The sequence below is a fragment of the Phascolarctos cinereus genome, unplaced genomic scaffold (assembly GCF_003287225.1).
Source record: "Phascolarctos cinereus isolate Bilbo 61053 unplaced genomic scaffold, phaCin_HiC Scaffold_4;HRSCAF=312, whole genome shotgun sequence".
Classification (NCBI taxonomy): Eukaryota; Metazoa; Chordata; class Mammalia; order Diprotodontia; family Phascolarctidae; genus Phascolarctos; species Phascolarctos cinereus.
In genome coordinates this window covers 650,898,600-650,970,688 of record NW_027555847.1, presented here as the reverse complement: position 1 = coordinate 650,970,688, position 72,089 = coordinate 650,898,600, and the positions used below count along the sequence as shown (strand labels likewise).

At 38.5% G+C, this 72,089-nt stretch overlaps 1 protein-coding gene and 1 pseudogene across 1 annotated transcript; both read left to right on the top strand.

The window, feature by feature from the left end:
• The first annotated feature begins 24,588 nt into the window (after positions 1 to 24,588).
• Positions 24,589 to 25,029, top strand: LOC110214176 (ATP synthase peripheral stalk subunit d, mitochondrial pseudogene; annotated as a pseudogene).
• Positions 25,030 to 39,164: 14,135 nt separating this feature from the next.
• LOC110214311 (uncharacterized) lies at positions 39,165 to 61,724 on the top strand. The gene is given in 7 exon segments (XM_078153802.1): positions 39,165 to 39,593; positions 41,964 to 42,016; positions 43,654 to 43,815; positions 56,472 to 56,598; positions 56,826 to 56,939; positions 57,317 to 57,337; positions 57,340 to 61,724. Coding segments are annotated over 5 exon segments (1,683 nt in total). The 5' UTR covers positions 39,165 to 39,593; positions 41,964 to 42,016; positions 43,654 to 43,800; the 3' UTR covers positions 58,746 to 61,724.
• Positions 61,725 to 72,089: the final 10,365 nt, after the last annotated feature.

The window sequence follows — 72,089 nt, the reverse complement described above, 5'->3', positions numbered from 1 at the left end:
TTGAAGAGCTCAAAAGGGATTTTGAGAAGCAAGTAAGGGAAGTAGAGGAAAAACTGGGAAGAGAAATGAGAGTGATGCAAGGAAATCATGAAAAACAAGTCAACAGCTTGTTAAAGGAGACCAAAAAAAATACTGAAAAAAATAACACCTTAAAAAATAGCCTAACCCAAATGGCAAAAGAGGTCCAAAAAGCCAATGAGGAGAAGAATGCCCTAAAAAGCAAAATTGGCCAAATGGAAAAGGAAGTCCAAAAGATTACTGAAGAAAATACTTCCTTAAAAATTAGAATGGAGCAATTGGAAGCTAGTGACTTTATGAGAAATCAAGACACTGTAAAACAAATCCAAAAGAATGAAAAACTAGAAGACAATGTGAAATATCTCATTGGAAAAACAACTGACCTGGAAAATAGATCCAGGAGAGAGAATTTAAAAATTATTGGACTATCTGAAAGCCATGATCAAAAAAAGAGCCCAGATATCATCTTTCAAGGAATTATCAAGGAAAACTGCCCTGATATTTTAGAACCAGAGGGCAAAATAGAAATTGAAGGAATCCACTGATCTCCTTCTGAAAGAAATCCCCAAAAGAAAACTCCTAGGAATATCGTAGCCAAATTCCAAAGTTATCAGGTCAAGAAGAAAATATTACAAGCTTCCAGAAAGAAACAATTCAAGTATTGTGGAAACACAAGCAGGGTAACACAAGGTTTAGCAGCTTCTACATTAAAGGACCACAGGGCATGGATATATTTTGGAGGGAAAGGAGATAGGATTACAACCAAGAATCACCTACCCAGCAAACTGAGTATAATCCTTCAGGGGAAAAAATGGTCATTCAGTGAAATAGAGGTTTCAAGCATTCTTGATGAAAAGACAGAGCTATGAAAATGTGACTTTCAATACAGGACTCAAGTGGAACATGAAGAGGTAAACAGGAAAGAGAAATCATAAGAGACTTATTAAGATTGAACTGTTTATATTCCTGCATGGAAAGATGATGTTTATAACTCATGAGACCTTTATCAGTATTAGGGTAGAGGAAAAAAATTATATGTATGTATATGTAGATAGATAGATATAGGGCACAGGGTGAGTTGAAGATTAAGGGGTCTTATCTGGAGGATAAAATTAAGAGATGAGAGAGGATTATACTCGGAGAAGAAGAAAGGGAGAGGTAATGGGGTAAATTATCTCAACCAAAAAAAAACAGAAAAGAAAGGCTCTTACAGTGGAGGGGAAACAGAGGAAGGTGAGAGGCAATGAATGAATCTTATTCTCATAGGATTTGGCTTAAGGAGGGAATAACATACACATTCAACTGGGTATGGAAATCTGTCTTACCTACAGGAAAACAGGGGGAGAGGGGACAAGAGAAAGGGGATGATAGAGAGGAGGCAGATTGGAAAAGGGGTAATCAGAAGTAAATACTTCTGAGGAGGGACAGGGTCAAAAGAAAGAATAGGCAGGACAGGATTAAGGGAAATAGAGTTAGTTTTTCACAACATGTCTACTATGGAAGTGTTTTGCATAACTGCACATGTACAACCTATATGGAGTTGCTTGCCTTTTCAATGAGGGTGGGTGGGGAGGGAGGAAGAGAGAAAATCTGAAACCTAAAGTTTTAAAAACATATGTTTAAAAAAAGTTTTCACATGCTACTGGGAAATAAGAAATACAGGAAATGGGGTACAGAAGTCTATCCTGCCCTACAGGAAAAAGGGAAGGGGATAAGAGAAGGGGAGGAGAGATGAATAGAGGAGGCTAGGGGAAGGGATATTCAGAATGCATGCCATCTTGGGGTGGGGAGAGGGTGAGATGGGGTGAAAATTTGGAATTCAAAAACTTGTGGGAGTGAATGTTGAAAACTAAAAATAAATAAATTTATATTAAAAAAGAAAATTAAAAAAAAAACAGTGTAATATATAGGAGTCTGAAAATGTTCCTCCTAGGATATTTTATCCTTGTGGACAAGAGCTGGGTGAGGAAAGACAAGACTAAGATGGTTTTGAAGCTAGCTAAACCACCAAATAAGTGTTCCAAATTTTCTCTATTTTCTCCAACTTATTTTTTTAAAAATGTAGAATGACAACCATGATGATTATAATGGGGTTCTTACTCCTGCAGGGTTGAAAGGACCTGGTCCTTGCATGTTATACATCCCACTCTAAAGCTTGCTATTTAAAAATGATACTATGTGGTACGTCATGAGCTAGGACTTTCAGCTTCATTCTATTACACAAGACCTCCTCATAACATTCCCACCCTATCTCATTACTCAAATGTCAGGTCCTTAAACATATCCATTAAATTTAGCTACTCACTTTCACCTTGCTTTTAAATGGAGGTACATGCCAGTCAGTTAGAAGGGGGCAGTGAAGAGCAAAACTGCTCCAGAGTAAAAGAAAACTGAGAAGTAGACTTCTGTCAGAAGTCCTGTGCTAAGCCCTGAATGACACTTGCTGACTGCAAGCTGGGCGAGAGGGTAAATCATTTATGCTCCCTTAGCTTCAATTTCTTTATGAAAAGGCAATCAGAACACTTATATTACCTTATAGAGTTACCTGAAGAAAACTTCTGTAAATGTGAAAATGCTATGTAAATGTGAGTTACTATGAGCTAAGTCTTGGGCCAGAACCATTTTGGCTGGGGTGAGGACAACCAGGAGTATCAGCATCTGAAAGGAGATCTCCAAAGCAAAGGGGTAAGTACCATGTTAGTGACTGTGGAAGGGGGGCAGAATCTTTTGATGATGATGTCCAAGAGGTATCCCACGAGAAGAGAAGCTGATGGTGGCTGGGGCAGGCACTGACTCCTGAGCTGCCTTCAGGACCTTTGTCTCCCTGAGAAGGCTCCTGTTCCTGGGCACAGACTAGGGACCTGGGGATAATTAAAATTAAAATAAGTCTAGAACAATGTAGCAAAAACATTACCATTCAGCCAAAACCTCAGAATATTTAATTATCCCCCAGTGATACGGGACAGGAGAAAGTGGGACTTGGTCATTTCTATAAATTTTTGGTTAAATATAAATTAAAAAGAGGTAAATGGTCAAAGAAAATGAGTAAGCATTTTTCAAAAGAAGAATTGCAAACTATCAACTACAAAAGATGACACAGTAAATAAAATGCTGAACTTGGAATTGGGAAGACCTGAGTTCAAATCCAGACCTAGACACTTACTAGCTATATAGACTAGCAAGCCATTTAAGCTCTGTCACCTCAGTCTCCTCACCTGTAAAATCAGGATAATAATAGCACCTACCTCCCAAGGTTGTTGTGAGGATAAAATGAGATAATATTTATAAAGCACTTTGAAAACCTTAAAGTGTTATATAAATACTAGTTATTATTATTACTAAGTCAATAAAAATAAATGCAAATTAAAACAACTCTAAAGTTTCCTCAGACCTCTCAAAGACAATAAAAGAAGGAAACAATCAATTTTGGGAAGGCTGGGGATGACCAGCACACTCACACGCCATTGGTGGAGTTGTGATTTGGTCCAACCTTTCTGGAAAACAATTTGTAATTTATAAAAGTCACTAAATTAGTGATATCCTTTGACCTACTGCAGAGTACATACTGCAGTGAGGTCAAAGATAGAAGGCAAAGATTCCATATACACCAAAACACTTATAGAAGCACCTTGTAAGGTAACAAAGAACTAGAAATAATGTATGTATCAATCAAATGGGGGAAATGATTGAACAGACGAGTATAAGGGAATATTACTGTACCCAGACAAATACAGAAACATGGAAGACTTGTATGAACTGACATAGAACAGAGCAAGAAAAATCAAGAGACACACAATAGTGTATATTAGCTACAATAACGCAAACAAAGGCAACAGGCTTAGCAGTCAAATTGATTAATTGTAAAGTCCAATCTCAGGCCTGGGGAAGTGATGAAATATATCTCCTTCTTCTCAAGAGAAAAGTAAAAAGGCCATGTTTAGGAAGCCAGATTCTATCATTGGGTTGATTAGTTTTGCTTAAACTTTTTTTTTCCTTTTACAAGTGAGAGCTCAAGGGCGGGGGGGGGGGGGTTGGGTTTATGGGGAAATAATATAAAAACAAAAAAATAGTAATATTTTTTCACAATAGTATTTTTTTTAATTGCTTAGGGCAGGGGAACTTACCAAAATTTCCATAAAATCCTTAGACTCCTTCAGCCAAGCAAGGAAAGAATAAGGAAGAGAGAAGGAGAAGAGAAGAAGCAGCCCGTGCTTGGTCCTTCCCCTCCCCAACATTAATTGTCTACGAAGGCACACTGGGGAGGAAGGCACCGGGAATGTGAGCAATGACGAGGAGGAGGGAAAAGGTGGAAAGGTGGGGGTAAGGACCCTAGAGATTGGGGGCGCCTTAAGCCACTGGAACTTTGGCTCAGCCCTGTGGTGGTTCTTGTGGCTGGTGGGCTGCAGATCCTGTGCTGGGGCCAGCCCAGTCAGAGGCAAGAGGCATTAACACCGAAATCCACAGGCTGCACACATAGACCCTAAGGTCACCTGCTGCTCCTGTGAGGCTTCCCAGCCCTCCCCCATCTGTCTAAGCCTACACAAGGTCAGATCAGAGGATCAGGAGCTAGAAGAGGCTCCGAAGTCATCCGGTCCAAACCTGTCACTTCACAGATGGGGAAACTGGGGTCCTCAGAGGGGAAGTAACTTGCCCCAAGTCTAATCACAGCAAGAAAAATGTTGCTCCGGTTTTCAAGCTAATCCATCCCCAGAGACCTGGGTCATCTCGGAGGGGGTGGGGGGTGGGGAAGCTCCAGGCTGGCTGCGAAGGCGCGGGCACCAACCCCAGGCTTTGTGGCTCGGCACTCGGGTGGACCGGTCTGATTTGGAATGAGGCCTCCAGCCCAGGCTCGCCTCGAGGCCACCGCAGCAGATCCACCCGGGCGTCCTGAGCTCCTGGCCCCCCAACCCCTGCAGGGGCTCCTCCCCCAGCTCACGGAGGGGAGAGCAGAAGTTGCGAGGCCCCAGCCCAGCCAGCGCGGCCCCCGAAGCCCCGAGCCCGCTCACCCTCTGGACTCCGGGACGTGTCCACCCGCTGGAAGCATCCTAGCCCTCCCGCTCCGCAGCATCTCCCGGGATGCTCTAAATGCTCGGAGGACTCGAGCGCTGGGGCCAGTCAGAGTGAGGGCTAGGGGCACGGAGGGCAGGAAGGAGGAGAGAGGGAGAAATGGGGGGGAGACCAGGCAGAGGGGGACAAAGAGGAGGAAAGAAGAGAAGAGGGGCGCGAATGAGGGCATACAGGGGAAACCATCTCTGTCTTTACCCTTCTCCAACAAGCTAAAGAATGAGGTCCCCTGCCCCATCACACATTCAGGGACTTCCGCTCTCGCGTTCCTTCCTACCCTGCTCTCTTAGAATGCTGCAGTAGTCACACACTCCTTTACCTACCAAACATAAAATTGTTGGAGGGGATGTGAGGACTCCAGGAAAAGATAAATTCTTCGAGGACAAGGACTATTTTATTTTTGTCCTTGTATATCTAATACCCAGCACATAGTAGGTATTTTATAATTGCTTGTTGACTGGCCTATTGAAAAGGAAACCTTGTATCCACATATTTCATACTGAGAATTCTGGCTTTGTTTGCACCAGGGTTAATACCAGAAACAGTAATTCCTTAATAAATTCTGTTTATTGATAGATGCGAAGCAAACTTGCACAAGGTCTGAGCCATTAGTATTCATTTACTAACTTCCTACTGTGTGCAGAACAGTGCCTGTTGCTAGGAGAGACACTAAATTCAGGTAACATCTCATCCCTACCCAGACAGAATTTATAATCCAGTAAGGAGGTAAAACACACCAGTTCCTTTCCTAATTCCTTTATCAGAGGAGCATAGGAATACCAGCTATTAAGAGCCTACAGCCCTGTGACCTATGAATTTAATATACTTGAGATGTAATCCTTATTCTCACCCCAGCCAAGTCCAGTGAAATTTTCAGTTCTTATCTTCCTTGACTGGAGATGATTAAATATTTACTCTTGGAAACTTGTATTTATATTAGCTTCAATAACAGTTCTCTCTTTGGTCTTGAATATCTGCACTTCAACCAACCACCTGACAATTCTTAAATCACCTCTTCCTCTAGTTGATACCACTCCATCAAGTTTCAGGAATCAATGAACAGTCACTGTAAGTCACCTATCAGGACTGGTTTCATATCTCAGCTTGTAACCTCATCCCATAATACTTCTCCTTTATAGTCTGTACCACTCACCTCATGCCACTATCCCTCCCCTCCAGGGAACTGACGAGAAAACAGTGGGTGTCAAAAGAATACTTTGGTCCCTGGAATTCTCAAGGTTCCAACTCCTTACTCTACATCTTTACACAGTTTGTCTGGAAAGAAGAGGAGAGGAAGTCATCAGTCAGCCAACCAACCATCATTTACTATGTGCCTACTATGAATTTACTTCCAAACAAAGCACTGTGCTTGGAAGTAAGCAAAAGGGAGGGGGGGGGGTCTATATACTAGGGACATCACTGACTTGGGAATCAAGAGACATGGACTCTAGTAATACCATATCTAATTTTTCTCTAATACTGCAACATTGCATGAGCCAATTTTATTCTCTGGGCCTTTTTTTCTCACCTGTAAAATTAGAAGGCTAAATCAGATGATTCCTTTAAGTTTTATTGTGATGATTCTATACCTTCTCTTTTTACTTCTATTTCCTACTAATATCCAACTATTGGTTTTCCCTCTATCTCAGCTCTCTAGTGCCTCTTCCTCTGTACTCACATATACACTGTTCATCTACTATTCAATTACTACCAGTAGGTGGTAGCATGTAGGTACATACTGGTAGCATGACAGATCTAACTTCTGACACTCTCTGAGGCCAAAATATTTTATAGCCTAATATATCACCATTTGGAAATCCCAATACATGAAATCAAAGATGTTATGATCTTATACAATTCAAAGTCACTCTTTCAAGATGTCCCCACCACTAGCATTCCTATGAGATGGCATAAGAGGAAATACTGGATGAAACTTGTTGGAAGAGAATTTGGCTTGCTCTACCCAATTTATATCACATTCATTTGCAGAATAAGATTATAGTTTAGATGCATCTTTCTATTTTATCATCCTAGGAGTTTTCTGGTTGGGCATCACACAGAGTTGTTAAGAAGGCAGATACTATAAAAAGCTTCTGAGGAACCATGAGTTGAATTATCCAATAATCATATATTATATGAATGTTATACTGGACTATAAAAATTGAATGAGAAAAGTTTATTCACTGTCCTTTAGGAGCTTATAATTTACCATAAGAGTCTGACACAAAGTGGACTTTTTAACCTCATCTTTTCCAGAAACCATGGCATTCTAAATTTATTTGGGTGTAATTTCTTTGGCATTGAATGGAAAGTGACAATGGGTAAAGTGTTTCCTTTGCATATTACATTCAAATAGTTCCTCTACAGTATGTATTTTCAGATGTTGGATAAGGTTGGACCTCCTACTGAAGGCTTTTCTAAATTCATTACTTTTATATTGTTTCTCCCCAGTATGAAGGCTTTGATGTTTATTAAGGGATGACTTTTTATTGAAAGCCTTCTCACATTTATTATATCTGTAAGGTTTATTTCCATTAGGATTCTCATATGTTCATGAAAGCTTGACCTGAAGTTGAAAGTTTTTCAACATTCATTACATACCTAAGGTCTCCTCTACTATTAATTCTTTCATGCTGGATAAGGATAGACCTCTGACTGAAAGAGCTGTGAAATGGAGTGGCTATTTTTCTCTGAGGTTTCTTATCTGGCTTTCCAAAATGTATTCAGCATAAAATCCTTTGTAGTCTGATTTTTTTTTATGCTGAATGCATTCAAAGGGTTTCTTTGCAGCATGAATTCTCTTATGTTGGGTAAGATATGAATCATAAATGAAGGCTTTGTAACATTCATTACACTCAAAAGTTTTCTCCCCTGAAATCTGAAACCAAAAGGTTTCTCATATTTATTACTCTCATGGCACTTTTTTCTTCTATTACAAACTTTTTGATATTGAGCAAGAATTTAATGCTGAGCAAAATTCTGACTATAAGAATCATAATTATGAACTTTTTTCTCTTGTAGAAAAGGTTAAATTGTAACAAGCTTTGTGTTCCAACTAAAGGATCTATGAAAGCTATTGTATTTATTTCTCCTCTGGTTGTCTTCTTATGGAAGACAACTTCTACTTGCTGGGAAATTGTCTGCTGTGAAATGGAGTGGCTATTTTTCTCTGAGGTTTCTTATCTGGCTTTCCAAAATGTCTAAATGTTCACAGGCTTTCAAATTCTGGGACCTAAGGATCTTCCCTCAGGGGTTGGGGTGGGTGGTGGGTGGCAGTGTGTCTTTCTGGTACTTTTCCATGTAATTTCTTAATTAACGTATTGCATTAGAGTAAATGCTCACTCAGTGTTCTCTTAAAATTTGGAACAAAAAATATAGTGCCACCTCTTGTTGGGAAAAAGTTTTCTCACGTTTCTTCATATTTATCACATTCATCATTCTTATAGCACAGCAATATTCTATTACATTCATGTTGCACATACATGCTTTTATAAAATATGAAATTTGTCAATGAATTCCCTGTGGGTACACATCAGTATCCTTAAACAAGTTTCCCCTTTTCTCATTAGTATTCTATTTGTCTTCAGAATTTTATCCCTGACAGCTTCCCTTCTTTCCTGGACTGATTTCTTCTGAAAAAATATTAGACTATGGGATTCTAGCTATTTTTTATATGAACCTACTTAAATAATTTTTCCCAACAAAGATGCACCTCAGACTCTATCTGTTGTTTGTGGGACATATAAATAGGTCCCATAGTCACTGCTATTGAGCACAGGAACCTGGGCTCTTTCTACTGGAGTCTTAAGGGAGGTGGCAGGCAGTAAAGTTATTGGTGGCTTGACCTGTGTGGCACATGTTACATCCTGTCCCTTCTTCAGGATGCCTAATTGTTTCGACTAGTCTGGCTTCCCAAGTGTAATGTAAGGAAGTGTTTCCTAACAATTAGAGTTGTCTGTAGAATGGTTTGCCTTGAGAAGGTAATAAAACTTCCAGAGGATTTAAAGCAAAAGCTGCATGACCATTTATCAGATATACAGCAGAAGGATTCTTTTTTCAGATAAAAGTTTGATTTACACAATATTTGATATCCCTTCCAACATTGAAATCTAATGGTCATATGATATACTATCTGCAGAAATTTTTGGTGTTGGGAATTATCTTCCTTACATTAGGGTGAAACCATGACTCCTAGTTCAGCTCTCTAGGGCCCAGTAAAATAAATCCAATTTCTCATCCATGTACAAATCCTTCAAATATTTGAAAACAACTATTATCTCTCCCAATTCTCTTTGCCAAGCTAAAGCATTCTAATTCCTTCAACTGATCCTTAGGTTGCATAGTTTTCCCCTCACCAACCTGGTCACCAACACCTGAATGTGCTCCAATATGTCAATATTTCCTCTAAAACGTGGCACTGAGAACTGAACCCAATAGCTCCAGATGTAGTCTGATTAGGGCAGGATTCAGCATGACAATCACTTCTCTGAATCTGGACACTATGTTTCTCAGGAAGTTGAGCGTTGAGTTGGTTTTTCATTTTCCCAAAACCTTCAAATATTTTTAACTTTAGCTGTTGTCTAGTCATGCCTGTATCATTGTGTATTTGTGGAATGGCTATTTTTGAACTTTAAGTATAGAGTTTTACATTTGTACTTCTATACTCCACCAGATTCATCAGTGATCTCATCCATCCAGGAATTCCTTTCAGTGAGGTAGATTACAAACCATCCACACTTTCTTGCAGTTTGATTCTCGTCCATGTCCTCCCATAAATTCTCCAAATAGTACCTACCCAATCTGCTGGAGATAGGGGAGGAAGAGAGAGGTGTCCTCATGATCTCTAGACATTGCTATAGCCTATTTACACTCATCACACATCTTTCCATTGCTCTCTGAGTGACATGATGTTTTAATTTTTTGGAGAATGTGGTATTTTCATAGTCATACTGCAACACCAGAGATCAGAGGAGCATTGATTTAAAAGACGGTATTTTGTTTCAGAGCTTGATACAACAAAAATAACACTAATTTGCAGTAAGAAACATCAGATTTGAATCTTGGATTTACTAATTACTACTTGTATGACTTTGAGTAAGTTACTTAATCTATAGACCTCAGTTTCCCCATCTGTAAAATTAGGGTTTTCAACTAAGGTCCTTTGCAGCTGTAGATCTATTAACTTATGAATGCAATGTGTATTTTACTAGGTACAGTTCAGCCCACTATCATCCCACTGTTCAATTCTTGTCACAGATCACTGTCCATTTGCAGTCTGCTCAAGATTACGTGTGTGTATATATACACACATATACATATATATGTATGTATGTGTATATATGTATACACACACTGATAAGATAATACATCTAAATGCGTATCATAGATTATAAAAGAGGCATTCTGCATCCACCTGGTTCTTCCTAACTGTGTGGACAGTTAGGCTGACCTCTTGAGTCATTCTGTACCTCACTTATGAGTTTCTAGAAAGCCTGGGTTTGATGGAACATCTAGACAACTACACTATTTAAAAATAATCTTTATTGCACTTGGACTATTGCATAGGCTATCCTCCACATAAGTGGTCACCTTTGGTAACCATGTGCCTCCTAGTTTTATATCTTATTTGATATTATCAGAGGGTTGTGGAACAAAGTCATCACTGTTCCTATCAAGGAATCTCATATGAACTTAAAATATATATGGGAGACACTTGTTGAAGAGCCTTTTAAAGCTGCATTTTGTTCTACCAAGTCAAATACTTTCTTAAAAATAGACAACAAACAATACGCAGAGTGAGATCAGAGTGAGATTCTCTATAACTTTCAGGCAAGAGGGTGACTCTAAAAATGTGTTTTGGTATATTGTTTGTGATAGCCTGATGGTTTCCTTGTCCTATTTTCATTAAGAATAACCTAAGCAAAAACTTTTTTTGCACAAACAAAAACAATGCAACCAAGATTAGAAAGAAAGCAGAAAGTTGGAAAAAAAATTTTTTTTACAGCAAATGTCTTTGATAAAGGCCTCATTTCTCAAATGTATAAAAAAACAGTCAAATTTATAAGAATACAATTGATAAATGATCAAAGTATATGAACAGTTTTCAAATGAAGAAATGAAAGCCACCTATAGTTACATGAAAAATTCTCTAAATTACCACTAATTAGAGACAAATTAAAACAACTCTGAGGTGCCACCTCATGCTTATCAGATTGGAAAATGTGACAGAAAAGGAAAATGATAAATGTTGGAGGGAATGTGGGAAAATTGGAACACTAATAACTATTGGTGGAGTTGTGAACTGATTCAACCATTCTAGAGAGTAATTTGGAACTATGCCCAAAGAGCTATAAAATTGTGAATGCCCTTTGATCCAGAAATAGTACTACTAGGTCTGTGTCCCAAAAAAGATTAAGAAAGGGGGCAGACTTAATTCTACAAAAATATTTATAGAACTCTTTTAGTGGTGGCAAAGAAATTAGAAATAAGTGGGGAATGGCTAAACAAATTGTGGTATATGATTGTAATGGAATACTATTGTGCTATAGGGAATGGTGAGCAGGATGATTTTAGAAAAACCCGGCAAGACTTACACGAACTGATACAAAGTGAAGTGAGCAGAACCAAGAGAACATTCTACATAGTAACAGCAATACTGTACAATGATCAACTGTGAATGACTTAGCTAATCTCAGCAATACAATGACCACAGTTCCAAAGGACTCATGATGAAAAATGCTATCCACCTTCAAAGAAGAAACTGATTGGAGTCTGAATGCAGATCAAAGCATACTATTTTTTACTTTCCTTTTTTGCATTTTTTTCTTGGTCTGTATTTTCTTTCACAACATGAGTGACATGTAAATATGCTTTGCATGATTGTACATGTATAACCTATATCAAACTGCTTACCATCTCAGGGAGGAGGGAGAGAAAGGAAGGGAGGGAAGGCAAAAATTTGGAACTCAGACTTTTAAAATCTAGGTGTTAAATTGTTTTTACATGTAATTGGGAATAAAACAATCATTTTTTTTAAAAAAAAGAATATCCTAAACATATTTGTAAATTATCATCTTTTAGATGGTTGAGAAAGTAGGCATATAAGGATATCTTCTTGACTTTCTTTTTTTTGGGGGGGGGTCCACTGGGGAAGTGTAAAGATCTACTTTGCATTTTTCTTCTTTGTTTTATGAGTTATAATTGCCAAAGAATTCTTGAGACTTTCAATATGTAACCAGTCTTATATAGTTTTTCAACTGAAACCACACTTTACATTTATCCATTAAACTTCATGTTACTAGGTTTGGCTCCCTGTTCTTTCTTTGAGATATCCTAGAATGTGCTGTTTTATTTTAGCTCCCGGAGAAAAATATTAAAAGAAAACTTAAGCAATTAGGAGGGGACATAAATGTTTCCTCAATTGGAAGGAACTTTAAAAATCATTTAGAGCAAGGCTTTCATTCTACAGATGAGGAAACAGAGGCTCAGAGAGACTAAATGAGTTGGCTAAGAACACACAGCAACTGAGTGGCCAAAGCAGGATTCCACATAGTTCCTCTGGCTCCAGATTCAGCACTCTTTCCATTATGTCAAGCTGCTTCTCCACAAAGAAGAATTTCCATAAGGAAATATAAAACTGAAACACTAACTGAGCCTTTCATTCCTTTCAATAAAATTGAGTAACTATATACTGGATTTTGAGATTTTTATTCATAGCACTAGCTCTGGAAAGGGAGAGATCTAGTTTATCCTAATTTTTCATATAAGGAAACTGGAACATAGAGAGGTGAAATAATTTAAGTTACTGGGAAAAGGTGGGTGGGAGAGATACTTTGGTTTTCATATTGACATGACCAGGGAACTAGCAAACTATGGTAATAAGAGCAAGTGATTAAATTGGCAAAGAAGATATAAGACTTAAAAACAGCCAGTGTTTGTAGGTGCTGTGGAAAGAGGCAAAGTAATGCATTATTGTGTAATTGTGAATTGGTCCAACTGTTCTGGAAAACAATTTGAAATTATGTAAGAAAAATTTTCATACCCTTTGATTCAGTAATCTCACTGCTAGGTGGTCACAAACATTAATGAACCCAGGGGGAGATCAGAATGTTTAGGGTTCTCAGGTACATAACTCATGAAGGCCAAAGGAAGAAACATATATGTGTGTGTGTGTATACATACACATACATATATTAAAATATTTATAGCAGCATTTTTTGTGGTAAAAGTGGAAAGATCTATATAAACTGATGCAGAGTGAAATAAATAGAGCCAATAAAGTCTCTCTGAAGAACTTTGGAATTGATTGAGACATGGGAGATACTGGCACAGGACCTCCCAGCATGGCATGCCAGCATCAAAGAAGATACTGTGCTCTATGAGCAAAGCAGAATTTCAGTAGCTCAAAAAAAAATGTGAGGTGTGAAAATTTAGAGACATCTCCTTCCAAAATGTTAATACAGACTATTTGTGCCTGACCTGTGGTGGAACCTTACAAGCTCCTATTGGTTTGATTAGCCACTCTTGGACTCACTGTAACTTGACCCTAATATAATGATATCATTTTGGTCCTCTTTTACAACAAAGGACAGCAACCATATATAGTAACTACAACATGTTAATGGAAAAATCTATACACCAAAAGAATCAAAAGTAAACATAAAATTGTAAAGACCAAGCAGGACTCAGTTGGAAAGATATGAAAGGATACTCCAATCCACCCTTTTGTGGAGGTGGAAGGTCCACAAGTATTACGTGTTGCACATGTTTTCGGACTTTTTCAATGTATTGATCTGCTGTGCTGATTTTCCCCCTATCAAATACTATTTGTTACATAGGAAGGCTCTCTGGGAGGGAAAGAAAGTGGGGGAAAGATACTTGGTATAACTATGATGATGAACTAAAAAGAAGATATCAATAAAAACTTATTTTTAAGAAAAGCTGCAACAAAATAATACGAAATTAAAAAAAAAAAAAGAAAAGCTGCCATTACTCCTGGGCTGCCACCATGGTTCTGGGCTCCTTCAGCAGATATCTTTCTACTCTGTGTTTAGAAGGGAAATGATAACGATCAATACTACAATAAGATGAGTGAACAGCAAAGGAATTGTCATTCAACCAAAACCTGAGTATAGAATTATTACGATGGAACAGAGGAAAGTGGGAAGCTTAGTCATCTTCTAAGGCAAATCAGGAATGTAATAGTGAGATAATTATAACAGCCCCTAAGAAGATGAATTATAGTTTCAAATTCAACTCAATCTATGACTTATTAAGCACATGCTGTGTGCAGGGCACAACCTCAATGCTGCTGAAATTACAAACTCTAGCTATGAAAGTTCTTGACTTTATGAAGTTTTTCAGTCTAAAGAAGGAAAATGACAACATGTAGAGATAACAGTAAAACAAAACGATACATGACAAATATAATTTGACAGCCGCATTAGAGGCATTAACCAGAAGAGGATTTTTGGCCCTTAATAAAGACATCAATGATTCTTGACTTCCCTGTCAACTCTCCTAATTCTTCCAGATGACAACCTTGTAGTCACTTCCACCTTTACATTTCTTTGTGTGTGTATCCATCATCTCCTTTAGCCATTAAAAAGGCTCAAGTCTCCCTATTTAGATCTGCTTTTGGCACAGATATTAGGGCGTTAATAATGCTTTTATCTCTTATTCCTCAATACACTTGAGTATCCCTTTCACCCACACAGATTACAACCTCTTTCTGGCTTAGCCTTCGAGTGTTGCTTAGTCAAAAAATTCATCGCATTGCATTTAATGTAGGAGTCTGTAGAAGCTTAGACTGATCTTCTGACAACATAAAACCCATCACTGGAAGCTTTGTTATTACGGACTGCTTTTTGGTGCTCTGGATCATCCTTTGCGGCCAAAACCTTCAAGAACCCTCCCGTGATGTCACATAGAGGCACAGCAGCGTGATTCTTTTTTTGAATAGGTCTTTTTTCACTTATATGACTGCGTGTTATTTCTGTATTGTCTTATCTTTCCAATACACTATGAGGTCAATAAAAGCAGATTATCATGTCTCATTTCAAATTTGTCTCTCCTCCAAGGATTGCTCTGCAAACACTAAGTATTTAAATACTTGTTGAAGCAAACTGACTTCTAACGTCTGCACTTCGTTTACTCGCACGGATACACGGCAGATTTGGTAAATTAGGCCCACAGGATCTTGTCCAGGGTCCCACAGAGAGTCAGGGTCAGAGGCAAGATCCGAGCTCAGATTTCCTGAAGTAAGAACCAGCTCTTTTTCCGCTCTACTCTCCAAAACAGGGAACACCTGCCCTATGATCCCGGAAAACTCCTCGACCTTTACCCCCCCTTTATATCAGCCTCCTCTAGTCCCCAAGACGGCGTGTCTGCGGCGAGGAGGGAGAAGCAGAGAAGAATTCTCGGTCCAGGGAGTTAAGGCCAGGACGCTCCTCCATCTCCCTTGTGACTCTTTAACGCTTCTCCTTTTCCGCCTAGTGACCAGTGCACATACTACGAGACGACGCAGCGTTCTGGACAAGAAGTGAACTCGCACTGCCCACCTTGACTCCTCCCTTCCTCGCTGGTTTGACCTAATTGCATTTCCGGGATTCTCTAGGAAGTCTGGAGGACTTGGCGCCTCTGTCGCTTCTCTGATGGTTAGGGCGGCTGTCGTGGAACGGAACGCACAGGTTTAGGAGGGGAAAACAATGATAATAATAAGAACAACAGTGATGATAATAACGTGACCTTCAACATCATACTTTTAAGGTTTACAGATCACTGTACGTGCACCACATTTAATTCTCAAGACCACTGTGAGGTGAAGGGCTATTATTCCCATTTTATGGATGAGGAGACAGGTTTAGAAAAGTTGGCTTTTGCCTGGAATCACAAAGCACTAAGCTCTGCCTCGGGCCCACGGTGCTGGGGCATTGTCCCTTCTCCCCTCTTGCACTAAGCGCCCCCCCCCCCCTTTCTCTGCAGGACATGGGGCCAGGTTCAGTTCTAGGATGAGCTCCGTCTTTAATGAGAGGGTTTAGGCTTCCTTTTCTCCCACTCTTGGGCTTATTACTCCCCCCGACCCAGTGCCTCTCTGGGATTATTTACTTAGGTTTTGGTTTCTAAGGTCCCTCCAAAGAGGGGACTACAAAGATACTCTGTATAGTATTACTCAGTTATAGGACATGTATTAACAAGAATTCATTGACAATACTGAAAACAGATTTGGCAAATTGGAGCTACTGTTAGACTCTCTTGGGATGTTTGATACTTAAAACTCATCAGAACTTCAAGCAGTTTGTAGAAATGCTGAGTAGACATTAGTACACTTCATCTCAGGTCTGCACAGTTCCCTTCAAAGTCCATGTGTTCTGGCCAGCCAGGTCTGGGTTTGGGTTCCTTCTCTTGTCGTTGTCATTTTCTCTGATTTAGAAACTTCCCTTGCCACCAGTCACCTCCATCTGATAGATCCAGAACCGCCAGGCCTCTTCAACTCCAATGGTAACCTCTAAGCCTAGGCACATAGCTCTTGAGATTGGTTTTCAGTCACACAGGATCAGGCAAAGAGTCATAACCACAAAAGAAGAATCCCAAAACCCAGGCTCAGACTCAGCTCACCTAGGAAGAGCATGTGCTTTAGCTGCAATGCCATTTCTGTTGGAGTGTGGAAAAAATCAGTCTGTTCCCCCCAACCTTATCCAATTCATGGGAGAGCTGCTTGCCACATGGAGAGTCTGAGGAAGCAAAGAGCCAAGGGAAAGACCACTCCCTTTAAAAGGTCTACTGATTTGTCATAAAAATTGCCAGAGGACTCATTGATAGGCAGGATGAATAAAATGGAATTTTACAGATGGCAGAAGGGGAAGGAAAAGATTTACACATCAAAGAACAGATAGCAGAAGGGGAAGATCTGCATCAGGGAAAATTATAGACTAGTTAGAAAATACTAGGGATAAAGCTGAATTTACAAACTAACATCACCAGAGCTATATCTAGTTACTTGATATGCTCATCTTAAGTAAACAGAGGTAATAAAGCTGAGCCAGAAATCTTATCACTAGAGCTGAAGTTGGATATCAGCTAAATTCTGGAATGTCTTGCTAGTTATGTGACTTGATGTCTTAAGGAAAGACTGTCATAAAGACAATACAGAAAAAATCTCTTATGACATTGTCTCTTTCTGATAGTGGCCAGCAAGCACCTAATCCTTAAGCTCTTTTATACACATACACAGTTAGTAGAACCAGGAAGGGCACTTTTCTGCATGTCTTATTCAAGCTCTAATTACACTAATAAGTGTTTGAGATAGGATTCAAAACCAGGTCTTCTCAACTACTATGAATCCAGAGCTCTTTCTCCTATCTTTTGCGGTTTTTCTAGTGAGAAGAGGTCAGGGAACAAGGAGGAAGAATAATTATGCAGAATTGTTTTTAACAAAAGTGAAATTTGTCTTTTCTCTTCCTCTGGGGAAACAGTATGACACCTGAATCTCTGGCCATAGAAATCTTTTCCAAAGTTGTCTATAAAATTTAAAGAATTCTTTTACTTGTAAAGAAAAGGCATCACTAACTTTGTTTTAAAAAAAAGATCTTCCCCCCACCCCCGCCAAAGAGGTAATGGATTTAAAAATCTAGAATAAGCAGTGACTATTTGGACATGGCCAATGCATAGGATGGTTTTTGTTTTGCTGGAGTGTCTGTAGTTTTGGTAAGGTTTTATTGTTGTTGCCGTTAATGTTTAATGATGGGGAGGATTTTGAGAAAAAAAAGAGGAAAAGAGCAGACATTTATTAAGTGCCTACTATGTAGTGGGCACTGTGGTAAGTGCTTTACAAATATTATCTTATTTGACTCACAAGAATTCTAGGAGGTAAGTATTATTATTATCCCCATTTTACAGGTGAAGTGATTTCCCCAGGGTCGCACAGCTAGTTAGTCTTTGAGGCTTACTTTGAATTCAGTTTTCTTTCTGACTCCAGGACCAGTGCTCTGTCCACTGGACCACCTAGCTGAAACTAAATTTAAAATTTTTTACAGAAAGTTTTAAAGCAAAGAGGGAGTATGCTGCAGGCACGAAGGACAACTAGGGGAAGGGCACAGAGATGAGAGTGTTCTGTGTAAGGAACAGCAAGAAAGCCAGTTTGGCTGGACCACAGATTTCATAAAAGAGAGTAATGTGTAACAGGTCTGGGAAAGTAGGATGGAATTGTGATTTAAACCATCCGAAAAAAATCTGTAGACTTAAGAAAGTGATACACAAAATAATAATAATTCAGATTAAACTTAAAAGTGTGTTGTACATACATTTTTTCTTTTGGAGGAAACATTTTTAAACATTTACCAGCCCCACTCGTATGCTTCTGCCCCTACCTCACTCCTTTGCTGAGATGGGAGCTCCATAAGTCTAGTACATTGTGCATATTTTCAGACTTTTCTAATGTACTGATCAGTTTTACTGATTTTTAATTTTTTTAAAAAAAATTCTATTCTTTAAAAGGATAACTCTCTGGGAAGAAGAAAAGGAAGGAATGCTGGAAGCAATTTTGGTGATGTAAGAGAAAACAAAAAAAATTTAAAACATGAAATACTTAAGAACTCTGAGAAATACAGTGGCCAACTACAATTGCAGAAGACTGATGATGAAACATGCTATCTGCCTACTGACAAAGGGGTGATGGATTCAAGATGCAGAATGAGACAGTTTTTTGGCCATGGGAAATATGTGGATTTGTTTTCTATGAGTATTTGGCACAAGAAAAACATTTTACTTTTCTTTCATGGCGGGGGCTTGGAGAGAATCTAATGATAATGTTGCCCCCAAAAAAGAAAAAAAGAGAATCATTAAAACAGAGAGATGAAGCTTCATTCGCCATTGGGAAGTGGGGATAAGAAGAAGAAAACAAAGGTGGAGCTTCCCCTCATGATTATAAAGCTTCTTCTCTTCCCTCCTGCTTTCTTTTTCCTTTCTTCTCTTTTCCTCCTCTTCCCTTCCTGGGTAAGACCTTTTTCGGGTCCACTGAGCACGTCCTTAACTAAAGGAGCACAGAGACGCCAAACTCTCCAGCTTCCTAGAGCGTCACCGGAAGTTATGCGGGGGGGGCGTGGAGACAGGCTGGGCGTGCGGAGACACACTTCCTGGCGAGGCTCGCAACAGAGAGAGTGATTGTACAGTTTCCCGGAAGTTGGGATAGTCTAGGAGGAGTCTCCTCACTTCATCTCCTCGCCGTTCAGAATCTCCTCCCGCGTTTCCCTTACCTGCTTTTAACCTGGGGTGAAGGGAGATCTGGGATTGTTTAAAGGGTCATGGGTTAGAGTCGGCTTCCATTGGGCAGCATCGGGTTATGTTTTCTGGGCTGTCCTTACGACTTTGGCACGGACTTGGCATTATGCCCTTGTGGTCCCTGAGAAAGTCACAGAGGTCATTTTTTATCATACTAAAATATTTTAATTTCTATATGGTAAATGTTGGTATGCCCCACAGAAACAAAACTCTTTGAAGGGTCCTCAATAATTTTCAAGAGTGTAAAGGGGTAATAGTGTTTGAGAACTGATGGTAGAGAAAGACAAGGAAGTACAAGATGAAAAGTTTGGGGAACAACAAATAGGCCATTTTGGCTGAAATATTGAGGACTTGAAGGGATATAGTGAGACGTGAAATCAGTATGAAAAGGAAGATGAGAGGCAGATTGATAGGTTTTAAATAACGGGAAAAAAATTGTATTTTATCCTAGGAGCCAAAAATATTTTTTAAATTAAAAATCTAACTTTTATTGCCATTTAAAGCCCTCAACAATCAATTTCCTACTTTTCCACTTTTATTTCATATTACTGCCCTTCACATGCTCTGTTCCAGTCAGTCTGGCTTCTACTGGTTGTTTCCTATACACTAGTCCCATGATGGATATTCTACCACCCACTTCTGTGCTTTTGTATGGGAGGTCCTCTATGTTGAGCCAAACTCTCCACCTTTATCTGAATGTCTTAGAACTCCTAGCTCCTTTTAAGGCTGAGTTCAAAGTCATTCTCAATCTCCCTAGACATTTGTTCTCTCTCCCTGTTGAGATTTCTTTGTATTATTTTGCATATGCTTCATATTTGTACTCATTGTTTGTTGATTATGAAAAAGCATTTGACTTGGTAGAGCAAATTACCACCTGGCAGACTTCTCCAACAAGTACTTCCCATTTGAACACCAAAAATCATTCAACACTGAAAGAAAACCTAGTTTAACAACCTTCTGATTGTAAATACCAGTTAAGACATAAAGCTGATAGACACATTTCAGTTCTCCATCATGCCCCCAGGAACCTCATCATCAGAATCTCCCTCATTATCCTGCAAAACTGCATTAGCCTTGGTACTCACACCTCATCAATACCCTGGGAACTCTCTGCCCCTCTGACTGGAAAGCAAAACAAAGTGTTCTACCCAAAGTCTCCATTTAAGGACGTTTACACGCATCTAGGTCAGCTATTTATTCACCTGTCTCCTAACCCCTGCACTTCTATGCACATCTCCACCATATCTTTGTATGAGGTACCATCTCTCCCGCTTTTCAAGCTTCGTTTTGTGTTAGACTGTAAGCAACAGAGTAGGACACCTCAAAGATATCTCAAAAACAGTCAGATGAACTTCAGCTTGAAGTCAGATAGTAATAATACCTAGCATTTACAAAGTACTTTAAGTTTGTAAAGCATTTTACAAATATCTCATTTGATCCTCTCAACAACTTTGGGAGGTAGGTGCTATTATTATCCCCATTTTACAAATGAAGAAATCGAGATAGCTAGGTGACACAGTAAATAGAGCAATAAATCTGTAGGAAGACCTGAGTTCAAATTTGGTTTCAGACACCTACTGGCTGTGTGACTTTGGGCAAGTCACTTCACCTCTTCCTGTCTCAGTTTCTTCAACTGTAAAATGGGGGTAATAATAGCACCTACCTCCCAGGGTTGTTGTGAAGATTAAATGAAATAATATTTTTAAAGCACTCAGCACAGTGCTAGTCACACAGTGGACACTTAATAAATGCTTGTTTCTATTCCTTCCTTGCCTTTCTGAGGCAGAGAGAAGTTAAGTGACTTTGCCCAGGGTCACATAGCTAGTGTCTGAGGCTACATCTGAAATCAGGTTTTCCTCACTCCCAAGTCAATTGCTCTATCCACCATATCACCTAGCTATGTACCTACACTGATGCTGCACTAACAGGTATGGTCACAGTATTGAAGGAGGAGGATGAGAATAAAATAAAATAGTTATGGCCTTCAAGCATACAATTATATCTTCACCTATAATGTCAATTTTCCAGTGAAGTGGAGAGAAGCAGCATAGTGTAATAGCAATAGCCCTAAATGTGAAGGCAGAAAACATCCGTTGAAGTCCAGTGTCGCGCCCTTGGAGCCATGTGACCTTAGGAAAATCACTTCATTGATAAAATGGGGGATCATAACACCTGTAGTAACACAACACAGAACTGTCGTATCATGAGAATGTGTGTGTGTGTGTGTGTGTGTGTGTGTGTGTGTGTGTGTGTGTGTATATATATATATATATATATATATATATATATACAAAATGCTGTATAAGTAAAATTCATTATTATTTGTTGTCTCCTTTGTAAATTCAGCATTGAATCTTTTTTTTTTACAAAAGTTATATTATCCTTAAATATACCTTTTTACTTTTCTAGAATTTTTCATTTAAAAATCCACTTTCACACTCCTTTAATCTTTTGTTCTCATCAATCTGATCCTTTTAAAAAAAAATCAGAGTGAAGCTCATCCTTCATTGGTACATTTCACCCATACAAAAATATTTCATTAACCTCAATTGTATGTGTTTGGCACCAGGGAAGATGCAAACCTAGGATAAGGTACAGTCTTTGCCCTTATGCTGCTTACAGACTGGTAGACAGATAACACATTGAGACAGATTATTGCAATACACATTATTATATGGTAAGTGCATTAAAAAGTTACCCCCAAAAAAGACTAATTTGAAGTCTGAGGTAGAAAGACGTTACTGACCAGGGGAATCAGTAAATGCTTCCAGGAGGAGGTGACTTTTGAGTTGGTCCTTAAAGAGATAAGTCAGAAGGGAAAACATTCCAGGCATGGAAAAAAAAAATCTGAGCAAAGTTATGAAAGCAGAAAGAGTTCTTTGTGTATTTTAGGGACAAAGTCCAAAATATACATACAATACACAGGGGAGTAATATGAAATAAGTCTGGAAAGATTAGCATGGCACCAGATTGTGGGGGCTTTGAATGATTGAGATTTTGAACCTTACTCAAAAAGGAATTAGGGAGCTACAGAAGATTTTTAAACAAAGAACAAAGACTGACCTAAGTAAATCTATGTGTAAGAAAAAGAATTCTGAAAGTGTTATGAAAGACAGATTGGAGGTAGAGGAGAATTGAAGTAAGAAGACCTATAAAGAGGCTGTTGAAATAGTCTAGGTAGGTATTAATAAGGATGGTGACAAGATAGGGAGAAGGGGAAGGATATAACACTTGTTATGGAGGTAGAATAAAAAGGTACTTCCCCAAGTCTCAAAATGTGTGTACATCTTACTATAAAGCACACATTGAGGTTTGGGGTACATTGCTTGTACATTCCTTGGATCCTTCATTTGCAGTTGACATGATTTCAGACAGCATCACCCTACAGCAGATGTTCTTAACCTGGGATCTGTAGAAATAATTAAAAAATATTTTGATAACTATTTTTTTTAGCGAGGCAATGGGGTTAAGTGACTTGCCCAGGGTGACACAGCTAGTAAGTGTTATGTGTCTGAGGCTGAATTTGAATTCAGGTCCTCCTGAATCTAAGGCCAGTGCTCTATCCACTGCACCACCTAGCTGCCCCTTTTGATAACTATTTAAATATAATTGATTTCCTTTGTAAACCTATATATTTTATTTTATGCATTTAAAAACATTATTCTGAAAGGTTTAAAGGGCTTCACAAGATTGCCAAAGGGATTCATGACACAAAAAAATTAAAGAATCCCTGCCCTAGAATTCTGATCCTATGTCTCCTGCTTCACAATATAAATTAGTCTACATGACCTAACGCCAGGTCACAGACATCACTGTTGTTGACATCCAGCTATTCCTCCCTGAACCTTTATATTATCATGGCTGTTGTTGTTTGCTTTTCCTTTTCAAAGGGGACCAATCACATCATGACTTTCTCTTGAATTGGATTTAAGTGAGGCAGAGTTGCACAAGGTCATCAGCTTTACTCTCTTCCAGAGTCACTGAAGCTGAGTGGCAAGACAAAAGTCAGGATGACTGGTGACAGCTTGAGATGCAGCGGATGACCTTGTCTGTGATGTCTGACCAGGCTCTATGTGAGCCACAGACATTGGAACCAATTGTTCTCATCCACCCATTCCACAGGTGGAGTGGGGGTATTTTCACATACCCCTAACTCACCTATGGGTTTGAGGGCTGTTGGTTACTCTCAATTGGTTTTAGCTCTTCTGCTGAGATGGTTTAACTGGGGTGTGGCCACTACATTTGGAACCACATATGAGACTGGGGTGATGGGTTGGAAACCAAAGGTGGATAAGCACCCCTGAAAAGGGCCCTCATACCAGATGTTCTTGTCCTCCCTTAACACCCAATACACCCCATTATCACGTCTAGTAGCAATGAAACTGCCTGTTTTTGCCCTTGGCACCAAGTCATCAAACATGTCTTGAGTTCACACAATTTCAGAGCTGGAAGGGATCTTAGAGACTATCTAGTCCAACCAGAACCTAAACAAAAATTCCCTCTATAACATCCAACTTTTATTCAAAGACCTCCCATGAGGGATGAAACTACTTCCTAAAGCAACACATACCACTTATGGTTAGCTCCATTTACCAGAAGGTTTTTTTTTTGCCATGGAAAGGCCCAAGTTTGCCTTCCATCAATCGCTATGTCTTGTCTTCCCCAGACTAAACATCTTCAGTTACCTTAATCAATATTAAGATGTCAAGGCATGTCAACATTATGGTTGCCCTCCTCTAGACACTCCAGTTTATCAATGTTCTTCTTTAACTCTGGTGCCCGACACAGAACACAATACTACAAGTGTAGTTTGACTAGGACAAAAACACCATATGAATATTATTCTATTTTCCTTCACGAAAATTAGGACATACACCCTTCTCTAATCCTGTGTCTCTCTCTTGTCCTCCATAATCTTTGAAAGATCACTGACAATGGCTCATCAATCACACCCACTAATCCTTTCATTCCTCTGGGATTATAGTTTTATGGGCTGGTGACTCAAGAGTAGCTGGGAGCACTCCTATAATCTCTTTACTTATTTTAGGTTTTAATTCTCTATTATTTTTATTCATTCTTTCTCAAGTCTTCCTGGACTTATTTCCTCTATAGAGTTTTAAGCTATAGGATCTTACCAACTCTTTCTCTGGACCCTTAATGATAACCACTTCTCTCTATAAATAATCTCTGCCCAGAACTGTGTGCTGACAGAATCGGTAAAATTCCAAGATGGCTGGACTAAAGCTTGTTATGAAAGCTATTGATTGGGCAGCATTTGGGGAGATCATACAAAAAACCAGAAAGCCATTGCTAATGCCTTGAAATCCCATAACGAATACCTTACTACCAGATTGCCTATTCTGCTTGAGAAGCCACAAGTGATCAACTGGGCTTACTACAAGGAATATGTGGCCAAGCCTGGCCTTGTGGATGAGTTTGAGAAGAAGTTCAATGAATTGAAGATTCCTGCACTAGAAGTTAAATTCACTGCCTTAGTGGATGCTGAAGGACAGGAAGATGCAAAAAATGGTGCTGATTTCATGAAAGCTTCAAATGCTTCAGAAAGAGATGGAAAAGATCAAGAATATAATTCCTTTTCAACAAATGACCACTGAGGATTTGAACAAAGCCTTCCCTCAAACCACACTGGACAAGAAGAAGTATCCTTAGCAGCACCACCAGTCGACTGAGAACCTCTAAAATTGGGGCTCAGAGGAAGCAGTGGCCCTCCTGTCATGTGCTCCTGAAATTTGGAATAAAGCAATTGTACAATCTGAAAAAAAGAAACCAACTCTAAACTTTGCTTTCGTCATCCATTTATAGCAAAAGAGATGATGGAAAGTATAGTCTTTCCTGGGGACTAATGGAGCAGGGAAGGAGAAAGCTACTACGCAGGACAGGGGAAACCTGGAAACTTTTGCTTACTCCTGAAATGAGAAGGGCTAAGGGCACAAGTGCATCAGTAGTAAGTCAATGGCAAAGAGGCTCATTGCTACTCTGAACTGAATTTATTTATTTATTTGGTGAGGCAGTAAGGTTAAGTGACTTGCCCAGGGTCACACAGCTAGTAAGTGTCAAGTGTCTGAGGCCGGATTTGAACTCAGGTCCTCCTGACTCCAAGGCCGAAGCTCCATCCACTGCGCCACCTAGCTGCTCCCTGAACTGAATTTAATAATAAGCATTTGGAGCCTCGTCTGGCTCATTGACCCATTTAGAATGATCTGATCAGAATTTACTGTTGGCCTGGATGTAGATGCTTGCCACACTATGGAACGTGGTGAACTTATCCCTTCTCTGCTCTCTCCTTTGCCTCATTACAGCATCATCTATCCTTGGGCATTTCAAGCTTTATTTAAAGTTTGTCTATTTGTCATCTATACTTTTTAAAGGGTTTTTGCCTCTAGACAAAGACAACATGGAAAGGTCACCTGAAGCAGCTGAGTCATGAAGTAAGCTAGGGAAGCCATTAGTTATTAAACATCTATATCTATATATGTATATACATATATATTCACACACACACACACACACACACACACACACACACACACACACACATATATATATACATATTATATATATGTGTGTATACACACATATCTCTTCATTATGGAACTTTCAAAGCTGACTTGTCTGTCCATGATTCCTTCCAGCCTTCCTTATGTTCTTTTCTATGCTTTAAAATATGCTTCAATGATCCCCACCTCTGTCTTTTTTTGGGGGGGCTTCCCTGTACCTACTCTCATAACATTCTCAAAATTGAAAAAAAGAAAATCGTTTTAACAAATATGCATAGTTAAACAAAACAAATTCATACAGTGGTCATTTCTGAAAACTTATGTCTTCTATACCTTGGCCCCATTATCTCTCAGGATGTGGTTAATGTGCTTCATTATCAATCCTCTGGAAAAATGGTTGGTTTTTGCATTGATCAGAATTAAGTCCTTCAAAGCTGTCTGTATTTACAATGTCACTGTTACTGTTAGTGTATACATTTTTCTCTTGGTTCTACTCATTTTGTTCTAAATCAGTTCATGTGAGTCTTTCCAGGTTCTTCTAAAACTATTCTATTGGTCATTTCCTAGAGTACAAGAATATAACACCACAGTTGTCAGTTTCCTTTTTTATCATCTTTGCCAATCTGTTGAGTTGAGGTGGAATCTCAGAGTTGCTTTAACTTCATTTTCTCTAATGATTAGTAACTTGGAGCTGCTTCTTCTACTTTTTTAATATGGTTGTTGATAGCTTAGATTTCTTCCCTTAAACTGTGGTGCCCTACACAAAACACAATAGTACAAGCGCAATTTGAGCAGGAGAGGAATACATATGAATTTTACCCAGAATGTTAAAGAAGTACAGATTTACATTCAGAAAGGGACAAGATTTTCTTTCTTTTTTTAAAAATTTTTATAAATGATTTTATTTTATCTGTTCACAGTTCAAAAAAGCCCTTTTTTGTTTGTACTTCAAAAATATTTTTTGGTGTGAACAATGAGATTGCTTATGCCTCATTTTTTTTTGCATATTTTATTAATTTATTTTGATTTATCAACAATCACTTCCATATGCTTTTGAGTTTAAAATTTTTCTCCCCCTTCCTCCCCACCTCCCTCCCCAAAATGGTGCACAATCTGATATAGGCTATACATTTACATTCCTATTAAACATATTTTCACATTAGTGAAGTTGTAAGTAAAAATTAAACCAATCGGAGGAACTATCAGAAAGAGGAAACAAAACTCAACAGAAGAGAAAAAAAAGATAGCAATTGGTATCTGTGTCTTTTTCTCCATCCTTTTTTACCCTGTTTATGCTTTTCTTTCTCCTCTCTTCCTTCCCCCCCTGCACCAGTACTTTGCTTTTGATCACTGCCTCCTTCAGTCTCTCCTCCCTTCTATTTTCCCCTTCCCCCCTCTTCCCCTTTCACACTCACTACTTCTTCCCTCCCTTCCATCCCCCCTCCCTTTTCTTTCCCCTTTTCCCTCCTACTGCCCATAGGGCCAGTTAGATTTCCATACCTAACTGATTATGTATTCCTCTTGAGCAAATCTGATGAGAGAAGGTTCAAACAATGCTCACCCCCTCCCTTCTTTCCTCTGCTGTAATAGGATTTTCTGTCTTTTCCTGTAATGTATTTACCTTGTCTGCCTCCTCCTTTCCAGTACATTTTCTAAGATCAGACTAATCCACTTACTTGGATCCATTTAACCCACTTGATTAGATTTTTTTTATCATTAGTCAACTAATATCCACCCCCTTTATGTATACTCCTTTAACATGGTGTAATAATAATACAGTTCTCAAGAGTTGCAAGTGTCATCTTCCCTTGTAGGGATGTAAACAGTCAGCCCTTATTAACAACATTTTGTATCTTTCTGTCCCACTTACCTTTTTATGTCTTTCTTGAATCTTGGACTTGAAGATCAAATTTTCTGTTGAGCTCTGGTCTTTTTATCAGGAAGGTTCAGAAGTCCCCTATTTTGTCAAATATCCATCTTCTCCTTTGAAAACTCATGCTCGTTTTCATAGAGTAGCTGATCCTTGGCTGCAATCCAAACTCCTTTGCCTTATGGAATATCATGTTCCACGCCCTGCAGTCTTTTAATGTAGAAGCTGCAAGGTCCTGTGTAATCCTGACTGTGGTTCCATGATATTTAAATTGTTTCTTTCTGGCTGCTTGCAGCACCTTCTCTTTCATCTGGTAATTTTGGAATTTTGCTATTATATTCCTTGGTGTTGTCACTTTGGGATCTCTTTCAGGTGGTGAGCGGTGTATTCTTTCAATGGTTATTTTACCTTCTGGTTCTCGGACTTCAGGGCAGTTTTCCTTTATGATTTCCTGAAAGATATTATCTAGGCTCTTTTTTTCATCATGATTTTTGGGTAGTCCAGTGATTTTTAAATTGTCTCTCCTGGATTGATTTTCCAGGTCGGTTGTTTTACCAGTGAGGTATTTTATGTTTTCATCTATTTTTTCATTTTTTTTTTGTTTCTGTTTGACTGATTCTTACTCTCTCATAGAGTCATTAGTTTCCATTTGTCCAATTCTAGTTTTTAACAGATTGTTTTCTTCTGTTAGTTTTTGTACTTCCTTCTTCAATTGGCCAATTGTATTTTTAAGGGATTTGTTTTCTTCAGTGTACTTTTTTTCCAGTTTGCAAATTGTGTCTTTTAGGGACTTGTTTTCTTCAGTGTACTTTTTTTTCCCCAATTGGCCAATTGTATTTTTTAAGGACTCTTCTATCTCTCTCATTAGACTTTTAAAATCCTTCTTGAGCTCTTCTAAGAAGACTTTTTGGGCTTCAGACCAGTTCATACTCCCTTTTGATGTTGCAGATGTGGGTTTGTTGACAATGTTGTCCTCTTCAGAATTTCTGTCTTGATCTTCACTCTTCTCATAATATGAATCTATGGTACGTTTCTTTTTACTCATGGTTTCTTTATTCCCTGGCCTTTAAAGAGATTGAGCTCTCCTGCTGGGGAACAGAGGGCACTGACCCAAGCTTCTTGTGTTGGGAGCCTAGGTCTTGGTCACTGGCTTTGTGTGCTGGGGCCTCTTATGTTGGCAATTGGAGGCTGTAGGGTTTTAGCAGCTTACCTTGTGTTGGGCTGGAATCAGCAAGGCTGGAACTTTCAGGTAATTCTAGGTTGCCTGCTTTTCCTTTCCTTTAGCTTTCTTTAGCTTCTTTTAGATGGGTGCTGCAGGGTGTTTATCTGCCTGGGGCCCCTTGCAATGCTGCCTCCCTCTCTTCTGCTAATGCACTGGGAGATTCCTTTGTGGTAGAGTGCTGAGGCACCTGGTGTTTTTCTGAGCTGGTTTCCACCTGTTCCCCCATCCCCACTGAGGCACTCAGAGGTCCAGGTGTTGGTGTTTGCCTGCTCTACCAGCTGGGCTTCAGGATCTCTTCCTGGTTGACAGTTGGAGTTCTGACAGCTTACTTAGTGTTGGGCTGGAATCAGCAAGGTTCTGGGACAAGATTTTCTTGTCTAAAACTAAAAACCATGTTTTCTACCCAAAACATAAATTCCATTTAAATCACAGAATCTGAGAGTTGGAAGGGACCTCAGAGGCCAACTATCCCAACCTGTATCTAAATTAAAATCCCACTTACTTCTAATCATACTCATAATCATAATAATCATGTAATACTTTAAGATTTGCCAAGGGTTTTACATATGTGATCTCATTTGAGCCTCATGAAGTCTGGTAAGATAGGTACTATTGTTATGTTTATTTTACAAAAGAGAAAACTATGGTCCAAAGAGGCTAAATGACTTCTCCAGGCTACCATAGCTAGTAATTACTCCTACACAATAAGTGGTTATCCCTTTGAAATTCACTTTTAGAAGGGAAAACCTACTATTGCTTTAAGACCTCCAGAGAGAGAGAAAGAGAGCCCACTATCTTTGGAGGTAGCCTCTTCCACTTTAAGGATAGGAGTTTTATTAAGAACTTTTTGCTGATATCAAGCCTAAATTGTCGTTTTGAAGCATTTATCCATTGCTCTTAATTCTTCTCTCTGAGAATAAACAGAACAAGTCCAGTCCATTTTCCAAATGACCACATTTCAAGTACTTGATAGCAGCTGTCATGACTCCCCTAAATCTTTTCTTCTCCAGGCTAAAAACTTCTAGTTCCTTCAACCAGTTTTCACAGGACATGGAACTGAAGCCCTTCACCATTCTGTTCACCTTTCTCAGAACATTCTCCAGCTTATTAATGTCCTTCTTAAAGTGGAGTGCTCATTAATGAACACAGTACTTAAAGGCATGGTCTGACAAGGACAGAAGGAGTCACCTTCTTATTCCTATCTCTGATAATGCAGCCTGAGATAGCATGAGCTTTTTTGGTTTCCATATTATATTGGTGCTGATTTATTGAATTTGTAGCACAGTAAAAACCACAGGTTCTTTTTTAGATATACTTCTAACTGCCTCCTCGTCTCGTACTTCTCAGGTCAATGAGCATTTAAGTGCTCACAATGTGCCAGGCCCTGGACTAAGCACTAGCAATAAATGTACAATCAAAAGGAAATATGGCCCCTGCTCCCAAGAAGCTTATATTCTAATGGGGAAAGATAAGAATGTGGTGAAAAGCAGGGTTGAGGGGAGATAGGGTGGAGAAGTCCAGAGAGTCACAAGTGGAACCAGGTGAAGAATGAAGAAGTGATCATGGCTGACCAAAGCATTTCCTCAGAATAGAAGCTCAGAAGAACTCACCAATGGGAGGTTGTGGCTAGAAGAACAGAGGAATCTTTCAGAGTCAGAGGGCCTCAGGTGGTGAGAAGGTTGCTGGGGAATATGGGAGAAATCTAGAAAGTCAGGATGAGAGCCAAGAATATCGTTTTTGGATTCATTTTCTTGAACTCAAATGCAAGACTTTATTTTCCTATTGCATTTCATCTTGCTTGATTCATCTCAGTATTTTAGACTGTTGTAATCATTTTAGATCCTTACTTTTGTCTTCCATTGTGTTAGCTATTCCTCCCAGCTTTATCTCATCTGAAAATTGATAAACATGCTACGTCTTTATCCAAGTAACTGATGAAAAATGATAAAGAGTGGAGGTCCAAACACAGATTCTTGGGGCACTGCACTGGAGAACTCCTTCCACATTGACATTAATGAACACTATTTGTGTCTGACCATTCTACCAATACTGAATCTAATTTGATTATTATTTGTCCATATCTCTACCTCTTTCTTACAACAGCATGAGATATTTTATCAAATACTTTGCTAAAATTTAGGTAAATTATATCTACAACATTTTCATTATCTACCAGTTTGGTAGCCCTGTGAAAAAGAGAAAATATAGTTAATCTAGAGTGACCTGTTATTGATGTGATGTCCATTCTTTGTGATCACCACTTCCTTTTCTAAATAGTTACTATCTCTCTAATAATACTTTCTAGAATTTTGCTAGGAATCAAAGTCAAGCTCTCTTGCCCCAAGTGTGGGGCAGATTTTATTCTCTTTGCTTTTTTGAAACTAGGGGCAACATTTGCCAATTCTCCATTCCTATGCTATTCTTCACAATCTTTCAAATATCACTGACAATGGCTCAGTAGTTACATCCTCCACTTTTTTCATTATCTAGGAATTTATTTCATCTTGGCCAGATGACTTGAATCTCAGGGAAGCCAAGTGCCGTCTTACCATCTCCTCATTTATCTTATGTATCAACTCCCCTTTATTCATTTTTGTTCTGTCTTTTCCAGTCCAGAAGCCATTCTCCTTGGAAGAGAAAACAAATGCAAACTAAGAATTGAGCAGTACTCTCTCATCTCTTTTATCACTCGTTGTTTGTCCTGTTTTCCAAAAGGACCAATAGCACCATGAGGATGATGTCTAGACATAGGAGTTAATTGGATTTAAGTGAGGCAGAACTGTACCAAGTCATCAGCCTCGCTCTCTCCTCCAAGTCAATGAAGTACAGTGGCCCAACTAGTCCTATCTCATCTTTGTGCCTCTTCTTTTTCCAGTGTAGCTTTTAAAATTCATTTTTATTATCCTTAGCTTTTCTCAACAATTGTACCTTCTTCTCAGATTTAGGAACTCAGGCAATATCCTTTCACAATCCTACCATGCTTTTGTATTCGTCCTCAGTCATTTGCTCTTCCTGCCATCTTCCATACCTAAACTTTTAAAATTAATTTCATTGGTATCTTTTGTCTTTACATCACCTGAATTTCCTAATATATCTTTTCCTCTCCCTCATCCAGCAAACCACCTCATAACAAAGAATTTAAAAAATAGGTGGAAAAAAAGCAATTCAGCAAAACTACCACATCCACTAAGTTGAACAGTATATGAAGTGCTACCTATCTACAGCCTCATACTTCTGCATAGAAGGAGGGAGATGCAGTCTCATATCTTTTCCTTGGGCCAACTTCATCTCCATAATTACACTGAATTCTACTTTTATTTTTTGTCTCTTTCCATTTATATTATTGTAGTTGGTGTGCATATTTTTCCTGATTCTGTTTCCTTTATATCAGTCCTCATACATTTTCTTGAGCTTTTCTGTGCTCTTCACATTGATCATTTCTTAGGAATATTCCATTATATTCATGAGCCACATATTTAAAGGGCATTCTTTAATCGATGAGCATCTGTTTTATTTCCTATTCTTTGCTGCTACAAAAAAACAGTTGCAATTATTTTGGTGTACATAGAACCTTTTTGTCTTTCACCTCCTTTGTGTGTATGCTTCTGTAGAAACTCTGGGTCAAAGGATATACATAACTTAAATATCTAAATTGTTTGGCCTCTTCAGATAACTCCTATTTTCCTCCTCATTGGAATTATTTCCATTTTGTCTTCTGAATTCAGCTTCAGAATTCAATCCTCTTGTCTATTTTAGTCTATTCCCCATAGTCATTTAGCCTTTCCTCAGAAACCTCCATGGAAGGGATTCTCTAACCTGGGAAACAGCCTCCTCAACTTTCAAACAACTCTATTATTAAATTTTTCCTGACATTATGCCAAAGCCTACTTTTCTTCAACTTCTAATCACTGTTTCTGGGTCTGCTCTCTAAAGTCAAACAAAAAAAATCTAATTTCTCTTCTATATATCAATTCTTACATGCCTGAAGACAGTGATCATGTTGCCTATATAGTAGTTCTTTAATCTAAGCATGTTCAGTACTTTCTTATTGCATAATTTTGAATCTTCACTATGCTGGTCACCCATGTCTGGTCATGTTTCATCTTTTAATCTTCTAAACTCTGGTGTCTAGAACTGTATACAATGTTTAATTAAAGTATTTTACATATATTCATGTTTGATTTTCACATTTCACCTTTAAAATAGGTACTATTTTTTCACTGTTTTGCAGATGAAGAAACAGGTTGAGAAAGGTTAAATTACTTGTCTAGAGATACACAGCTAAGAAACGTTTGAGGCAAGATTTGAACTCAGGTCCTCTAACACTCTATTCATTGTTCCACCTCACTTTTGATGCAATCTTATATCACACTACTTCCACTAATTTCCGACTCTGATAGTTCATTCTGGCCTGGAGGTAACCCTGAGTTTTTTTTTTTTAACGGTTTGCCATTTTACTACAAAATGTGGCTACTCCTAAAGAGCTAGCAAGACTTTCAGTATGGACTTTAGTGATGAACATCCAAGGACTAGCTTCCCTAAATTAAAAGAAGATCATTCCAAGAGGATTTGCCACCTTGCCACCATGATATTTTTCAACCAACATAATTTATGAAGCCATCTAGTAAGGTATGGAGGAGTTATGATTTGCATTAGGATAAGAAGTACCCACACCAATTAATTAATGGATTTTTAAAAATAATTTAAGATCCCATTAGCTTTTGTCTACTTAATAGTAATTATCCACAGTTATAACACTTAAAGATTTAAAGAATGCCTTCTTCATAATAAACTTGTTATGAGGTACACGGTGCATGTATTATTATCCTCATTTTGCTGATGAGAAAACTGGGATTCAGAAAAGTTGAGTGACTAGGTCATAGGAAGTTTTGGAGCTGGGTTTTGAACCCATATCTCCTTATTCCCAAGTCCAAAACTTCTTCCACCTCAAGATATTATATCATTATATTACAATGCTGATTCACATTGAGCTTACAATTTGCTAACATTGCTACATTTTTCACAAGCTTCTCTCTAGTTACACATCTCTCATCTTTTACTCGCACAGCTGAATTATTTTATACCCAAGTGTACTTAACAGATTTCACCTTAACAGATTCATCCCATTGTTCCATCATGCCTAGATCTTTTTAGATCTGGATTGTGTATTCTAATATATTGCTTAAATAGGCAGTGAAATCTAGTGTATAGAATTCTGGGCTTGGCATTAAGAAGTCCTGTGTTGAAATCCTACCTGTGATACTTAACAGGCTTTGTGACGCTGAACAAGTCATTTAACCTTTAGATACCCCAGGCAATTCCCTAGGACTTACCTATTAAGTCATAGCTGGGTTTTGATCTTCATTGGTAGAAGGAATTCTCTACAACACAGATATCAAACTTGAAGGCAGCTGCCAGCAGTCATCCTAGATTAAAATGTTAACCAGATTAAAACATTAAAATTAAAATTTTAATTAAGATTTAGATTAAATTTTAATTAATTTATTATCTAAGATTAAAATTAAATTAAAATTTTAAATTAAAAATTAAACCAGATTAAAATGTAATTAGAAAATGTTTAAGAAAGTAAATAAAATATAATACAACATAATGTTAATTTGTGGTTTTCTAAATCAATATTCAGCTCACAGGAGCTAATTTCTATTTGAGTTTGACACCACTGCTCTGCACTAATGAAATTATAGATCCTTCATTTTAGGATGTTAAATATTTTTATGTTGTCCAAAATTTTGATAGCTATGCTATCTATGCCTTCACCCAAGCAATTGAGAAAAAAATATTGTATAGAACAGGATCAAGAATATAGTTTTGTGGGGGCAGCTAGTGTAGTGCAATGGATAGAGCTCTGGCAAAGATAATAGAGTGGTTTGCCATTTCCTTCTCCAGTGGATTACTTTTCATTAAAATTCTCCACTACGACCTGTCTGTCTTGATTAACCCTGCCTGGCATAGCTCATAGTTTCATTGAACTATGCAAGCCATTCTTCCATGACAAGGTAGTGATCCAGGAGGAGTGTTAGTAAAGGAAATGAGTTAGTCTAGGATGATTCATTCTGATTCTTGGTAATTATCATTAGTTAAGTGCTCACAAATTATCACTTTAGTAATGCCTTCTAGAATATGGGAAAGTCTTCAGTCTGAACTCATATCTTATTTAACCTGAGAGGATTCATACCGCAGAGAAACCCTGTAAGCATAATGATTGTGGAAAAGCCTTTACTTAGTCCTCAGGTTTTGTTCATCATTGTAGAATTTATACTGTAAGAAACCTTTTCAGTGCAATGCATGAGAAAGGCCTTTAGTAGTGAGTCAGTCATTATTTGACACCAGAGAGCTCACATTAGTGAAAAATCATTTAATTGTAATGAATGTAGGCATGCTTTCAGTAGGAGGTCATGCCTTGATTTCACAGAATTCATACTGGGGAAAAGCCAACTAAATATATTAGTAGAAATAATGCATAGTATAGAGATAATTCATAGTAGATAGAGTATGGTTTTAGAAACCTGGAAGACTTGTGTTGATAAGTACCAGAGATGAACAGAGGTAGCATATAGTAAACAGATATCACATGGGTATCTGAAATTCTTTAGAATATAATTTTAATTCTTCCGCCTGGCATTTAAGGTCCCCCAGAATCTATTGCCAACTTACCTTTCCAGTTTTATTTCACATAACTCCCCTTTCATGCTTTATGTGTTCAATTAAACTGGACCGCTATTTCCCAATTCAACACAGTATCTTGTTTCAGTGCATTTGCTCAAGCCACTCCCTAAACCTGGAATGTAGCAGAATGCAGTAGAAAAAATACTACCTGATGTCAGAGGATCTGAAATATAACCTGATACTTAGTACCTGTATGACTCTATAAGACAGAATCATTTATCCTCTCTGTCCTCAGTTTCCTCATCTATAAAATAACAAGATTGGACTATATGACTTACCAAGTCTCCACTTAAAGTCTAGCCCTAAAATCTGTGATCTTCAAATGCACGCTTTTCAATTCCACCTCTCTGAATCCTTATCTTCCTTAAAGACTTAGCTCACATACCACCTCCTTGGTGGAAACATCTTGAGTTCAACCCCCTCCTCTACCATATCCTTCTGGAAACCATATTAAGATGCATCCGCCAGCTGAAATCTAAATCAGTCTTATTAGGTGACAACAGATGTCCACGTAATCTATTTATATCACCCTGTCACCATTTTTGTTGTTGATCACATTCTAGCCTGTCAAGATCTTTCTGGATACTGATTCTATCATCATACATGTTAGCTATCCCTCCTAGTGGTTTTTTTTTCATTCATTAATTTTATTATTATTATTATTATTATTATTATTATTATTATTATTATTTTTGCTAGGCAATGGGGTTAAGTGACTTGTCCAGGGTCACACAGCTAGTAAGTGTTATGTCTCTTGAGGCCAAATTTGAACTCAGGTCCCCTAAAGGTCCACCAGGACGGTGCTCTATCCACAGTGCCACATAGCTGCCCCATCATTCATAAATTTTATGTAACTATATTGTCTACACTTCCATTCAAGTTGTTGATAAAAATGTTGAATACAAAAAGGGCCATGGAGAAATGGCATTCCCATATGGACTTACCTCGTGGTTGGTGTCAATTCATTAAGCATGACTCTTTAAATTATGTCATTCAAAAAGTTCCAAAATCACTTTTCTATGCTATCACCTGGTTCTTGTCTTTCCAACTTGTTAATAAGGATATCAAGAGAAACCTTCTCAAATGTCTTGCTGAAATTCATACATAACATATTTGGGGCATTTTGCTGACCTATCAAACATATCAGAAAAGGAAGTGAATTTAGTTTGGAAATGAATTTTTGAAAAGTTTTATTGATGTCTTTTTTTTTAAACTCTATGGCTATTTCTTGATACACCCCATTTTCCCATTCAATTCACCCTTATAAGAAAGAAAGACAATTGAACAAAACTGACCAACAAAATGACAGCATCTGGCAGCATATGTGACTTTATATACCTGTAGTCTCACATCCTTCTACTGATAGGAGGAAGATGTATTTCATCATCTGTTCTTCAAGGACCAAAATTGGTCATTGCAATTAACATATAGTCAGCTGCCTTTTAGAAATATTTCATTTACATTATTGTAGTAATTCTAAATTTTGTTCTCCTGGTTTTGCTTACTCCACTCTGAGTCATTTTATATACATTTTTCCATGTCAACAGTTTTTTATTAAGTACATACTATGCGCCAGGCACTGTGTTAAGCACTGAAAAAATGAGTATTTTTACCCTTGTTTTGAAAGCATTAATTTGCCCTAGTGATTGATATGAGCATTTTTTTTAATGGGTGAGTTGTCTGTGCATATTTGCCCTGTTTTGTGTGTATTCGCATATATATGCCAATCCCTTTGTACATGCATGTCATTATGCATGTGTGAGTGCTTATCTGTGAGTTTCCATGTACATGCAAGTTTGTACACATGTGTCAGTGTGTATGAGTTGATATCTATGTATATATTTACTTGTGCATGCATGTTACAGTCTGCCTCCATACACTGATTTGGGTTGGCAGAAAAACTCATTGTGACTTTTTCTTGAATTTTCCTATTAAGTTTTAGCATGTTTTCTATACCTATTTGGTGAAGCTGAAGGAGAGAGGGGGGTGTAGAGTTTGATGTACCTCTTCCTTCTATTTTGCCACATTGACTCTGCCTTCCCCTAAATTTGCTGATATTTCTCCAAATTGCTCAGTCATTACTTTTGTAACTGAGACATGCTATACTGAAACTAGATTTCTTTAGGGAGAGGTCTGTAAAGGAAGACAAAAACTGGGAAGAATCAGGTGTCTCTTCCCGAAAAGAATCTGGAGCCATATGTTTACTCTCTAGAAGCTGGAAGCCCAAAGACCAGAATCTCTGTTCTCTCAATTTCTCTCACCACTTTTGCTCCTCATTCAAGCACACACCACACGATCAATTTCTACCAAGGAAGAAAATCTTATGCAAATGAGCACTGAGCCTTGGATTACACCAGACCAATATCTCTTCTGCATTCCATTTCTGTATCTCCAACTTGATGCCCCATCAGCATGCCAAACTGAACATGTCCAAAATATTTTTATATTTCCCTCCAAACCCATATTTCTTCTAAACTTTCCTATTTCTATTGACAGTATCCTTCCAATCACCCAAGTTTATAACCTCAGGGTCATCCTCAACTCCTCACTCTTCCTTACCCACTTGTCAGTTGTCAAGTTCTGGCAAATCTACCTTCACTTTACCACTCAAATAAATTCCCTTATTTCTACCTACATGGCCATTCTAGTTCAAGTCCTCATCATCTCTCACCTGGACATTTACATTATCCTTCTAATTAGCCTTCTCATGTCTAGTCTCTTCCCCTCTCCAATTCATCTTCCTTATGCATTTGACCTGTTATTGGCCTACTCAGAAATCTTTAATGGCTCCCTATTATCTCTTCCAGGATAAAATATAAACTTTTCAGCCTGGCCTTTAAATCCTGCTACAGTCAGGATTCAGTATATCTTTCCAGACTTAATTTATATTACTTCCCTTCACACTTTCTACATTCCAGTCAATATGGACCACTAGGTATTCTCTGAACTAAATGTAACATCTCTCCATGCATTTCCCCGGGCTTTTCTCCATGCTTGGAATGCCCTGTCTCCTTAGAATCCTCAACTTATGTGCCATGTCTTCCCCAAAGCCTTTCCTGATCCCTTTACTTGAATTGAATCTAAAACTTAATGAAATTAAGAAAATAAAACAAAAAATATTTTAAGACCAACGAAATTGGCAAACTATTATTTCATTTTAGAAAAAAGGCAGGAGAGGAATGCCTGCTGAACTGAACCGAATCGAATCGCATCTAGACTCGTCAGTTCCCTTTAGAGTTTAGAGCCGCCGCGCCCCGCCTCCCCAGCGCCAGCCAAGGAGACGGAGGCGCGGAGTCCTCCAGCCTTCCTAGAGCTTCCCCGGAAGTGTGGCGATAGTGGGCGGAGCGGGCTGCGGTCGCGCACTTCCTGTCCGGGGCCGCGGCTTGGATACCTGCAGGTGAGCGAGTCCGGGCCTTTGGAGGCGGGGTCATCCGGCCCTGAGCCAGCCCGGACGGAGAGCGTGCCTCGCCGCGGCTCCCCTGTCGCGGGGGTTGACAGAGGAAGTTAGGGGTCCTGGGTCCAGGCTCCGGCTGTGCCCTGACTATCCCGCGACACGTCGGGCGGGGCCCTTCCCCTGTCTGGGCCTCAGTTTCCACATTTGTGCAATGAGGAGATGATCACTGTGTCCTCGACGTGGAGCCGGAAGGGAGCTTCGAGGTCTAGTCTACCCCCCTTATTTTACCGATAAAGATGCTGAGGCCCAACCAAGGAAAGTGACTTGCCCAAGGCCACACACAAGTGGTAAGGGACAGTGGCGGCATTTGAACCCAGGCCCTCTGACTCCAAATCCAGGTCTCTGCACTTCCCCAGGCTGAGGGTCTCTCTGTAAGATCCTTGCTGGTTGTCAGGGTCAGGGCGACGACTCAGTGACTGTTCCTGTGGCCCCCTAAGGAGCAGAGACGTGCCCACCAAGTGCTGTGGGAGCTCTGAGGCCAAGGTCAGTGCTGATGTGAGGGGGAGGGGACCAACATCTGACCGGGGCTTACTTGCAACACTGCCCTACGAGTGAAGGAAATACCGAGTTTAGCGTTGTCATCTTGGAGTGACAAGCTTCTCATGGCACCAGGGACCCGGCTGTCCCCTGGGAAGTTGGCCCTTCCCCGCTGGGAATGGTATGCATGTTTTTTCTTAGTATATTTGGACCAACTCCCTGGTTGCACGCATGTAGTTCTCGTTGTTATGGAGGTAGGTTTTGTTAAAAGGAAGAAAAACAACAAATCTAGATTGAAATACTATTCATCCCAACAAGGTAGAGAGAGTTCTGGAGACACTTTCATTCTTAGGCATGAGGTCTTCCTGGACAGTTGAATATCCTTTTGAGGAGTGGAGAAGTAAATTTTTTCTGTCTCTGCCTCTGTCTCTGTCTTTGTCTCTCTCTCTGTCTCTGTCTCTCTCTCTCTCTCTCCCCCCCCCCCTCTCCCCTCCCTCCCCCCCCCTCCTCCTCTCTCTTCCTCTTCCTCTCTTCTCTCCATCTTTCTTTCTTCCCACCCTCTCCTCTTCTTTAACGCTTTTATTCACATATCCCTAGTATGGTCATATAGTATCTCAGTTTTTCAGGTACTCCAGTCTGGAGGATGTTATCTGAGTGCAAAATGAAGCAAAAAAACAAACAAACAAACCTTTTTTCCTCTTCCAATTTTTCCAGATCTTTTCTTAAAGGATCTTATTTTCTGCTAGTTACCAGCCTCATCCATCACCATGCATATCCTTTGAGGTAAACACTTAATTTTCTCCAGTAACTCAACTGGAAAATAAAGGGAGAAGGGGCAGTTAACCAACATTCGCTACCTTTTCTCTTTCAATCAAAAAAACTTTCAAGCCTTGAAAATGACATAATATCATGTGTCATGTTTATATAAAGTTCATTTGCACATAGTAATATGTATTGTGTTCATGGAAAATAAATTTGCATATAGTATACTTCACATGAATTCCAACATTGGCCTGCCATTTCCCCAGTAGGCAGGAGTCTGACCTATACCCCTAGGTTCTGTTGGATGACATCCTTCTTGGTTATTTTATGGTGCGCTATGCATTAGCCTACTTGGGGCTGGATAGTTCGGCACCTCTGCTGTGGTTTATTATCACCTCTGGTTGTTCTGTCTCGTTATTTATGGGGAAAAGCCATTTTTGGACACATTGGCCAATGGCCCAGTTCTAGACGTATGGACACTTGGGATCTATTGGGGTTATCTGCTGTCCTGAATAGAAAGATGCTATGTTTGGTCTTGGCCTTCCTGAGACTTGCAATGATGGAGTAACAGGAATGGAGTTGGTTTCTTCTGGGTTTAGCTTCTCTCATGTTAAAGCAGTTGTTTTCCGATTGATTCTTGATTGGTTAATTAAATATTGAGATAAATTCGGTAGCAGCCTGCATTTTCTAACACTACACAGATTAGATTTCATCGTCCTCAAAATCCTGATTAATGCCATCCCTGTGTTGGGATATAGGTGTTTGGATATGATCTGTGAATTCATTGGGCCCAGTCCCTTGATTCCCCTAATTCTTATGTTCCTGCTCAACCAGTTCCTTTATAGATAGCAGTTGATTACCTATGTTGTCTTTTTAGAGCCTGTTCATTTTTCAGTACTGTTCTGTAGGTTGATACTTTCTGGTTTCAGTTACATGCTATGTTATGGCTTTCCACCAATATTCTATTTTGTGCTTTACAGAATTACTTCCTAGGAATCCTTTGCAGAATTGTTTCCCATTTTGAGTTCTTAAGCAAATTGCAAGGTTAAGATATTTGTTCTCCTCAAATGTTTTCTTTGCTGAAGACATCAATAGATAGTAGGCATCTCTTAATACTTCTCTCAGTCTTATAACTTACTGGTTATGGATTGCTACATTACTTCTGTCTGTGGCATTCTAAAGCACATATTAATTCACTTCTTCTAAACATCTCCAGATAAGGTGGAGACAAATCCTATGGCATCATTCCTAGAGCCACTGTGAGCGTGTTCCTGAAATGTCACATGTTGGCTGCAGGGACCCTTCTACTCTGGCCTAAATGTTCACAGAATATTTAATACAATACAGTTGACCATTCTTGGGGTTCTTGGGATTGATGAGGCATTGTTCTAGATCTCTTAGGTCAAGTACTTCTTTGAGTAATTTGTAGTCAAAATTGCATCCCTGATCTGAGTGGATCCTGGGCAGGGAAGCTATACTTTGAGAAAAAACTTCCATAACCCTTTGACTGTTACAGAGATCCTCTGATTCTGGGCTGGCTAAACCCATGCATATCAGGTAAAGCGTCCAGTCATTACCATGACATTTCTCACATTTTCTGCTCCCCTTCCAAAGACAGGAGGTCTACACGCCAGCTCTAAAGGCTTGCTGCTCCTTACACTCTTGAGGTAAGTGGCTAAGATTGGCATTACTTTCCTTTTGTTATGATTGAAATTAAGGTAAACTGAAGCACAGTGTTCCAAGCAAATTACCAATAAAAGGGTTTTTAGCTCTTCAGCAAGCCAAAAGACCCCTAACGAGGGCAGGCATAATTTTTACAGACGAAAGGAAGAACATCTAAAAACTAGAAGGCAGCGTCATAGATGGGGAAAACAATATCATTGGTTACAAAACTTGCAGCATTATAGATGCAATATGATTGGTTAGAAATTGGGAATGTGGGCTAGCAACAACCCCTCTTTCCATCTAGGAAATTCTGATTGATTTAGTCCACCTGAAAGAATAACTAATGGTATATAGATAACAGATTTCTTCTAATTGTACAAGGGCAACTAGTAGCGGCATAGAGCTAACGGTTTTCTTTTAATTAAAGTAATTTTTTGGGAAGCTGAATTTTTAAACTTAACTCAGAAAGGAAAACTGAACTTCTGAACTCATGAACTTCTGAACTTAACTCAGAGACAAAGAAACTCGGCTTAGGTAGCTATACAAAATGTCAGCAGTGATACAGAATAGAATAAGTTACAAAATAGAATCCATTTGATTTTCCTGTTTCGAACACCCCTGGTATGTATCTTGTACTCATGTACATTCACTGCTACCATATTGGAGCTAGCAGGATCTCTCCATACCATTATCTTCTGTTTTTTCTTGACCTAGTTATCCAGAATTATCTTAGGCAGCTTTTATAACCTTGCATAGCATTACTTAGTTTTTAGTAAAATAATTCATTAATAAGTTCCAGCTTCTTCCAGATAAAACACTGGTACTTACTACCTGTGAGACCTTGAGCCAGTGACTTCACCTCCCTGGGCCTTAGTTTCTTCTCCTGTAAAATAGACGGTTTAGACTAGATGACTTTTGAGGTCCTTCCAACCCTACATCATGAACCTATAATCCCTACCCTTAACTGAGTTTATAGTTTCTTAGCAGGCATAAATAATTGTAATTCCACCTAAAATGGCAAGTTATGTGACTTATGGGGCTTGTTTGTCTGATCTACAAACGCAGGGGTTGGAGTAGGTGCTTTCTGAGGACATTTCTGGCTTTTAACATTTTTTGATTTTGAAGTTAACACAGAAGCATATAGATCAGGGTTCTTAATCTAGAGTCTGTGAACTTTTTTTTGTAATTTTATAACTATTTCAATATTATTGATTTGTTTGTAATCTATAGATTTTATTTTATGCATTTAAAAATGTTATTCTAAGAAGGTATCATAGGCTTCACCAGACTGCAGAGGTATTCATGACATAAAAAGATAAAGAACCCCTGTTAAGGAAAAATTTCGTTTCCTTGTGAGGCACTAAAAATTGAGAGAAATAGGGAAGTTGGAAATTACTAGTTTTTATAACTGCTAAAAGGCAAAGTCTGCCCTTTATCAAAGAGCATTCAAAGAGTATTCATTTTCTTGGGGGCTAATAACTGGACATTGTAACTAGCTTTGCATACTGTCTTTTCATACGGTTCCCCTGAGGAGTTAACAGAATCAGCCACTTGCCCCCTTTGTATCACCCTGTAGGACAAATCTAATGACAGTTACTTTGCTTTTCAATTCTCAATTTTCTGTGATGCTTATCTTCAGATCCTCATCTGTGTATAAAGACAGGAAGGAACCTTTTCAGAGAAACAAGAATCCTGGCAGCAGGTTGGGGGTCAGTGCCTTTTCCACCTTCCATCAGCTTCTCTTCATCTGAGATACTTCAGCAGCAGAAGGTTCTGCACCACCTTAATGGTCTTCAACATGGTATTTGCCCTTTACCTCTGAACTCTCCCTTTAGATGCCAGCTTCCTTGGCCTTTTTATCACTCACCCTACTGTCACTACTGTCACCAAAGCACCTTAACCTCAGTGATTTATAGTCTACCAAGCACATTCCTCATGACATCCCTGAGGGCTTGGCATTAAAAATGTTACTCCCATTTCACTGATGAGAGCATTGAAGCTCAGCGAGATTAAGTGATTTGTCCATTATCACAGAGGTTATGAGCAGAAGAACTGGGAGTCAAACCATCTCCAAGTCTGGTACTCAGTTTTCTTTAGTATGGAACTGTCTTTCTTCTGATCTTACTCTGACAAGTAACAGGAGTTCACTGTGAAATAGATTTTTTTTAAATTTAGACCTTTGATTTTATTGGTTAAGGACCTTCTGGTATGGAAACTTCCTCCACTGATGGAGATCAACCACTTATCTGTGATTTATAAGAGTAGTCTGGGTCACTGAGATATTAAATGACTTGCCCGCAGTTACAGAGTTAGTAGTGTGTGTCAGAGGCAAGACTTTAACCCAGGTCTTCCTGACTTCAAGGCTGGCACTATATCTACCGTACCACACTGCCTTTCACTGTATAAAACTAAGGTGAATTTCAGTAGCTAGGCATGTTCAGCACTATTTAGGGATTGACATCTGCGTCACAAATGCAGATTGTATGGGGATATTGGAATAGAAGAAAAAAGCCTGATTTCATGCACACTAAGTGGGATTCAGCCCATTGTCCTGTTTTGAAACAAAATACGATATAGGCATGTACAATGTGTATCCGCTGGGTAGTAAGACTTTTACTTTGTATTGTTAACCTCCTCCTTTGAGTAATCTATACAGGTTTTTTTACATTAAACTTCACAGAGAGATTTGACAGTTGGAGAGTTTAGAGAATCATTTTCTTTAGTATGGTTTATCTAGCTATAAATGCACGTAAGTTTGTTATCATCTAGCTTGGTGGTATCAAACTAAAATAGAAACAGTTGTATATTAACTTAGAAAACCACAAATTAACATTATTTTGTATTGTATTTTATTTATTTTGTTAAACATTTCCCATTTACATTTTAATCTGTTTTGGACTTCACTCTGTATTTTGCAGGCACATATATAGCCTGTGGGGTGTGAGTGTTAATACCCCTGATCTAGCCCACATTTCTCCATCTTGTCCACAAGGATTTAATGACAGAATTTGTTTAGTAGCTTTCTGAAATTAAAACAACAACAGAAACCCTTACTCACTTTTAACCTATCAAAAAAAATATAGTTAACCTATCAAAAAAAGAAATGAGTTTCGCTTGTCATAACTTGTTTTTAAGGAACTCATGGTGGTTTCCAGTGACCTAATTTATAAACCTTTTAAAAAATAATCCATCATAGGATTTTCTAAGGGAATAATAATAATAATCATAATAATAACAACAACAACAACATTTATGTAGCATTTAAGGTTTACAAAGCCCACATATATGTATTATCTTATTTAATCCTTAATAACCTTGTGAAATAGGTGCTATTATTATCATCATCTTCATTTTAGACATGAGGAAATTGAGACAGAGAGATAGGTGACTTGTCCAGGCTCACATTGCTAAGGAAGTATCTGAAGCAGGATTAGAACTCAGTTCTTCTTTCCTTCCAAGTCTAGCACCCTGTCCACTGTGCCTCCTTGCTGCCTCTGCTCATTGGTTTCTAGAATCCATCTTTTATTCATTTTTAGAAATGTTACCCATTTTTCATATGTAGTCTTAGAGCGCTGTTCTCATTTTCATGATTTTCAAATATGGTTGATCATTTCTCCACAGAAATAATTAGATATACTTTATGTCTTCTCAAACATAAATACCTTAAATTAAAACTATTGGGATGGAATCTAAGAAAAAAAAAATCTCCTACCTTATGAGAGATAGTATGCTGAAAAACCATAACATTTTATACCCAGCATGCTTTCTTTATTCTATAGGTTATTGAACTGAATAAAGTTCAATCATTGCTGAACTTTAAATATAAACAAGACTTACGATTTACATTAAAATTGTTTTCAATGTGCAAATATCTCAACTGTTTAGTTTTTGCCTCTAATCTCTGTTAATCCCTATTTTGTATCTAGTTTTTCCTTTTATATAGTCACAATTAGTATAAATATTCAGTTACTGCTTTATTAGCTTCATATAAGTTCACGAAAGGTTTTCTATATTATTTTATGTTCCCATATTTATTATTCTTAATTGCTTTAGCATATTCAATTTTATTTGATATGAATGAGTTTATTCAGCCATTGTCCTATCCTTGGACACCTGTGTAGTTTTCAGTTTTTTTCAAATTGCAAGTTATATAGCTTTAAATAGATTTCACAGTTTAAAAAAATTGCCTTTGGAGTAATCATAGTTATGGAGTTATTAGGTCAAAGAGTATAATTATTTTTATGTTTATATACTGAGACATAGTTTATTGGAATTAAAAATCATGCCTGACTGAAGGTAGCATTTTAAAAATTGGTTCTTCGTCTTTGTTGACAGTAGGCAGAATGTGAATGCCTTAAAAAATTATTTTATATACTGTAACCTTAATGATTCATTTATCATTCATTGTCATAATCCTTTGTTGATTTTCTTTATCATTCTTGTTTTTATTAGAATGATTTGTTGGGGGTTCATCTTATCCTTTTCCTTACTGAACTCATTGTCTCCATTTTTCTTGTTGAGTCCTGTTGCAGGCTATGAAATCTGGCACAAAGATCATTTGGACAGCAAGATTAGGGTAACATAAAGTTTACTCATAAGATGTAGCAGGTGATATTCCAAGGATGCTTGTTGAATGCAGCTTCCTGTGGTCTCCTGTGAAGATGCACTCAAGAGTCTCCTGTGGAGGCAGGCGGCACAGAGCTACAGTTCTGTCAGTTCATCTCATTAATAAAGGCTGAAGTCTGTTACTATTCCCTACCCCCCTGTGTGTACTGCTCCCCCTCCCCCACCCCAGTGTTATACTCCTTCATATTGATGACGCCATAGGGGCTTGGCCAGATTCAGTGGTTCCTCCTTTGCCCTCCCCATTAGAGTAGCCTAAGCTAAAATAGCCTGGACATCCCAATCACTGGATGGAGACTGCACCTCATGTATTCAACAGCATATCTATGTTGTGCAGGTGCTCTGGCTTTCCTGGTCTTGTAGTAAAGAATTCATATGTCCAGTTAAAGAGGACCCATTGCTAGAGTAGTACCGTGTTCCTCTCCCCTAGCTTCCATGCCTTCCATCTGTCATGGAGGTGGGGCTCAGGGAAGATCAGCCTTAAAGTTGGCCATTTCATCTGGACCCTGCCCTTAATCCCTTGAAATAAAGCTGGATGGCCCTGATTTCTCAGTAGTGTGATGGTGGGCAGTTGGGCTTGGAAGAAGGAATTTGGGGTTATTGTTCCTAGTGACTTAAATTCTCCCTTGATCAGCAACATTCAGGAGGCCCCCTGCTTACCCTTTCTGCATATATTCTCAGCAACCAGGTGAGATGTGATTTTCTGTATTATTATTTATTCTTTGATGCAAATTGATTTAATTCTTTAACAATGTATCTTAAGAATTCCTGCCCTTGAATAAGGTTTTGACTCACTTTTCAGATTAGCTTGTTCACTACCATAGGTTGGGGCTCTGGCTGCCCTATGAAAAAGGATTGTGAGAGAATGTGGCCAGCTGACCTAAGCTTGGAGGTCCATTCTACCCTGTCCCTGCTCCCCCCACCCCCTCCCCACCAGTCAGGCATAGGTGAGTCAGCCCTCTGCCAAGATATCTTCTTGTGTCCATCAGACTCCAAGGAAACTTAATTTCCTCCCTAATACACCTCCTGAAGAGTCAGGGTCAGAATAGGCAGCCTCCCACTGCCACTCAGCCAGGTGAGGCTTATCCCTACCTCGCCCTCACCCATGCTTCAGATCTGTTTCCTTCCCCTATTACTTGATAACTATCAGGAGGAGCCACGAGACTGTGTTTTTAGCCAAGCTCTTTCCATCCTGATTTCTTTCTTGCTGGACCTAGTAAGACCTCTGGGTTTAGAGGGCATTCTTTTCTGTTCTACCATTAGGGCTTCTTCCACACAGCTTCTGAGCAATCACTTACCAGGTGCTTGTATCTAGCCATTCTGGCATCCAGGAGGTCCTAACTCATTCCCTTTCTGTTTCAAAAAAACCCCAAAAGGTTCTGTTCACTACATCAAATGTTACAGACTAAACAATCTGATGGAGTGTTCCTTCAGCACCAAGGGTAGAGTAATGCACACTTTACTTAAAGGATATAACTGGCTATTTATGTGATGCATATTAAGTATAGCTTCTGAGAATTTTCCTTGTCTCTTGTGAAGAATCTTTGAAAACCTTCAAGTGGAGATGGCCCACGTAGAACTGGGATTCTCTCAGATCTAGGAAGCTTCTACTTTCCTGGGTTCTTGAGGCTTTGTAGGACTCTCGGACCTGTGGCTCTAGGCAGAGAAGATATCATCCCTCTTGGTCATCACTTATCCTGGTTTTGTATTGAAATTTTTAACTGTGCCACAGTCATGACCTACCATATATCCCTTGGGTTTTCTAGGCTTATTTTTGTGTCTGGTCTCTTGCACAGAGAGATAGTTTATCCCTTAAACTGCTTTTTCTTAGTAACTTTTTGGGCAATCCTCTTCCATATAAGAATATTAAGTTTAATGTAAATTCAACTGTTTGATCTTTCTGTGATTGCTGTCAATGTTGGTTTCCAACAGATACATCTTCTACTGGTATGCGCTGAGTCTACTTACGTTGTGTGCGAAAATGGCCTGATTGAAGATTTTAGTCCTGTTTAGCAACCTTCCATCAGTGTCTTATCCTAATAAAGAGTATTCTTCTTGTCTATGTATATATAGTTAAAATCTTCCCATTATTCCTTAATCACCTAATTTTATATTTCCCCAGTTTTGTTTGGTGTTTCCATTGCTCTCCACCATTCAGCAATTATTTTCTACTCTTTTTGGCTCTTTGCTGTTTTGAAATCATTCACTTTCTTTTACGTGAAGCCTTTCTTGATTTCCCCAGCCACTACTATCCTCTTTCCCAAACTACCTTGAATTTAATTACTTTGCATATATTCATATTTATTAACTTTGTGATATATATACATGCATGTGTATATATGTGTGTGTGTATACATATATACGCATATACATATATACGCATGTCTGTGTGTATATATACATACGTGTGTGTATATTAGATGTAGTTGGGATTATCCATTCTTTGTACTTGTGTCTTCTGTACCTAGCCCAGTGCTTTCCATGTAATAGGTAGTACGTTCTTCTTGGTTGATGAATCCAGTGCCTCATTGTGGTATGGAGTTGGGTCTAGGTTCTTAAAGATTATTTTATTGGACCATAAGCCCTGCCACCCTGCCAAGCAGAATAGGTTTTCTACCCAAGCCTAGTGACAGACTGTGTGTATATCATCCAAGAACCAGCCTAGCGATGTCTGGAGAGGCTTATCCCTCTGTAGCCTTAAGGCTAGCAAATGTTTAGGATGCAGTAATAATTTTTTTTTATGTTTTGTTGATATCCCAGTGACTCTTCCAGCCCCCCCATCCCTCTTTCAAGCTTTACTTATAACAAATAAGCCAAGCAAAGCAAATCAACATGTTGGCCACATCTGATACATACGCTTTATTCTCTTAAGGTGAAAGACATGCTTTGCCATCAGTTTTATGGAGTCATGCTTGTTAACTGCATTAGTCACAGTTCTGAATTCTTTCAGTGTTGTCACTTTTTACACTAAGTGGTGCAGTGGGTAGATGTTGGGCCCTGAGTCATGAAGATCTGGGTTCAAATCCAGCCTCACTTGCTTACTTGCTTTGTGACCCTGAGCAAGTCAGTTATACTTTCTTTTCCTCAGTGTCCTCATCTGTAAAATGGGAAAATAGTAGCACCTACCTCCCATAGTTCTCAGGATCAATGAGACAATAATTGTAAAGTGCTTTATACAGTGCCCAGCATATAACAAGTACTGTATGTTATAATAAGTACTAAATGTTGGCTATTATTATTATTGGGGTCGTGATATAAATTGTTCTTGTTCTGCCTCAGTTTTATATCAGTTCATGCAGACCTTCCCAAGTTTCTCTGAATTCTTCATGTTTGTCATTTTTATAGCCCTAATTCCTAATACAATTGTATGCCACAATTTGCTTATCAGTTCCTCCAATCATTGGGTACCCACTTTTCCTCCAGTCATTTGATGTTGAGAGTGCTAACCCTAATTCCTTGTCTCCTCAAGGCTTTGCCGACTACACTTCTGCCATAGATTTGCTGTCAGGGTTACCAATGTCCTCCTCAAGCATGATATTCAGTGTCTTTCAGTTTTCATTATCTTACTCCGTAAATGTAATAGGCACATTTAATTCCCTTGTGGGTATGAATTTGGCTGGATTTTTATAATTCAGAAGGTATGTTGAAGGATTGCCTGAAGTGTAGTGAGGAGGGAGAGCATTCCAGACGTCATTGGAATTCAGCTGTGCAAAGACACAAAGAGGCAGGAGCTGGGCTATCATTTAGAGGAAGCATCGAGCGGGCCAGTTTGACAAGAGAGAATGCTTAGAGAGTCATCTGCAGTGACTGAAGAAAGGCAGATGGGAATCAGATAGAGGAGGGCTTTAATTGTCAGACCAAAGTCTGTGTTATCCTAGAGGCAATAAAGAACCATAGATTTATAGATAGGGGAATAATGTGGTCAGATCTCTGGATTCGGCATCTCAGGAAGGTAGGCCAGCAGCAAGCATTTATGAGGTAGTTACTATGTTCCAGGTGCTTTGCTAGGTGCTAAGGATGCCGATATAAGTCAAAACAAAAGTGGTCCTTTTCCTCAAGGAGCATATGTTCTAATGAGGCAAGACAACACAAAAAAGGGAGAGGGAGGGAAGGTTCCTATGAGGCAGCAAACTCTGGAGAATAAAAAGCACACCTGGGAGGAGAGTGAAGCATGGCTGGCTTTATCCCATCTCCAAAATGGAGGACCCTGAAGGAACTCCCCAGTGGAAAAAGGGGCCAGCCTGGTGGAGGGATATTGCAGGATGTGAAAGCCCTAAGAGCTGAGGGAAGCTCCAGGGCAAGAAAGCAGCTGAATGGTGGTGGCAAGTTCCCAAGCTTGAAGGCAGTTTGGCAACTGGATGGGAGATGGATGTTTGGGCATAACAGATGCCAATCAGTCACCAAGCATTTATTAAGCACCGGCTCCGGGCCAGGCAATTTGTTTGGTCATGGAGAATGAAACAATCCCTCTTCTTAAGTAGTACCTTATAAAAGCTCAAAAAAAAAAACCAGTTATGGAAAATCAGTTAATAGTGGAATTGCAACTGACAGTATGTGTCACATCCTATTTTTATAATTAATACTAAAAAGGAAGTATGCATGCTTTAACCTTAATCATTTGGTCTCAACATTGTCCATTTTTTTTTACCTGAGTGCCTTTGTCTTTCGGTGTTATCTTACAAGAGACAGTGGTATAGTGAGAAAAGTGAGTGCTGGACTGAGTTTGGTTTCTGTCACCAACTCTGTAACTATGGGCAAATCACATAGCCTACATGAGCCTCAGTTTTCTTATCTGCAAAATGGGGATAACATTTATAGTGCTTAACTTACAAAGTTGTTGAGGGAGATCAAATGAAATTATTAGGCGAGGTGCTTTGCAAACTTAGATGTCAGCTATTGTCTTTATGTTGTAGTTGTGTTGTTTTTTTGGCTTTGCTTTACTTTGCATCATTTCATAAAAATCTTCCCATATTTCTCCAAAATGTTTATATTTGTCGTTCCTTAGAGCACAGTAATATTCCATTACATTCATATAATGCCATTTGTTGAGCCATTTCCCAGGTTGATAATTTTTCACTCCTCCTCTCCCAGTAGCTTTTGGGACAGAGAAATATTTGTCTTGAGTTAGCTTGGTGGGTTAAGCAGATTGTTTCAGACTGACTAGTCACAGATTTAGATGAACACCCCCCCAAACTAGCCACACTAGATTTGATTCCACTGTAAAGGGAAACTGAGCTAAGGGAAATGACTGCAGAGAAGTAGGAGAGAAACAAGGAAGAGTTGTGGGTCACTGGTATGTGATAGGATTTTTATCAATGATTCATCAGTTTAACATTTATTAAAAGCCTACTCTGTCATGAAACCTCAGAGTTTGAAGGGTCCTCAGAAGCCATCTGATCTAACCCAAATCTCCAATAAGTCACCAAAACAAGTGGTCTCAAACTCAAATAGAAATGGGGACCACTAATCCATATATAAAGATCTCTGCAGGGTGCATATTAACTTAATCTTGAAATGTAGCATTATCTATGTTTTATTGTATTTTTATTTACTCTGTTAAATATTTTCCATTTGCATTTGGGCAGTGAGTGTTGTTTTTGACCCATCTGCCCTAGACTATTTAAAGTTCTCTGGTGAGGGGAACTTCTGCCTCCTGAGTCATCCTGTTCCAATTTTGGATTGCTTTAGTTGTTGGGACATTTTTCTGTGTATAGAGCCAAAATCTCCCTCTCTGCATCTTGTGCCCATTGCTTCTACTTCTGTCTATTCTGTTGAAGCACAAGCCTAATGCCTCTGCTTCTTGATGGCCCTTCAAGATGCAAATCACTGTTTTATGCTGGGCATTGAGAAGTGAAATATAGTCATGATGATATTCCTGAGACATGGTTTTGACTTTGTCTTCTGCCCAGTGTCTAATATGATGAATGGACTGTTAAAAGGCAGTACCTTGTAATAGATTTATGGCCACGTTTCTGGCCATGTAACTTTGGGGAAATTACTGAATCTTCCTTGTCTTTAAACTGGAGATAGTGTTCTCCTAATATTGTTTGTCTTTCAGAGTAATTACATTGTAGCATATGTGCATTATATTTTATAAAGCACTTTTCTAACAAAATTCTTGGTGAGGTAGTTAGTGTCATTTTTACTTTTCCTGCTTTACAGATGAGGTAACTTAGGCTCATTGGGGTTTTATGCCCTGCCTGAAGCCTTGCATAGGAAGAAAGGGCAGCTTTTTGATTCTAAATTTTTTACTTCTTTCACAACCATGATGCCTCTCAAGGGTTGTAAGGATAAAATGAGATAATATATGTCAATAAGGAGGTATTGTGGGGAAGTAGATAGTGTGAATTCAAGTCTTGCCTCACATACATAGACCATGAGACCCAGAGCACATCTACTCACCTCTCAGTGCCTCAGGTAATTCTTAAAACGTAGGGTTTTCTCAACTTAGAATTTTCTACAACAATGAAATCATAGGTCCAGATCAATATATGTTATATTGCTTAGTAATTTTGAAGCACTGTAAATAAATATCCTCTTCCAGAGCCCTTTCTTGTGCCTCCTCAATGTGTGGAAGTGATCCTAGGTTCTTAAAGACTATGGTCATGATCTGGCAGGGCCTTCCAAACTGGAAAGGTTTCAGCTATAGTCCTAGTGGCAGACCTAGCTAACTAAGGGAGAGTTTCTTCGCCTGGTTGGCCAGAGTAATGACTTTTTTGTTTTTTGCTTGATTTTTTAAAAAGTTTTATTTATATGTTTTGTTTTTACATCATAAACGTTTACAGATTAGTCCGATTTTGTGAAAGCTGTCTTATAACAAAGTAGAACTCAACAAAGTAAAAGTTAAGCAAAACTAATAATACAGTGACTTCATCTGAAAATGACTGCAGCATTTTACATCTGTCACACCCTTCACCTCCCCTTTATTTATTTATTTATTTGTTTGTTTGTTTTTTGGCTAGGCAGTGGGGTTAAGTAACTTGCCCCAGGTCACACGGCTATTAAGTGTTAAGTGTCTGAGGCCGGATTTGAACTCAGGTCCTCCTGACTCCAAGGCCAGTGCTCTATCCACCGAGCCACCTAGCTACCCCTTTTTCTCTTTATTTTTTTGTTTTCTTTTTGTTTGTCTATTTTATCTTCTGTGATCTGGTTTGATCATTAACTTTTCTTCTATTCATAGATGTGATAGGTGATTTTTTTCCATGTTTCTGTAATTTGTTTATGATGTGACCTTTTACATATAATGGTCATATACCCATTTGGAGCTTATGATTATATAAAGTGTGAGGTGTTGGTCTAAATCTAGCTTCTTCTATACTGCTATTTAATTTTCTCAGTAATAAAAATGGCAATACTACCTAAATTAATTTACTTATTCAGTGCCATTCCAATCAAACTAGCAAAGGATTACTTCATAGAACTAGAACAAAATAATAATGAAATTTATATGGCAGGAGAAAAAAGGTCAAGAATCTCAAGAGAAATAATGGAAAGAAATAGAAACAAAAGGGGCCCAGCAATGCCAGATCTCAAACTATACCACAAAGTAGTACCTTAAAAACAATTAGGTAATGGCTAAAAAGTAGAGAGATTGATCAGTGGAACAGATTACAAGCTACAGAATACAACCTACAGAAGCAAATGTATCTAATAACTTCAGTGCAAAAAATACTTTTTTAATTGTCCAAGATTCATGTTCTCACCCTCCCACCCATCCCACAGTTGTGAACACAAGAAAAACAAAACCCATTACCAACATGTATATTAATCATTAAACATTTATTAAGTACCTGGTATGTACCAGGCACTGTACAAAATCCTGGGATTACCAAAAACCACAAAAGATAGTCCCTTTCCCCAAGGACTTTGCAATCTAATATGTGAGAAAGCAAACAAATATATACAAACAAGCTATAAACAAGTCAGAGATAGGAAATAATTAAGAGAATGAAGGCGCTAGAATTAAGAGGGCTTGGGAAAGGCTTCCTGTAAAAGGTGGGATTTAGTTGGGACTTAATAGAAGCCAGAGAAGGCACTAGTTGGAGGTGGAGATGTATGGTCAATAACTGAATATATTTCAAGTAAGTAAAGATTATGAGTTAGCCTGGAGTAGTGCATAAAGTATTGGTCTTAGAGCCAGAAAGTTTGGATTCAAGTCCTTGTTTTGGCACTTGAATGAAAGAATGAATGAAAAAGCAGTAAGTGCTATGTGCCACACTCACTGGCATCCTCACTGTGCTGGAGATACAGATATAAAAATGAGACAGTCTCTGCCCTGAAGGAGCTTTTACTCTAATAGAAATAACATATATAGGGGAATAGTGACCAGGGAAGGGTAAAGTCACAGGGGTGTTGAGGATACAAATGAAATCAGGAAAGAATGAAGTAGTGAATAAATAATGAAAGCAGGAAACAACCAGTAGCCCACTTTGGCTGTAACATGTAGAATGCATGAAGGGAAATATTTTGAAATTAGGCTGGAAAAGTAGGTTGATGTCAGATTCTAAGAGTTTTAAATTATGGCTAAGGAGTTTCTGATTTCAATTCTATATATCAGGTAGCCACCAAGAGTTTCTAATCAAAGGAGTGAAATGGTCAGACCTATGAATTAGGAAGATTGTTTTGGCAGCTGTTCAGAGGATCAGTTTTAGAGAGAGAGATGTGAAACTGGAGAGAAGGAAACTAGTTAGGAGGCTTTTACAATAGTATAGTTCATGGATTCTTTTTTTTGGTGGGGGGATGGACCCCTTCTTGGAATAATGATTTTTAGTACATAAAATACATAGAATTACAAAGGGAACCAATTATATTGAAGTACAGTTATCAGAGTTTTTTAAAAAAATTAACAGAACTTAGGTTAAGAGCCCTTGCTGTAGGTGAAAGATGATGAAGCGGGGCAGCTAGGTGGCGCAGTGGATAGAGCACCGGCCCTGAAGTCAGGAGGACCTGAGTTCAAATCTGACTTCAGACCAAACACTTGACACTTACTAGCTGTGTGACTCTGAGCAAGTCACAACCCCAATTGCCAAAAAAAAAAAGATGATGAGGGCCTGATCAATGAATGAATTACTGAAAAGCATTAATTAAACACTTAATATGTATCAGGTACTATGTGAAGTGCTATAAATACAAATACAAAATTGTGACATCCTCTGCTGTCTTGGAATTTAAACTCCAGTGAGGAAAATGGCACATTGGAGGGTGGCAATAAGGGAAAAGAGTTATTGTCTGGGAAATCACAAAGATACTAAGTAGGATTCTGTGCCCTTTCCAGAGGCAATGGGTAGTATTGTCTTTATCAAAGTTCTTAGAGCAAGAGGTAGAAAGAATGGTGTGGAGGGCACCTAGGGCAGAAGCCAATGTGAAAATGGTCAGGGTAAAGCAGTAGTGAGGGGAGTATGACATGACATGCTAAGTTGGGAAGACTTTATTTTAAGGTTTCTCACCAAGGTACCAAGTATGTAAGATCATAAATTACATCTAGTGCTAAGTAGACACCAAGCAACATGTCCTCCCATATAGATAGGCTTTTTTCCCCATTTGGACCTATGATTTCATTGGTTTATGGAACTCCTGGTAGGTTAACTTCTACCAGTGTTGATCAGTAACTGTTTGGCCATTTATGGTTGTAGAGATTTGTTTGGGGCACCTAGACTTGCTTAAGGTCACATGAGTAGCATGTGTCAGAGGTATGACTTGAACCCAGGTCTTCCAGGCACTGCACCTGGGTGTTTACCTACTATGTCATACTGCCTTTATACAGAAGGGCTACATATTTTAAAATTCTAAAATCATTCCAAACTTCCATGAGGCAGCAAGAATGTATTGTTTCAGGAGCTGGTGACCTTTGAAGATGTGGCTGTGTATTTCACACGGAAGGAGTGGGGATGGCTTGATCCTGCTCAGAGGGATCTTTACAGAGATGTGATGCTAGAGAACTATGGAAACTTTGTGTCAATGGGTAAGAAGTCATTTTTATGGCAACCATTCCCAAACTAGAAAGAGATATTGGAACTCAGCTCAGAGGCCATTCAAGTATCTCTTGTTGGACCTTTCTACATATTAGCTATAGCTTTAAAAATCGTTCCCTATCTGGCCCCAGCAGATGTATGACCTAGGAGTGAACTTAGAAAGTTCTGGTGTTTTAGAGTGAATGATCATGTTCTGTATGTCTTTTCCTAAAATCAGGGCTTCCGTTCTCCAAACCTGATGTTATCTCCCAGCTGGAGCAAGGAGAAGAGTCATGGGTTGAAGATATGCGAGAGCCTGAAGAAGGACAGCTTTCTCCAGTTGTTTACAGTGGTGAGTGAGTGAGATCAAATCTTCCTGGAGAGAGCATAAAATGAGAGCACAGCTGATTTGTGGACTAATGAGCAATTTTAAGTGCTAGGAGAGGATTTTAAGGGGTTGAACCTGGAATTGAAGTTGGGGTAGAACTCCTCAAACCTCCTCCCCTCCACCTTAGTGGGCTCACTTTTTTTCTATCCTGGAGGTGATCATCTGAGTACCTTTTCTTTCCCCATGTTCTCATTGGAGCTCTTGGTCATTTCTAGCACTTTGAAAGTTTTTTTTTAAATTTTTGTTCTACTTTTATTTCAGTTTGATAATTCTTTTTTCTCCTGTAGTTTAATTTTTTTAAAAAAGAAGTGGTCCTCTTTTCTTCCTTTTTTTTTTTCTAGGTTTTAAGAACAAATCTGAGAATGAAATTTTGCCCTAAGGGAGGAAATCCCTAAAACATTTGAACTATATGGAAATATGATAGAAAAATCCCCAAGGGACATATTCCAAACCACAGAATTTGGACTAACGTTTGGACAGGAAAACAGTTTAGAAGGGCAAACAAGACACTTCTTAGAGGAGAGATGGAGTAAATCAGCTTTGCAATCGAGAGGCTCTCAACAACTGACAATTTTCCACAACCAAATGTCTAGAGATGAAGGCCAAGAGTATAATGAATTTGGTAAAACCTTCAGTTGGAGCTCAAAGCTCATAACTCATCAAAGAATTCCTAAAAGAGGAAGAGGCCGAAATTTTTCTCAGCATTTAGCCCTTATTCAACACCAGGGAATTCACAGTGGAGAGAAACGTTATGGATGTCGTGATTGTGGCAAGACTTTCAGTCAGAAGTCAGGATTCACAAGACATCTGAGAATTCACACTGGAGAGAAGCCCTATGAATGCAATGAATGTGGGAAAAGCTTTAGTCGTAGCTCAAATCTCACGGAACATAAAAGAATTCATACTGGAGAAAAACCCTACAAATGTAACAAATGTGATAAGGTCTTCAGGCTAAAATCAAATCTTAATTGTCATGAGAGAGTTCATACTGGGGAACGACCTTATGAATGCAACATCTGTGGGAAAAACTTTCCTCAGTTGTCCAGTGTTATGAAGCATCAGAAAATTCATACTGGAGATGGCACTTGTAAATGCGTTGAATGTGGGAGAATCTTAAGTAGCCAGCTTCGCCTTATTGAACACTGCAGAATTCACACTGGTGAGAAACCTTTTCAGTGTAATGAATGTGGGAAAGGCTTAAGCAGCAGGTCAAGTCTTCTTCAGCATTACAGGATTCATTCAGGTAAAAAACCTTTTAAATGCAACGAGTGTGGAAAATCCTACCGTAAATTCTTAGGATTAATTGATCATCAAAGATACCATACTGGAGAGAAACCTTATATTTGCAAAGAATGTAAAAAAGCCTTCAGCCGCCATTCAGTCCTTATTCGACATCAACGATCTCACACTGGAGTGAAACCATTTAAGTGTGATGAATGTGGAAATACTTTCACTAGAAGATCTGTCCTTAATGAACATCTAAGAATACATTCTGGAGTAAAGCCATATGAATGTAATGAGTGTGGGAAAACCTTTACTCGAAATTCCACCCTTAATGAACACCAGAGAATTCACACTGGGGAGAAACCTTATGAATGTAATGCATGTGGGAAAACCTTCAGATGTGGTTCATATCTTACTATACATCAGAGAATTCATACTGAGGAGAATCCATATGCATGTAATGTATGTGGGAAAAACTTTAGTTTGAGCTCCACACTTATTCGACATCAGAGAATTCATACTAGGGAGCAACCTACTAGGCTGTAAGCTCCTTGAGGCCAGTGACCTAATCTTAGTTAAACTTTGCATTTTCCCCTACCTCTGCAGCTTGCTTAGTTAATGGTTGGATTGAATTAAATGTTATGAACATGGAAATGCCTTCAGAGTTCTGCTCTTATCAGATAGCAGAGAATTCATACTGGAGAGAAGCCATGTGATTATAACATATAAAGAAAAGCCATTATTTACCAGTCATTTCTCATTCAAGATCAGAGAACTTAGACTCCAGTTAACTTATAAATGAAATAGTCATTGGGAATGGACAATCTAGATAGGAGAATCTATGATATGTCACATTCTTATAATAGACTGTAAGGTTTTTGAGGGTAATGGCTAAATTTCTTAAAATTCAGAATGTGTAGCATCCAGCCCTGTGCCATTTTTTAGAGACATACTTAGTACACACTTGCTCGTTAAGTGACTAAATTGATGACTGTAAATCCCTTCAGTGGCAACTCCCTTCTTCACCATTATATGAGAATCCCATCTTAGAGAAAGAGTATGAGGAGTTAGGACTGGAGATTGTCATGGGAACACAGGTAGTAATTAAAATCCCATGAATTAATATGGTCCCTAAACAAATGTATACTTGGAGAAATATGACCTAGTCCTGACACATAAGAAATGCCAACATTTGAAGAGTAGTAAGAAATAGAATAGGTACTTAGATAGTTGGAGGAAAGTCATTGCATCACAGAAAAATAAAACTGAATGAGTTTTGGAGATAATATCTCCAGTTTCAGTTACACACATCCAAAAGCTTGCTGAATATCCCCATCCAGTTGTCCTGTCAGCATCAAAACTGAGCTCACACTTTCCCTTCTAAACCTGTCCCTCCTCTAAACTGCCCTTTTTCTAATGAAGGTACCACCATCCTCAGAACCTCATTCATTCTGACGGTCCTCCCTCAACCCTTCTATATCCAGTCGGTTTCCATGTCCTGCTGTTTCTTTTTTCACACTGTCTTTCCGATCCAATCCCTTCCTTTCACTCACATAGCCATTACCTTAGTTACTTAATACCTTTCTAATTGGTCTTCCTGCTTTTAGTCTCTTGCCTCTCCATCCTTCAAACAACTTCTGGAATAATCTTCTTATAGTATAACTGTGACCGTGCATTTCTTCTGCTCAAACAACTTAAGCAGCATCACAGTAGAATGTAATGTCCTTAAGGGCAAGAATTTTTTGTTTGCTTTTGGACCCTAACACAGTACATACAGTACCTTGAAAATGTAGGCATTTAAGAAATATTTTAAATTAAATTTATTATTCTAAGTTGAAAGAAACTGAAACACAAACAGGGAAGTAATAGGGACCTAAGGAATCCTAGAACTTAATTCTTCTGACTTTCAGGTCAGTACTCATAACTGTTTGCTACCTCTAATAAAGTATTAGTGTAATTCAGCAGTCAGATGAATAGAAGTTCTCCTCTGGTAAATCTAGTGGCAAAAAAGGCTCCCAACTGTCTTAGAGGGGAAGGTTGTAGATGGGAGCAATAAGTGAAAAGGCCTACACTTCAGAGAACTGCTGAATGGCTCTGCCAGCCTGGGTCTGAAAAACCTAGAATCAACTTGGTCTGACCTCTTGGGTAGGGAGTAGCCTAGAGAAAATGTTGAAGAGAAAACTGAAGCATTGCCACATTATGGCACTTAGTGGTAGCTCTTGACTCTTAATTAACTTGTTTCCTACAGGGTGGGATGTTTAATCATGTGCAATGCCACTAAAATCATGAGAGGTGAGGATGCAAAAGACATTATTGTACTGATCTGGAAGAGCATAAATTACTTCAGAGATGTTTGCTACGAACTTCACTGCATATTTGCTGTGTGGTTCTATAGAACCATGTTAGAGTGCCTAAAAGAGGAGATAGAATCCTTGAGCCTTTTGAATTTGGGCAGCACAAAGTTGTTATCCAGAGTTGTTACTGTGCAAAGGATCATGGGGAGGAGCTCCTGGGGGAAACTAATAAGTTAGGATTCTGGTGTGGTATAGTGGAAAGTACCCTGGATTCAGTAGTTGCGTAGTAAAATTAGGGAATTGGACTATTCCAGTAGTTCCCAGCCATAGTCATGGGTCCTTGGGTGCTACAAAATTATTGTATCGTAAATGTTCCTCAATCCATATGAACACCAAATTCTGCTGTTTTGATCTTTAACTCCAAAGAAATATGTTAGTATAAACAATGGGTTTTTGTTGACCAGTTTTATATTATTGATGTTTCAATTGTGCCTAATAAGAAAAATTTTTTCCTGACCTTTCAGAATGAAATAGGACCTTTACTTTTGCTGAAACCTGCCCCCTCCTAGAGTGGGTCTTTGGAGTTGTCTACTCTCTCATTTCACGAGGTATCATATTCACTTTTTCACTGATTTGGTTTTCAATGATTATATTCCCTTTCAGCTTAATCCAGTTTGTATTTTTTTCTATTAGGAAAGGTTCTAAGACTTATATTGTTATATTTTAGAGAGTAGTTGCTTGTGAATTTTTGTGATTTCAGTGGTTGTTTGGGCTTGGATACTTTCCTACCAGAGGTCAGTTTTGGATGCTTACTTCAGCCAGGATATCTTTTTCCTTATCAATTTATAAGATGTATTTTAGTGAGAATACGGACAAGAACAGTTAGAACATTCAGAATCCGATGGATTCCAGTGCCCTTCAAGGAGCCTTCATATAGAAGCATGGTGAGCACTACGAAGAGGGCTTGCAGTGAGTTTGCTGATTGAATTACTTGTGAGTCATTGTGTTCATGGCTGTGAACGGTTGCTGCATTTTCATTTTCAGTGGAGGCTACTGTGTTTACTGCAGATTTTTGGAGTAATGTCAGTGTAAGTGAAGTAGAATTATAATAAATAAGCAAACATACCTTCTGTAGGCTAAATAAATATTATCTCACCATATGTATTACCTTTTTTTCAAATGTGTGTATATTCTGTTGTGATTAATAAAAATACAAGATTATTTAAAAGCATTACTGAGTTCTTAGTAGCTTTTTCATTATACATTTTCTCAATCATTGGATGCTAATAGTACAACTGTACCATGTGTACCAATATGTACAATAGTACCATAATGGGGCTCTGACATTTTTTTGCTATTAAAAAGAGGTCTTCATACTCTAAAAGGCTGGGAACCAACCCTTGCCAACCTCTCAGGTCTCTTTCTACTTGAATTCCTATAATTTGGATTCAAATCTTATCTGTGACTTTGGGCAAGTCATGTGCCCACTTTAAGCCTCAGTTTCCTCACTTGCAAAATGAGATTAAACTGATGATGTCTGCTGCTTCATCCAGCTCCATAATCGTGTGAGGTTTGAGAATAGGAGGTCATATTTGGCAAACAAAATTCAGAGTTCCAGAGCTTGGAGATGTAGTAAGTTTAGGGAGAAGGGAAGATTAAAGGTCAACATTCAGGAAACAGATAAGGCCATTGAATTTGAGGAGATTTAGAGATTATGTAATCAGATCAAAGGGGTGATATGATCAATATGAATATTGAAATGTCTGAGCATGACAGCTAGGACTGCAGAGGGGAGGTAGCCTCTAAGTCCACTAAAAAAAAGAGGAACCAGGTGGAAGACAATGATAACGACAGAGAGAAAGCAATAAGACATTCAGAGTGGGAAGAGACCTCAAGTGCATCTAGCTTAACCCCTCTATTTTAATTATAACATTTTTTCTTCCATTAAGTCTAAATCCGTGGCAACTATTACCTATTGTTCCTAGCTCTGCCCTCTGTGGCCGTGCAGAACAAGTCTAATTCCTCTTGAACATAAGAGCCCTACAGATACTTGAAGACAACTATCACATACCCTTTAAGTCTTCTCTCCTTCAGTTTGAATAATCCCAGTTCCTTCAATCAGTGCTCATATTGCATGACTTCAAGGCCCATCATCATTTTGATCAAACTCTGGATGTTCTCTCTTATCTTTCAAAAAATGAGGTACCTAAACAAAATGCAATGCTGAAGTTGTAGTATGGCCAAGGTGTGATATAACAAACCTTTTCCTAAATATGATATCTTTTTCAATGAAGATTAAGACTGTATTAATGTTTTGCATTGCTATATCAAACAGTTGAATAAGTTTGCAGTCTACTGAAACTCCCCGTGTCTTTTTTCAGATGAGTTGTCTAGCCTGTACTTCCTTCATCTTGTATTTGTGAAGTTGATTTTTTAAACCCAAACGGAAGTCTTTACGTTTATCTCTGTTAAATTTTACCTGCCTAGATTCAGCCCAGTGTTCTAGCTTGGTAAAAATCTTTTTTAGATCTTCTTTCTTTCATCCAACATGTTAACTGTACCTCTTAGCCTTATGCTGTCTTTAAAATGGATCAGTATACCATCAAATCCTTTATACAGGCATAATAGATGAAGTGCTGAACTTGAAGTCAGAAATTCCTGAGTTCAAATCTCACCACTGATATTTATTATCTATGGGGCCATAGGCAAGCCATTTAATCTCAGACTATTTAATTACCTGTAAGATGGGGATAATAGTAGTTGCAGTATCTACCTTGCATGGCATAATGGATCAAGAGCTATTTGGGAAACCAAGAAAACTTCTGACACATCTGTTATTCTGAGTAAGTCTCTTTTCAGGGCTCTGGACAGATCTCTAAGATTCTAAATTGTAGAGAAGGTGCCAGCCTGCACTGGTGGAGTTTTCCTCATCTGGGAGTTCCCTAAAATGATGAATTCCAGTTCCTATCCGTAGCCTACCTACCTCACAGAATTATGGAAGGTTTAAATGACACAATATATATGTGACAATACAGAACCACTAATGGCCAGCAAGGCTGGCATACTCACCTTTTCCTAAAGAGACCCCCAGTCCTGGCCCATGCACACAAATTGGGTTTAGTCCCGAGGGAGTCTTGCTCTTATACCGGTCCTTTATCATCCCACCTCAGAGTCCTGGAGAGAATCACTTAAAGCTTAGGTGTGGCTCATACTTAAGGTCTCCCTCAAAGGTAAAGTAGAAAAATAATACTCAATATACAGTGTGATTAGGTATAAGACAGATGTTTATTTCCTACACAAAAGAAATTCTTAAAAGAATGCAAGCATTCTTTACAAAGACTTAAACATAAAGCTTATAAATACTATTTCACTCTCCCAGGAGACTTAACATAGTAAAACATGAAGTATTTAGTGAGATTGTTGAGTAGACATTTCAACTTTACATCTCAGCTCTTTGCTTTCTGAACAATTCCATCAAAATACACATCTTCTGGAGAATTAGACCAGTGATTGTGCTTGTCCTCCTGTCTGTGGTCATCTTCCCCTCCAAGAAGCACTGTAGTAGCTATAGGAGGCGCCTCTTTTCGTTCCACCGGTAGTGACAGAGGGACATAGGAGCTCCTGACATTTCAAATTCACAAGCCGAGGCTAGAAACATCCATCTCAGGATTACTGTTTGGGTATCTATGCTCAGGAAAAGAACAGCAGAAGAGATATCCCAACTTAGGGTCACCTGGATGAATATCTGCTCCAGCAGCCACATGTGAGCACTTGAAATTTTTGCCAAGGAGGAGAAACACTGCCCTCCCAGCCCTTCCAGCAAATCCAAGAGAGGGATTTCCTAGCCACAAATTCCAGGCTAAGGTGGAAGAGAAAGAAAGTGGAAGCTGTCTCTCCTTTTAAACTGATGCAGTCTTCCACTGGAGGCTGGAGCCATTATGGGGAATGCCAAAGGACCAACTAGGATTTACTGCATCACCCTAAAGTGTCAAACTTTTCAGCACTTAGAACATAGCAGAAGTAGCCCTGCCCTTGGGGGGGGGGGTTCAGGAGGAGGTTACCTATTCCTACTATATACAAACAGCATGTTGCAGACCTTAAAGCACTGTATAAGTATCTGTTAATCAATTCATCCATACTTTTTTTTTTAAATAGAGATAAGATAGAAATCCATTAGAATGTGAACTCCTTTAACTCAAGGATGTCTTTTGCCTCTTTTTGTATCCCCAGCACTTAGCACAGTGCCTGAAACAGTAGGCACTTAATAAATGTTTATGGATTGATTGATTGTTAAATGGTTCTGGGACAAGCTGTTATCCTATCATTCTTTTCTATCTAATGTTCTATAAACTTTTGTATAGGTGGATAAAATAACTACTTTTTTAAGTATTAAGATGAAGTTCATTTATTTTAGGATCACTGAGAGCATCCTTGGGACAACTCTAGTAGCAGCTGGGATGGTGGAGATGTACCACATCTGGTTCCCACATGGTTTTTGTTTCTTCTACTTGGTCTTCCATTTTAAAAACTTTTTATTTAATGAAGCTTAGAGAGTTTATATATTAGTTATGGCATCATTTGTCAAAAACATTCTTAAATTTTTAGGGTTCAGTGTTATGTCCAGAAGATTGTGGACAAGAGTTTTGTCTGCAATATCATTCACATTGCAGGACAGCTTATTTGATGAAGTCTCAAAGATATTTTGAAATTTGTATTTGACTCGTGGGGATTCGTTGTCCATTGGTTAATGGGAAATAGTGAGCTTTTGTTATTTAAGTCTGGTCACTGATACATATCTTGTTAGGTGTTCAGTAAGTACTAAGATTTTTGCAATCTGTAGTGATGTGTTGTACAGTTTCTGCTATTGCTTAAATTTGATTGCCATGAGGATAATAACCCATCTAAAATTTCTGGTGACCTGATCCTTAATTGACACCATAAATTCCTCCTTTCTATAAATCAAACCAAAGACAGCCATTTTTTTTTCCAGCAAAGAATTGTAGACATATTGTTGGTTGTTTTCATGCAAGTGTCACACATGGAATGTACTTAGATCTTAGCTATTTCATAGGTTTCATTAGGAGCTAAACCACTTTTGTATGCATTTGAAATATCCAGCACCATGTTCCTTTTGTCAGCCTTTTCTGTTGCTTAGTGAAGTGATGTCTGTTTGTTCCAAATGTGTTTCTGTAGGTTTTTAACCTGTTTTTCATGTGGTCTGAGAACATCTGTCAGTCTTCTTACTCCTTTTTGACAAAGAAGTGTTAATATTTTCCCTTTACCTATTTGAGGTAAAAATTGAGGTCATGTGCTGTGAATTCTTCCCTATACCTCAGATGCCTTCTGCCACTATCTCCTCCTTCATCCCTCACACAAAACTTATCTTTACTCCTTATGAAGGCCCCCTCCTCCACTGGTACAAGCAATCTCAGTCCTTTCCATCTCCTCCAACAAACTGCCACCCCTCTATCATCCCTACTATATGTATCACTTATTTTCAGTCTCTCCTGGTTTACTGGCTTCTTTCCTACTGCTTATGAATATGCCCATGTGTCCCCCATCCTCAAAAAAACCCCCTCACTTGATCATTTCATCCTCACTGTGTCCTTTATCTCTTCTGCCCTTTGTGGTCAAACTCCTTGAAAAGGCCATCTACAATAGGTGCCTCCACTTTCTCTCTACTCTCTTGTTTCTTAACCCCTTACAATCCAGCTTCTGACCTCATCATTCCACTGAAATTGCTCTCCCTAAAGTTACCAATGATCTCTTAGATGCCAAATCCAGTGGTCTTTCCTTATAATATCTATATCTATACATATAATCATGTGCATATGATTTATTTATTTTTGCCATATTTTAAAAAAAAATTTTGAGTTCCAAATTCTCTTTCCTACTCCTCTCCCACCCAGTATGAAATCAAGCAAAGTTATATGAATTATACATATGAAATCGTGCAATACATATCTCCATATTAGCCATATTGCAAAAAAAAGCAAGAAAAATAAAGTGAGAAAATTATACTTCAGTTTGTACACATAGTTCATCAGTTTTGTCTCTGGAGGTAGATAGCTTTTTTTTCTTCTTGAATCCATTCGAATTGTCTTGGATCATTTTATTGATCTGAGTAGCTAAGTCTTTCACAGTTGATCATCATTAACAATGATCTTCTTGTTCTGCTCATTTCATTTTGCGTCAGCTCATATAGGTCTTTTTCTGAAATCATCCCCTTCATCATTTCTTATAGTACAGTAGTACTCCATCACAATCATGTGTTACAACTTATTCTACTATTCCCCAATTGATAAGCATCCTCTCAATTTCCAATTCTTTGTCACCACACAAAAAACCCCAACTATTATAGATATTTTTATGCATATAGATCCTTTTCCTTTGATCTCTTTAAGAGTATAGATCTAGTAGTAGTATTGCTGGGTCAAGGGTTATTCACAATTTTGTAGCCCTTTAGGCATAGTTCCAGATTGTTCTCCAGAATGGTTGGACCAGTTCACAACTCTACCAGCAGTTCATTAGTGTACCTATTTTCACTCATCCCCTTCAGCATTTATCATTTCTCATAGGTGAGTTAGTACCTCAGAGTTGTTTTAATTTGCATTTCTCTAATTAATAGTGATTTTTTCTTATGACCATAAATAGCTTTTGTTTCTTCTTCTGAATACTGCCTCTTCATATTCTTTGACCATTTGTCAATTGGGAAATGGCTCTTATTTTTATAAATTTGACTCAGTTCTCTATGTAGTTGAGAAATGAGGCCTTTGTTAGAGAAACCTTCCTGTAAACATTTTTTATATTTACTTCATTATCTATGGTACCTTTTAGCAAAATGTAGTTTCCCTCGTTATCTCTTTTAATTAGATCTATTTTTGCTTTTGCTTTGTCTGAGATCATGATTGCTATCCTGCCATAGATTCTGCACCAGCCCCTTATTTTAACTCTACGTATATATTTTTCTGTTTCAAATGTGTGTCTTTCATATTGTTGGATTCCAGTTTCTAATCCATTCTGCTATCCACTTCTGTTTTATTGGTGAGCTCATCCAATTCACATTCACAGCTATGATTATTATATATTTCCTTCCATCCTATTTTCTTCTCTTTATCCTTTTTTCTTTTTATCCCATATCTATAACAATGAGTCAGCACAGTGGCTCTGTAGATCTTCAGTTTGGTAGGCAGCCTAATATCTCTTCTCTCCCACGCTTTCCTTTGGTGTCTCCCAAACACTGGGCCAGCTCTGGCAATGTGTTTGTCAGTCTAATCATCTATATGTACATCCCTGGAAAGTATACTGCCAAGGTAAGTGAACTTATTCACAGTATTTAAAATTTTTCCATTTGCTCTAACCAATGGTTCTGTGTATAGATGATGTGGTGCTGGCTGGTAGAGAACCTGTGTTTTCTTGGTGTTTATTATTAGGCCAAAATTAGCACAAGCATCAGAGAATTGATCCATACTTTATTCACCTCAGCTTAAAAAACTGCATTGAGTGCACAATCATCTATGAACAAAAAAATCATATACCAGCTCTCCCTCCACTTTAGCCTTGGCTTGTAGCCTTTTCAAGTTAAGTAGATTACCATCAGTGTGGTAACTGACCTTCTACCAGTGCTATACTAAGAAACTGAATAGCTTCCATTTAAATTGTCTTACGAAGATTCTGAAGATCACCTGGCAAGATAAGGTACCAGATACTGAGGTCCTTTCTTGAGCTAAACTGCCAAGCATTCAAACTCTTATCATAGGGAGCATAACTCTGATGAGCTGGCCATGTTGTTCACATGCCAAATCTGCATTTGCCCAGAAGACTATTTTACAGACAACTCATACAAGGCAAATATTTACATGGTGGTTAGCAGAAATGATACAAGAACACTCTCAAAGTCTCCCTGAAGAACTTTGGAACCAATTGGGAGACATGGGAGACATTAGCAAAAGACCACCTAGCATGGCATGCTCACATCAAAGGTGCTGTGCTCTATAAGTGAAGCGGAATTGCAGTAGCTTAAAAGAAACATGAGATGTGCAAATTTAGAGATATCTCCATTCCAAATGTTCACATGGACTATTTGTGCCCAACCTGTGGTAGAGCCTTCCAAGCTCACTGGTCTGATCAGCCACAGTTGGACACACTGTACCTTAACTCCAACATAATGATGTCATTTTGGTCCTCTTTGAAATGAAGGACAACAACCTACCATCCTGTGCCTCCTTAAAAATCTGTTTTGCTTCTGACCTCTGCCTCTCTTAATTCACCCTCCCTTTTATCATCGCTGCCCTCCCTTTCCTCCTCCCTTCTCCTCATAATTCTCTGTTGTGGAAGGTAGATTTCTATACTTAACTGAGTGTGTATATATAGTCTTTCCTCTTTGAACCAGTTCTGATGAGAGTGAGCTTCAAGCATTGCCTTTGCCTCCATTTTCCCCTCCATTGTAAAAGCTCTTCCTTGCACACTTCTTTTATGTGAGATAATTTTCCCCATTCTTACTCTCCCTTCCCCATTCTCCTAATGCATCCCTCTTTCTCACCCCTATCTTTTTTTTTTCAGAGCATAATCAACTCATACCCATACTCTATGTCTATATAGACTTCTTCACTGCCTTTTTCTCACTCCTTTTTCATTAATAATGAAAGTTGTTAGGAGTTATCTTGTCATATAGGAATGTAAACAGTTTAACTTTATATTGAGTTCCTTATGATTTGTCTTTCATGTTAACCTTTTTATGCTTTTCTTGAGTCTTGTGTTTGGATGTAAAATTTTCTATTCAGTTCTGGTCTTTCCATCAGGGATTTTTGAAAAATTCTCTATTTGAGTAAATGTCCATCCCTGCCCCCTGAGAGATTATGCTCAGTTTTGCTGGGTAGATTATTCTTGGTTGTAATCCTAGCTCCTTTGACTTCTTGGAATATCATATTCCAAGTCCTCTGCTTCTTTAATGTGGAAGCTGCTAAATCTTGTGTGATCCTGGCTGTGGCCCCACAATATTTGACTTATTTCTTTCTGACTGCTTGCAAAATTTTCTATTTGACCTGAGAGCTCTGGAATTTGGCTATGTTATTCTCGGGAGCTTTCATTTTGGGACCTCTTTCAGGTAGTGATTAGTGAATGGTTTCAATTTCTATTGAAATTGGTGCTAGGATATTGGGGCAGTTTTCCTTTATAATTTTTTTTCTTTCTTTTTTTTTTAGGTTATACATGTGTAGTCATGCAAAACATATGCATAATAGTCATGTTGTGAAACATAGACCAAGAAAAATAAAGTTTAAAAAAAGTATGCTTCAGTCTGTATTCAGACGCCATCAGTTCTTTCTCTGGGAATGGATAGTATTTTTTATCATAAGTCCTTCAGAGTCATCTTGGATAGTTGTATTGCTGAGAATAGCTAAGTCATTCACAGTTGGTCATCTCACAATATTGCTGTTACTTTATACACAGTACATTTCACCTTGCATCAGCCCATGCAAGTCTTTCTAGGTTTTTCTGAGAGCATCCTGCTCATCATTTCTTACAGTGTAATAGTATTCCATCATGATCACGTACTATAACTTGTTCAGCCCTTCTCCAATTGAAGAACTTCTCCTCAGCTTCTAATTCTTAACCCCCAGAAAAGCGCTGCTATAAATATTTTTGTACATATAGCTCCTTTTCCTTTTTGTTTTTTTTTTATCTCTTTTGGGATACAGACCTAGTAGTAGTATTGCTAGGTCAAAAGGTATGCATGGTTTTATAGCCCTTTGGGCATAGTTCCAAATTGCTCTACAGAATGATTGAATCAGTTTACAACTCCAACAGTGCATTCCCACATCCCCTCCAACATTTGTCATTAAATTTTTCTGTCCTATTAGCCAATCTAATAGGTATGAATTAGTACCTCAGAATTGTTTTAATTAGCATTTCTCCAATCAATAGTGAGAGTATTTTTTTCATATGGCTATAGATAGCTTTGATTACTTCATCTGAAAACTGATCATGTCTCTTGATCATTTACCAACTGGGGAATGGCTCTTATTTTTATAAATTTGACTCAGTTCTCTATATGTTTGAGAAATGAGGCCTTTATCAGAGAAACTTGCCTCAAAATTTTTTTCACATTACTAACTATATTTCCCTCTATCCTATTCCCCCTACCCTTGTTTATTCTATTCTCTCCTTTCACCCTGTCCCTCCTCAAAAGTGTTTTGCTTCTGACTACCCCCTCCCCGAATCTGCCCTCCCTTCTATCACCACCCCCAACCCCCTTCTCTTATACCTTTCCCCTCCTACTTTCCTGTAGGGTAAGCAAAATTTCTATACCCAATTGAGTGTATATGTTATTCCCTCTTTGAGCCAATTCTGATGAGAATAAGGTTCACTCACTTCCCCTCACCTCCCCCCATTTCCCCTCCATTGTAAAAACTTTTTCTTGCCTCTTTCATGTGAGATAATTTGCCTCATTCTACCTTTCTCTTTCTCCCAATACATTCTTCTCTCTCCTCCTTTAATTTTATTTTTTACATATCATCCCTTCATATTCAACTCACACCTGTGCCCTCTGTCTATATATACTCCTTCTAACTACCCTAATAATGAGAAAGGTCTTATGAGTTACAAATGTCATCTTCCCATGTAGGAATGTAAACAGTTTAAACTTATTAAGTCCTTTATGATTTCCCTTTCCTGTTTACCTTTTTGTGCTTCTCTTGAGTCTTGTGTCTGAAAGTCAAATTTTCTATTTAGCTCAGGTCTTGTTATCAAGAATGCTTGAAAGTCTTCTATCTCATTGAATATCCATTTTTCCCCCTGAAGGATTATACTCAGTTTTTCTGGGTAGGTGATTCTTGGTTGTAATCCTAGCTCCTTTGCCCTCTGGAATATCATATTCCAAGCCCTCTGATCCTTCAATATAGAAGCTGTGTTATCCTGATTGTGGCTCTACAATACTTGAATTGTTTTTTTTTTTTCTGGCTGCTTGCAATATTTTCTCCTTGACCTGGGAACTCTGGAATTTGGCTGTAATCCTGGGAGTTTTCATTTTGGGATCTCTTTCAGGAGGTAATGGGTGTATTCTTTCAATTTCTATTTTATCCTCTGGTTCTTGATAATTTCTTGAAAGATAATGTCTAGGCTCTTTTTTTGATCATGGTTTTCAAGAAGTCCAATAATTTTTAAATTATCTCTCCTGGACCTGATTCCAGGTCAGTTATTTTTCCAGTGAGATATTTCACATTGTCTTCTATTTTTTCATTCTTTTAGTTTTGTTTTATTGTTTCTTGATTTCTCATACAGTCATTGGCTTCCATTTGCTCCATTCCAGTTTTTAAGGAATGATTTTCTTCAGTGAGCTTTTGGACCTCCTTTTCCATTTGGCCAATTCTGCTTTTTAAGGCATTCTTCTCCTCATTAGCTTTTGGGACCTCTTTTACCATTTGGTCTAGTCTGTTTTTTAAGATGTTATTTTCTTCAGTATTTTTTTGTGTGTCCTTTACCAAGCTGCTGACTTGGTTTTCATGATTTTCTTATGTCACTCCCATTTCTGTTCCCAATTTTTTCTCTACTTCTCTTACTTAATTTTTAAAACCCTTTTTGAGTTCTTCCATGGTCT